The sequence below is a fragment of the Dermacentor silvarum genome, chromosome 7 (assembly GCF_013339745.2).
Source record: "Dermacentor silvarum isolate Dsil-2018 chromosome 7, BIME_Dsil_1.4, whole genome shotgun sequence".
Taxonomy (NCBI): Eukaryota; Metazoa; Arthropoda; class Arachnida; order Ixodida; family Ixodidae; genus Dermacentor; species Dermacentor silvarum.
Genome location: NC_051160.1, coordinates 94,818,236 through 94,890,324, shown reverse-complemented (window position 1 = coordinate 94,890,324; position 72,089 = coordinate 94,818,236). Strand labels below are relative to the sequence as shown.

The window sequence follows — 72,089 nt, the reverse complement described above, 5'->3', positions numbered from 1 at the left end:
GCGTTTACGGCGTCTCCAGAGACGCATGAGGTGTGGGTCAGCGTGGTCCGACGGGGGGTTAGCTTCTGTAGTGGTGGTGGTCTGCGACCGCGTTCGCCGTAGCGAGTCCACCCACACATCATAGTTGGGAGTTGACTCCTGGACTCGCAGGCGACGAAAGAGGTGCCAGTTGGTCTGGGTGATGCGTTTTTTGGGTTTGTGAGTGAGTGTCAGTTTAATTTCAATTATGTGATGGTCGGATAGGAGGGTGTCCGGAAGGACTTGCCAAGTCTCTGGAGGATTGTGGCCATGGTGAAAGGTGAGGTCAGGCGTTGTATGACGTTGTTTTGCGTTTCCGTCTCGTGTGGGTGTGTCTGGTGTATTGATGAGTGTATATGAGTGCTGCATAGTGTGTGCGTGAAGAAGGCGGCCAGGGCGCAGAGTGTTTGGGTAACCCCAGATGGTATTTGGGGCATTGAAGTCTCCGCCAAGAATAATGTCACGGTGTTTTGGAAAGGATCGAAGAAAATGAAAGAGAGGAGAGAGAATTGTGGTAGAATTTGGGGGATTATAGACGTTCACAAGTGTGAGAGGTGGGTTCGGGGGGTCTGGGTAATACGAAATGGCTGTTACATATGGAAGTAACGTGGATGGAACATCTTCCACTTCATAAGCGATATCCCGGCGAATATAAATGGAAGACAGCGGCGCGGCGGGGTCGGCGTGCAGAGCTCGGTAGCCTGGGATGGTTTTGGTATGCCTTGTTTCTTGTAGTAGGATAAAGTGAGGTAGTGTGGTTTGCGTAAGGAGCCATTGCTGTAAGGGGGTGCGGTTTGTGGAGAGGCTACGGCAGTTCCACTGAATTATTGTGATCGCCATGATGCTTGTTATTGGAAGGGTTAGGTGGAGCGAGAAGGGTGGCGGGCTTAATTTTGGGGGCTAGGCCTACTGACGCAGCGGGTATGGGGTGGGTGCGCTTGAAGGGGTGGTTCTTGTCTTCCATAGGGCCTGGGGCGTCATTAAATGCTTTGTTTATGGTGGAGTTCAGATTGTCAAGGGACTGTGTGAGGTTTGAAATGAGCGTCTCGAGGTTGGAAGTACGTTGGTCTTGTGCCTCGATACGTTTTTGTTGCATCTCAACGAGGGATGTCAGTGCGGTTACGCGAGAGGTAAGCTCCGTCAGCCCCAGCTCCAGCTGTTCAACGCGGCAGGGAGAGGGGGAGGTTGTGGGTGCGGGTGCGGGAGTCGTGTACCCAATACACGATACATGAGAAGTATTGCGTTCCACCCCCATAGGGGTCTTGCATTCCGTTCGGATCTTGCAGAAGTATTGCATTCCACCCCCGTTCCACCACCATATCGACCGCCATGGTCGATATTGAATCCGCGACCTTGAGCTCAGCAGCGCCTTGCTATAGCCAGTGAGCTACAATGGCGGGTAACCATAGAAAAATGTGGTTGATCCCTCTTATATAGGAATCGGTATAGAACACGAAAGTGAAACGTGTCTTCACAGAAGTAGTGTAATGTTTATTGCACATTGATATATAATGTCTATTGGTGTTTTGTGGCTAAAGCGCCCTTAGGCGTTGATGCACCCACGCTGACGCCTGGTGGCACGTCTCCTCCATCACGACTACCAACGTCGATGACCATGAGCAACCGTCGTGCATATGGAAGCTGCACTACGCTGCACACGCTAGCACAACGCGAAAGACGAAGCACGTAACTGACACACTAATACAACGCGCAAGACAAAGCACGTAACTGAATCGTCACCGAGTCAAATCAGCGCGTACAGCGCGTCGTAATTGCAGCCTCCGCGATCAACTTCAGAAACATTTTCAGAGCTAATTGCGGAGGCCACGCTCCGCTGTGCTGAGTACGGTGAACGCCACCTAGGTGGCGTTGGTAGTGCTTCTTGATGCCAGCGTCCTTTCGAATGCTGGCATCGAGGCGTCGTAGTGCTGAGACCACCGAAGCGTTCACTGTCGGTGCGCGTTAGTGTCATAATGCAGTACTTCTCTTTTCTGCTCGTAGGCGGCGGCACCGCCCCGAGCAAGAGCGCGGGTACACGGAGGAGTGTTAGATATATAAGGCGCGTCTGTGTAGCTCTCTGCGAATGCGTTTGTGGCGCAATGGGTTAAACGCTCGGCGATCTATCGTCGCGGACCGAGAGGTCGTGGGTTCGATTTCCAAATTTTGCATGTTTGTGGAACTTTTTCTTCTGGTTTCTTTCTTTGTATTATGTTCGTGTTTGTTCGTGTGACGTATTTCCGTGACGGAAATACGTCAGTGAAGTCTTGGTGGACCCCGGCATAAAACACTTTCGTGTTAAAAAGGATCATTCTCCATGAACGTTTCACGTCAGGCCTCGAGAACTACACTGCTTTCCAATACAACGCACTAGGGATTTCGCTTCCGCAAGAAATTGTGCCACAGGTGAAAGATTGAAGATCCTGTATTAGTACAGTTAGTCGACTCTGCTAATACTCTCGAGGCGCGCAACTAATCACCACCGTGCATGGTCACTGTTGTCGTGCTGGGTTCTCACTTCGAGTGAGCGAAGTAGCAAAATGCAAATAGGTCGCACATGCATGTCCTCAGAAAACAGAGAAGCATGATCACCAATTTTAATGTCAAGGTTCCGTGCGCTGCTTTCTTCTATTCGCCTTAGCTGCGGTTCTCGCTCGGTTGACCAGGTTGAGCTAGTCCGTCGATCGGAGCTGAACAGCGCTGCCTCCCATTGTCGTGTGGTGGGGTGTGTTATGGACGTGAGCTGTGGTGCGTTTGCGCAAGGCCATACCATGTGGTAATGCGTTGCGCATTGATCGCAGTGTGGGAATTCATAGGAACACAGCGCAGGGTGTATGGCGTAGTAGAGACTCAAATGTGGATATGTGTCTGTTTAGAGTTTTGCCAACGTTTCATACTTTCTTACCTTGTTAAAACGTGCAGAGAACAGAGTGAAGAAGGGATCGCCAAACCCATGTCTATGTGTTGTTTTAGGTAATGTGATATTTCAATGTAATAATAATACCTAACAACAAAGATTTGCAGATACTTGTTCGTCACTAGACTTGGGAGGAGATCTGCACATCATTACATATTCCTGCGAGGTATTCGCTTGATTAACTCGAACGTTTGTATCAAAAGAGGGACTATTGCTTATGGTAATCCTTTGTACAATTATTCAATCTTCCCGAGTTTTTAAATGCCAAACAACACAACCGATTCCTCCCCGGTTTCGCTGCCATATGACAAAACCCCGGATTGCTCTCATGCTTCCTTGTCTCCCCTATAAAAGAAAACGTAAGGTAACTGTAAATGAAAGAACCTAACTATGAGGTATTCAAAGTGCAAATCAGGTAGCGCATTTTTTTTCGCGAACAATGCTTCCAACACCAATCTCATATTTATTTGTGCACGCATCTAATTCTGCTTTCCAGCGCAGACGTACCGTCCTTACCTTTGGGATAACCTGCTCGCACAACGTTAGTTTAAATAAGGTGAAATGAACGATTAGTAGCATTGTTTTTTTTTTTTCATACGAGACTGTATCCATCACTGTCACTCGTCATAACGCATACATCGTGTCTGAAGTGGGCGGCTTCTTGAAGCATCGAATCGACATTGAGCACTACAAAAGCACCAAAGAAGTCGTCATGCCACGGGAGTCCCTACACATAGCCGACGCCTTTGAAGCAAACTGAAACAGTTTCAAGCTCAGTAGTTTAAACTGTTTCCGCTAGCCCCAACCGAATGCATTGAAAAAAAAACGAACAGAGGCGGAAAATACAGAGTTGCGCATTAGTGTGGCAGGCGAAGATGCCACTGGAGTTTTTAACAACTTTGTACTCACCGACGGGGGTGGGGGGCAGGAGACAGAGCACAAGATAACTTCGAAACCAACGTCATCACGTTTGCAGAATACTGCGATAAGCAACAAGATACACTACAAGAATGTTTTCCACACCCGAGTACAGGCAGAAGCACAGCCGTTCGAGATTATTTTGCGGATTCTAAGAAGTAAGCCAAACACGGTAACTTTGGACGTACAGCACAGGACATGATTCGAGCCGAAATCGTGTTTGGCATGAACACGACGAAGCTGAGGGAAATGAATGTAACTATCGGAAAAGTGCTTGGCACGTACAAGGCAACAGAGACTTGTGCGCACCAGAGCGTACTGTGGTAAAAAAATGGCGCCCAAATTGAGGCGGTCATTTCAAGCAGCGTCATATGGCACCCACCTCAGTAGGAATTTGCGTGCGTGAGGCCGGGAAAATTGCATGAACCTAAATGGTTCACCGCGGTGTTTACGAACGATTCTTATGCTTACTACGAACTAAACCACTTCGTCGCATGTTGATGAAACCTTACTAGAGGCAACTCTGGCGTTGCTATTTTTCAACCACCATGGGAACGATCGGTAGCACATGGATTTGTATGAGCTTCGTGCTTGGGGCTTAAGCCGTTCTTGTGGCTTCTTTTACTGGGCTTTATGTGGGCACCCCTTTGCAAATGTCGAAGCCATTTATACTTTTTTTAATGCACAATTAAGCTACTAAGACTTTGCAAGCACGCATAATTGTTGCTGATTGCAGTGGTTCCGCTTGTCCATGCGTCCGTGACACAATGGCTTCAATATCGGGCTGCTGTGCTAAAGGTACTCTGTTAGAATCCTGCCATGGGACAATTTTAATAATGTTTACTTTATTATTTATACCGCTGTACTTTCTTAAAAATGATCACTTTGCGAGGTCAGGAAGCTATATTGAGCCAGAAGGACTGAGTTTAAGCAAAAAACCATGTACTACCCATCATGCCTATTCTGGCTGAACTGCCGTGCTTGTAGCTCCCGTAGGCACTAGCGCCGCAGTTTCCTCCAGTAATTGTATGGAATTCTATGCCTGGAACTCGGCAAGACAGCTTTGCTTTAACAATGACAACGACGACGACGAAGTATGGCCACAAGTCCTCTTTCAATTGTGCCGCGTGTGCGTGTGCGCACTCCAATGAGCAGCATTCTCGTAGTGCTCATAGTCTGTACTGGGCTACTATTGGGCCACGATTGCAAAGCGCGTGCCCAAAAAGAGTGTCGTGCCTTGACAAGCGGGGGCAGAGAAGAGTGCCATGTTGCAGCGCCAAAAGACGTAAACGAGCGACACAATAATGTAGCTTTTGGGCTTATGGGTATGACCCACTGGGGAATTGTAGCGTAGATATACACAACGACAGCAAAGACGAGACGACAGAGGAGCGCTCGTCGGTCGTCTGGTCTTTGATATCGTTGTGTATATCTTCGTTACACTTCACCACGAGATGCAGAGGACAAGCGCTGACTCTCAGCTGAAGATTTTATTGAAAAAGATCGTATATAAGTGATTGCAACGCACACAGAAGCAAAGGAACACGTGGTCAGATACAAATACTAATTCGTATTTGTATCTATTGTATAGCTTAACAAAGCATAAAAGTAAAACGAAGGCAAAAATCAAGCATAAAAGTTTGCCAGAAACAACTTAGGAAAACAAATTACGTAGGTTGAGCGCACGTGCTGATCAGATATGCATATTCTCATACATCGAAACTGAAGCCTAGCCGACGTATTCTTTTAGTATGAAAAGCTTCCATTATTTCACGAGTTGTTTGGCACCTATGCCTATAAAGAACTTTAGCATCTAACAATATGGGTATGCAGCCGCATGTTTGACAGTTCATCGTTAGACCGTTCTTTAAAGATTGATTGTCTTCTTTTAATCGGACATTGATACCTGCCACTTTGTCCAACATATGATTTTCCACATGTGAGATGACTTTGATAAACAATCCTAGTATTGCAAGGTACAAATGTTGACAAGTGGTTTACATCGCAACCAGCTTATCGATTATCACACCGCTTCAGTTTTTTTTCTGAGGAGTGGACGAATCCTTTACAGCTTCTCTGGAGCCGAGAACACCATGTTTACCCCTTATCTATCGGCAAATTTACTTAAAGCACAGGACAACCTGTGGACGTACGGCAAACCTTTTTATTTTTTAGACCGAAGCTGTATATGCCTAGGCGAAACACTTCGGGTCCGACCACAGAAACCCTCCGGCTGAAATAAACCTGTCGACAACCTATCGAAAACTCTCGTCTCGTTCACTTGGTATACTATGTATGCCAAAATTGACATCGAAAAGTACGAACGTATGACTAACATGACTGATAGGTCATAAAATCAATAACATCACATGCTCGTCAGTTACGTCACGATTAACGATAACAAAGTCACGTGTGACGTATACTCGCATTGGATGTGCGGATATGAGCCAGGGACAAGAAACACGAAAGAAAGAAAGAAATAACGTGTGGCTCATACCCGCATTTAATATGTGGGTACGAGCGGAGTACGCTGGGTACGAGCTCTTATTTATATGCCCTTAGCATTAAAGATGAACCACAATGGAGACAGAGGACTTCTTTGCTTCAGTCCTTGGTGAATTACCACCACGTCACCACATTTTCGGCCTTCACATACAATTTGAGCTTGGTTCTATATATATATATATATATATATATATATCCCTCAGCACCTCCACGAAATTGTCGTCTAAGCCTTCGTGCTGGAAAATATCCCATGATATAGATCTGATGGTGAAGATTTACTGCCATCCCCTTTGAAGCAGGGCGGTGATAAATATTCACCTGGCCTCCTTGAGGTAATCACGCATGCTTGACATGGTTTTCATTGTAGCATTTTTGTATGCATCTCCTTAATGTTTTTTTTTTCTCTTCAAAATTTCACTAAATACCGTGTACCGCAGCCATTGTCTGTAACAGATCCGATCATATGAATCTCTTCTCTGCTTTGTTCCCACAAATATTCTACTGGCCTCTTGCTTATGTCGACTACTGACCGGTTGGTGCTTCCATCCACTTTATGTCCAGGCGCGGCTGGAAGGTGCACGTTACTTACCGGCCTCACTGGGTGAATCCCGTCGAATGCCATTAGGATGTGCTGAGTGGTCTCCAGATTTTCGCTTCAGCATACACATGCCTCATCTTGTGTCTAGTATTTGCTCCGGCATGTTTCTGTCCTTGGGCAAGCAACGCGAGTCTCAATTAATAATGCACTGCTATTTCTATTATAGATCAGATTTTCCTTTCTAATTTCTGTGTTCCAATTCTTGTTGATCTCCATGGGCTTTTTTCCAACTTTTGCATCTAATTCGCTGTCTCCGTTTCTCTCTTTCTTCTTGATGACTCCTGGTTGTCTATTTACACGTTCAATCACCTTGCACTTGGTTGCCAACTTTCTTGACCTCTTCCTCCATTATGTGTCCACGCTTTTGAGGTACACATACTTCTGCACTTCAGCGACCCATCAACTTTGGTCCAACATCCTGGGCCTTTCTTCAAAACTAAATTTGCACCGCTCTTCTGTCTTCAAACAAGGCGACACCGATGTCCCGCGGCACGGCTTCAACTGTGGTTTTGCTGTGTGCTCCCAACGCTAACCGGCCTGCCGATCTTTGGTTAACTTCTAAACCTGACAAGATATCCGATAATAAGCACAGAACGACATTTGCGAACGTTAGCACCAGCTCGATTACTCCTTTCCAGATTCCAAGCACCTCCTCATATTTACTGTTGCCCCAAATTTCTCACTGCTTGATTATTGGTGCATTCCGCTTGCTCTTTATATTCAGATTATATTGATTCGTGCTTGATGAAATCTTTCCATCTGTCAAAGTGTTTATTGACAGGATTGAGAGGTCGAACTCGGTGCGGCAGTCAGAACCCTGCGAGCAGTCAGGACAAGCCCCGTGCGTAAAAGCGCTGGTGATGCGCCTGACCGACCGGCACTTCTTCGTCGTAGTTCATACACCGGAGATGCACCTGACTAACCGGCACTTCTTCTTCCTTACATTTGTCCCCCGGAGAAAAAGACGCCATCCTGGCGATCTAAGCATACCGTAACATAGAGGGATCGTAGAAGGGCTTGAGCCGATCTACGTGAACCGTTTCGCGACCGCGACGGCGCTGATCAGAGGACGGTGACACAGGCTCGACGACATAATTCACGGGGGAAGTTTGTGCAATTACACGGTAAGGTCCGTGATATCTTGGGAGCAGCTTAGAAGAAAGGCCGGGAGCTACAGGTGGAACCCACAGCCAAACCAACGAATCGGAAGGGAAGCTTGGTGGAACAGAGCCACCACGACGGAGCTTCTGTTGTGTCTGATCTGCGGTGGTAAGACAACGGGCGAGTTGTCTGCATTCTTCAGCATGCTGCGCAGCTTGAGACACAGGAACACATTCCGATGAATCAGGCTGGTAGGGGAGCATGGTATCGATGGTGCAGGAAGGTTCACGGCCGTACAGTAAGAAAAACGGAGAAAAACCAGTGGTAGCTTGAGTGGCAGTATTATAGGCGAACGTGACGAACGGAAGCACAGCGTCCCAGTTGGAATGGTCGGACGCGACGTACATGGCGAGCATGTCGCCAAGAGTACGGTTGAAACGCTCCGTCAGCCCGTTCGTCTGTGGATGGTATGCGCTAGTGGTCCTGTGGATGATGTGACACTCCTTCAGAAGCGACGTCACGACTTCAGATAGAAATGCGCGGCCTCGATCACTGAGAAGTTCCCGAGGGGCTCCGTGACGAAGAACAAAACGCCGCAGTATGAAGGATGCAACATCTTGGGCAGTTGCAGATGGAAGTGGAGCGGTTTCTGCATAGCGTGTGAGGTGATCCACTGCAACGATAATCCAGCGGTTGCCAGCACCAGTACAAGGAAGCGGGCCGTAAAGGTCGATTCTGACCCGATCAAAAGGACGGGATGAGCAAGGAAGCGGCTGCAAGGGTGCGGCAGTGGAAGTAGGGGCCGACTTTCGGCGCTGGCAGTCGAGGCAGCAGCGGACGTACTTCCGAACGAACTTGTACATGCCAGGCCAGTAATACCGGAGCCTAAGGCGGGTGTAGGTCTTTAACACGCCACCGTGTGCACATTGGGGATCAGCGTGAAACGATGCGCATAAATCAGCCCGAAGATGACGCGGTATTACTAGGAGCCATTGCCGACCCTCGGGGAGATAATTGCGACGGTATAGGAGTTGGTCGCGAATAACAAAGTGATGCGCCTGCCGCCGTAGAGTCCTAGACGCCGTAACAGTGGTAGGATCAGATAGAAACTCCAAAAGCGAAGAAATCCACGGGTCCTTGCTCTGCTCAGAGCGCATGTCATCGATGGCAAGTGCTGAGAGGACAAAGTTGAGTGGGCAAAGACGGTCAGGATCAGGGTCAGGTGATAGTGGCGAGCGGGAGAGAGCGTCGGCATCGGTGTGCTTGCGTCCAGAGCGGTACACAACCCGGATGTCGTACTCTTGCAAACGGAGTGCCCAGCGTGCGAGGCGGCCAGAGGGGTCTTTCAATGAGGAGAGCCAGCACAGCGCATGGTGGTCCGTTACTACATCAAATTGGCGGCCGTATAAATAAGGTCGAAATTTCGTAAGGGCCCACAGTATTGCTAAACACTCCTTTTCTGTAACAGAGTAGTTTAGCTCCGACTTTGTCAGCGTGCGGCTAGCATAAGCAACGACGTATTCCACAAGACCACTTTTGCGTTGGGCAAGAACCGCCCCAAGGCCGACTCCACTAGCATCGGTATGGACTTCAGTTGGGGCATCGGGGTCAAAATGCCGCAGAATAGGAGGAGAGGTGAGCAGATGGCGAAGGGTCGTGAACGCGTCATCGCATGCTTTCGACCAGGCGGATAGGGCGTTGTCTCCAGCCAGCAGTTGAGTCAAAGGGGCGATGATCATGGCGAAGTTCTTCACAAAGCGGCGAAAATAGGAGCAGAGGCCGACGAAACTGCGTAGTGTCTTCAGATTAGTGGGCTTGGGGAACTCGGCAACTGCACGGAGTTTTGCAGGATCCGGAAGCACGCCTTCTTTGGATACCACGTGGCCTAAGATGGTAAGCTTACGAGCAGCAAAGAAGCATTTATATATCTGCCGATGTAATTATTATGCGTGACTATGGGTATCACTTGCTGTTGAATTGGCACCACGTTATTACTCGTCTCTTCATAAAAATCACAATTCCTGATTTCTCTGAGCTAAACTTAAGGCATACATTTGTCGCTTCATTACCACACATATTCGCAAGTCTCAGTAAATATTTTGCGTTGTCCACTAGTAGAACTATGCCGCTGGCGTACATCAGTCCGGGCACCTTATTTTGCACCATTTGCCCATTACGCATGACGGATAAATAAAATCCTAATTCACTGTTTTCCAGCCGCTTTTCTATGCCCTTATCATAAAGCGTGAACGACCATGGAGACAGACGACATCCTTGCTTCAGTCCTTGCTGAATTTCCACCACTTCAGTACATTCCAATTGTTCCTCAACAACAACAAAGCGAAATATGATTTCTCCATGGATGTAGAGGAAGTGTCCTAATCTTTTTTTTTCTTTTTATTCTGAACTGTCCACTGTGGTGAAAAAGTCAACTGATCATAATGACTAGGCTAACATATTGAGGAATCACGATGGAAATCAGAGCTTTACGCGAACAAAGAGAAGAACCAAGAAGAAAGCGAGGAACAGGATAGTCTCCACAACTTCAGACATGTGGACGGGAGTACTTCACGTCCTTACCAAGCTGTCGCAACTGACACAGCGTAGCCTTGACCATGGCAAAGTATTCACATTGCGAGCAACACGTCGACCTTCATTGGAATCGCAGATGCTTCTCCAACAAATTAGGGGAGCACAAAGCCTAAAAGTTTTTTCAGCAAACTGCATGGATGGGCGCTCTTGCTGCAGGAGCATACTAAGCTCTGTGCACTTTCAAACTATAGTGCCTACCATTTCCTCTACTACTGATAAAGGAGGGGGCTCCAACACTCACATACCGGGCAAGGCAGATATTTAGATTGCCTGTAGGCATGCATTACCAAATGCGGACTGGGAGATTACCACTGTCGTTGAAAAGTGAACAATTATTGCATTCTACTGGTGCTAACATGTGGGGTAGAAACTTGCAAGTTAACAAACAAGCTCGAGGACAAGTTAAGGACCGCACAAAGAGCGATGGAACGAAAAATGTTAGCCATAACGGTAAGAGACACGAAGAGAGTGGTGTGGATCCGAGAAGAAATGGGGATAGGCGATATTCTGATTGACATTAAGAGAAAAAAATGGAGCTGGACAGGCCATGTAATGCGCAAGATGGTTAACCGGTGGACCATGAGAGTTACAGAATGGGTACCAAGAGAAGGGAAGCGCAGTCGAGGACGGCAGAAACCTAGGTGGGGTGATGGAATTAGGAAGTTTGCAGGTGGAAATTGGAATCAGCTAGCGCAAGACCGGGGTAATTGGAGATTGCAGCGAGAGGCCTTCGTCCTGCAGTGGACAGAAAAATAGGCTGATGATGATGATGTATCTATATATCTCCCTCCGCAGCTCCCCCAAATCGTCATCTATGTCTTCGTAGTCTCCCATAACAATTTCGTGTCCACGTTGTCGTATTAATATCTAAAAATGCTATTTATAAAGGATTATTCTGAGCAACTGAAAACTCTATGCACTGAGTTAGTACAAACATGTTATGATCTAAGCGTCTGCCTGGTCAGAACTCATTCTGTAGTTTTCCCGGTACATCATTTTTGTCCACCCACTTCAACCGTTCTAATTTTATGGCTTGTCTCTCATCCAAAGGCATGATTTACCCTTCAAAGGAGGCGAAATATGGTGGCAGGTGCTGCCGGGGATCTCTGTGGACTGAGCGGACCCTTAGCGAGTGGCTGGCGGTAGTATGGGCGCCCGTTCGGCACGTTAAGCATGGTACCGATTCTGCGTATTTTGCTTCTTGGGTGCGTTTGCCTTCACTGTTGACAGCTGTGTTACACTAGTGTCTGATACGTGTCCTCCGTTTAGAAAGGATGGCTTCGGTGTGTGCGGCTGCGGTCTGGATCTTATAGATGTATTCGGACTTGCCCACCACATGGAAATATCTGTGGTAGCGGATGCTCGATGAGGGGAACTTGTGCCTTGAGAAAGCAGCGTCGTCCTCGCTCAGCCAAAGTGATTGGCTGCAGGGTAGGGTACGCGCGGGGCGGACCGGGTCCGGTAGTGCAGAGATGGAGCGGCCATCTGAACTTTCGCTCACTAACGAAGGCCTGCTTTCTTGCTGATGCTTCCCCACATTTCCGGGCACTAGGTCCTTCTTCGCATCTAAGCCACAGGCGATCTTGCCCATTCTAGGCATCTTGTCTAGAATGTCACAGGCGATCTTGCCCATTCTAGGCATCTTGCCAAGCCTTTTGATCGTTTTTCTGTTGTGAGCATAAATGACCGCGCGGTCATTTATGCACTTAGGGACTATTTCAAACCAGGGACAGTTTCACACTGCTGCGCTTTCACATGCACCTTACGGAACGCGCGCAATATCGCGGATAGTTCGAGCACACCTGAGCTGCGCTCATAGTCATACAAGTGCAAATTGTTTTCTCGTATACTTTGGTTTCCTTTTACCTTATGACTTCTACAGTCCAATTAACGCAACAAATAACTTTCCATGCGTTTCCATTGCTTCAATACCTGCTGGTTTCATGTAGCTGTTAGTAACAAAAATCACGCCTTGCACACACTGAGCAATAGAAGGGCACGATTGCAGCCCGCGGTGCACTACATGTGGTGAACAACACGTGACCGGGGACTGCAGCTGCATAAAATAAGTAAAGCAAGCTGCCCGCTACGCGCAGCACAGACCAAGAAACCCCCGAAGGAAGAAGACAATGCCTCTGGACCTTAGAGGAAGCGTTCAATATGGTTAGAATCTGAGGACGAAGAAGCGCACTACATCGACAACCCAGAACTTGCGAAAGTAAGATGAAGGGCAAAATGAGATCCTATTCCAGGTCACCATCAAGATATGTTTTACCGGTTTGTGATGGTCACATTCTTAAGTAAGTTTCACAGCATTCTTTTTGATTTTCCTAAAGTGACTTGTACCACGTTGAAGCTTTCATTGATGACCTGCAAAGCCTACTCATCGTGTGTAATGCGCCCTAAGAGAATCAACCTATCATTTTTGCAGGACTCTAGTAAGCACAACTAATATTCGCAGTAAAATGTCAGCAAGGGCTGCTTCGCGGAGGTGTTTTATTTCAGCTGTAATTACGAAGATAGCACAAGCGTCGCTGTGGTCGCATGGCTCCTGAAGTGAAGAAGACAAAGACAAAAGGATCAGTGTCGCTGGTTTTTCCTCGCGCTGGCGTTTGGCTGGAACTGCTCGGGTGCTGTTTGCGCTGGACCTAACGTGACTGGTATAAAAGCCAATAAACCCCTTATCATTTGGTGGAAGTGCTGGGTATCCTAACGGCTCGCCCTGGAACTCCGGAGCCACACTCTGCCCTCCGCTACCCTGACGACCATGTCAGACGATGCCGGTGAGCGACCCACTTCGTGAACCGGACCAGTCACCTGCGGCGCCGTTCGTCAACGAGACCCAGCTGTGTTCAGTGGCACCGCTGATACTGACGTCGACGACTGGCTTTCGTCGTACGAACGCATGAGGAACCACAACAAATAGGACGATCGGACAAAGCGCACCAACGTTATTTTTAATCTTGCGGATGCCGCCCACCTCTGGTTCTGCAACCATGAAGCAACTATTGCGACATGGAATGATTTTAAGACTGCATTCCTGGAGGTCCTGCCGTCCTGCCGTGCGAAAGCTTCGCGCCTAACAGTGCCTTCGCCACCGAGCGCAACAGCCGGGCGACACTTTCACTATAGTTACACCGAGGACGTCATATATCTCTGCAACCGCGTGAGCCGAACGATGACTGAGGAAGATAAGATTAAAGAAATCCTCAAGGGCATTGACGACGACGGTATTCAAATGCTCATGGCCAAGAATCCTACCACCGTTGCAGCCGTAGTCACATAGTGCCAAAGCTTCGACAAATTACGCCGGCAACGAGCGCTCACCCGCCAAACTGTTCATCACGTGGCCTCCCTTTCCAGTTTGGTGACTGCTCACGGACAGGCTGATGACGGGTTTCTGCTGCCTCAGATCAAAGCCTTCATTCGTGAAGTGGCCCGCCAGCTCTCGCTGCTCCCTCTCACCCACGAGCCTGTCCAACCTTTGTCCTCGGCCGTTCAGCAGGCCATCGGCGACCAGGTTGCAGAGGCCCTTCCACCAGTCTACCAGCACGCTCAGATTGCTGCACCGCTGACGTACGCTGACGTCGTGTCGCGTCCAAGACCAAGGACACTCCCCTACGCGATGCCGCCACCGCGCGCAGCGCTCCTCCCTGTCCCTCAAATGCCCCCTCAGTACTTCCGGCCGCAAGATTCATTCCGCACGCGGGACATGTGGCGCGCTTTTGTCGCCGTCGCCTACCGCGTCCGGACGTCATCGTTGAACCACATGTACCTGCAGCCCACCAGAATGCTGATTCGAACCCGTCGCCGAACTTCTGGACCGGTAGTCAGAACTTCCGCACCCGTCGTTCACCATCCACGTGTCGCCGTTCGATATCGCCGATGCGTCGTCGCCCGCCTTCCAACGAGAGAAACTAAACGCTGCAGCTTCAGAGGGAGGAGCTGCGCGCTTGTTGAAATGCCCAAGACCTCCGCTATCGCCGCAAATCATTATAGAAATACAGGTTGAAGGAGCCGCTACATTCGCACTCGTCGACACGGGCGCTGCAGTTTCCGTTATACGTGAGACTCTTTGCCGTAACATTAGGAAGGTCACCACATCACTTTCTGGCCATGTACTTCGTACTGCCACCATGGAGCCCATCGGACATTTAGCCGCATGCACAGCTAGGCTCGTTATTCAGGACGTACTTTACAGTATTGAGTACCTTGTTCTGGCTTGCTACACCCATGATGTCATCCTGGGATGGGACTTTCTCTCGCGCCCCAGTGCCATCATTGACTGCGACAGTGCCGAAGTTGCTCTGTCTGTCGTTAACACCACTCTGCCTGCCGCCTCTCCCACCTGCTTAAAGATTATTGTCGCCGCCAATACTGGTCTGCCGCCAAGCACTTCAACACCAGCCGCTTTGTTGTGTCCATCGGCGCCCGACGCCTCAGTTCTGTTCACACCTTCATCTGTTTTCCTTCACCGCAAATCTCTAGCACTTCCATTCGCCGTTGTTGACGTAGCCGCTATAGTACAACAGTTATGCTAGTGGCAACCCGTTCGCATACCCGCTGACTCTGCTTCGCGATGAGTACCTCGACTGTGTCGAGCCTATTGACAGGTCCGAGTGTTTGGACGTGCCTCCATGGCTCGTCTTCTGGTCTTTCGCTTGACACCATGGCACCGTTTCCGAAAATCTCCTGAATGGCTACCGAAGTCTTTGATTCGTGCGTTGACGCCAAACTTTCCCTCGAGCACCGCGAGCAACTCCTGTCTCTCCTAGATACTTTCCGTTCTTCGTTCGACTGTACGAAACACGCCTTGGGTCGTACGAACAGTGTTTGCCACAACATCGACACCGGGTCCCAGCCTCCCCTCATACAACGCCTCTATCGCGTTTCATCAGCGGGGCGTCGTATAATCAACGACCCAGTGAATGACATGCTCGAGCGTGGCGTCGTTCAACCATCCCAGAGTCCGTGGTCTTCTCCAGTTGTGCTAGTGCGCAAACAATATGGTTCTATTCGTTTCTGTGCCGATTACCGCGGCCTAAACAAAGTCACACGGAAGGACGTCTACCCTTTACCCCAAATTGACGATGAACTTGATTGTTTACAAGGCGCTGCGTACTTCTCGTCATTGGACCTACGATCTCGTTACTGGCAAGCTCCCATGTCCGCATGCGATCGACCGAAGACAGCGTTTGTCACCTCTGATAGGCTATATGAATTTAACGTCATGCCATTCGGGCTCTGTAATGCGCCCGCAACTTTCGAGTGCATGATGGATAACATACTTCGCGGTCTCAAATGGAACATTTGTCTATGCTACCTTGATGACATCGTCGTGCTTTCTTCTAACTTCTCGACGCACCTCTCGTCTCCACGAAGTTTTGACATTTCTTAAGGACGCTAGTCTTAAGCTGAATATCAAAAAGTGTCGCTTTGCAGCTCGCACCTTGACTATCTTGGGCCACGTTGTGTCCAAAGACGGCGTCCTCCCTGATCCCGCGAAACTTCGAGCTGTCGTCGACTTCCCTAAGCCGACGTCACTGAAGACCCTCCGGAGCTTCATCGGCCTTTGTTCTTATTTTCGTCGCTTTGTGCGCAATTTCGCGACCGTTATCGCACCATTGACGCGACTTCTCACCGTTGGCACCGACATGTCTAACTGGTATCGTGAATGTGATGACGCATTGCAGACGCTAAGCCAGCTGCTCACCAGGTGCACACTGATGCAAGCGGCGTCGGCCTTGGTACGGTGCTCGCGCAACGGAAACCTGGCTATAACGAGTATGTTGTCGCCTACGCGAGCCGAACCCTCACAAAGGCCAAGGCTAACTATTCAAACACTGAGAAAGAGTGCCTGGCTATAGTCTCGGCTCTTGCCAAGTTCCGACATTGCCTTTATGGCCGCCCGTTTTACGTAGTCACGGACCACTCCGCTCTTTGCTGGTTGTCGACTTTCAAAGATCCCTCGGGCCGCCTCGGTTGGTTTTCCCTCCGGCTGCAAGAGTATGCTATCCAAGTGGTGCCTGGCCGCAAGCACTCCGACGCGGACGCCCTTTCTCGCTCTCCTCTACCCCACGATACAGCGTCTTTCTCGGCACAGTACAACGCTATCTTGGCGCTCAACGTCGAGTCCATGCATTCGGAGCAACGGAAGGATCCGTGGATTGTTGCCCTTCTCGAACTTCTCTCGGATTCCACCGCCAATCCGCCCTCCCGCGCGCTCCGCCGTCAAACTTCTCATTTTACCGTGCGAGACAACCTGCTCTACCGCCGCAACTCTATACTGGATGGTCGCAAGTGGCTTCTCGTAATACCTCGTCACATGCGCTCCTACATCTACGCTGCTTTCCATGCCGACCCACAGAGTGCTCACGCAGGCGTGCTGAAAACTTACGCAAGGTTGCGCCAACGCTTCTACTGGCGCGGTATGTACAGCTTTGTCCTCAAGTACATCCGTGCTTGCGAAGCATGCCAACAACGCAAGATTCATCCGCAACGCTCGACCTGCGCTCTTCAGCCTCTACCTTGCCTTGCGCGGCCTTTCGATCGGGTCGGCATCGACATGTACGGCCCACTCACACGCACTTCGTCTGGAAGCCGGTGGATAATCGTAATCGTAATAGCCGGCGGATAATAACCTCGCCACCGCATATCACCGACAAACGAACGGGCTGACTGAACGACTAAATGGCACCTTTACAGAGATGTTGTCTATGTACGTTTCAGCAAACCATCGGGATTGGGACAACACTTGCCCTACATCAAAGTTGCATACAGTTCATCATGTCAGGATAACACCGGTTTCTCGCCTTTCCACCTCTTCTTGGTCGCCATCCCACTCTGCCTTTTCACACATTGCTACCTTCGGTGTCACGACAAACCACGGAATACGCCCATGATGCCGTTGGTCGGGCTCGTATGGCTCGCCAGATTGCCCTATGATCGACTTACAGCGACTCAGTCGTCACAAAAGGCTCGCTACGATACTTGCCACTCGAACTTTGACTTCTCTTCCGGAAATCTCGTTCCTCTGTGGACTCGAAGTCCCCACGCCAGCCTGTCCGAAAAAATGCTGTCGCGCTATACTGGGCCGTATCGGGTATTCCGACGGCCAAGTGACATTAATGACAAAATCACCCCTGTAGAAGACACGACGTCGTCCACGCGCCCCGTTTAAAACCGTGCTCTTCATGTAGTCGGTCATCATTCTAACAAGCGCCAGGTCGGCGCTCTAGCCTCCGAGGCTTATGTTACGGTATATTCGGACACGACCGTGCACGCAAGCGAGAGAAGAAGTGGCAGACTGTCTACTCGAGCTGTGAGCTTTGTAGCAGCCTGCACGTTTACCGCTAACTTTACCCCATGTAAATAGTTGTATATACGTTTGTGCATCGGGCTTCCTCTTCGTCACATTTAGTGGAGGTGCGGGGTTTCACGCCGCAGCAGGAAACAACGCGAAAGACACGATTTAACCTTCGTCATGGCCGTGAGGTGACGATGATGCTCGATGAGATGTTACCACATGACTGCGGCGATACAGGCAGGGACGCTGAAGCTTTCGCTCAACGGCCTGAAAAAGCAAGATAGCTCGCGCGCGTCAGAATCGCTCTTCAACAGGACTACGACGCTCGACGTTACAATAAACGGCACCGATACGTCACCTACCAACCAGGCGAGAAAGTGTGCGTTTGGAGTCCCATCCGCCGGCGAGGGCTTTCAGAAAAGCTACTCAGGAGGTACTTTGGTCCGTACAAGCTTGTACGACGCCTCAGCGACCTGAACTATGAGGTTATCTCTGACTGTCCTTCCTTCAGTGCAAGGCAGCGTCCACGAGAAATCGTGCCCATTGTGCGCATGAACCTCTACTGTTGCGAATGAAGTGACCGCTTCTCTTCTGACACATCTTCCTGCCGTTGGGTGCCCGATGCTCTCTCTGGATGGAGGCAAATGCCACATCCAATATGCGGCACGCAGAGAAGGAAGATCTCGCGCATGGCAGAAAATAAGACAATGTCTATGCTTGATCGCTTTTCAGTTTGTCTAAATAAAGTGACCTGCCTTGTTGTCCCAGTTCCTGCTGCTTGTGCATCGTGACAATATTTCACCTTCAAGCCGTTTTGACACTGCGAGATTAAGTGCTCTAAAATCAGAGACACCTTAGCCGTGGATTATTTCCGGCGATTTCAACGCTGTATCGTCGCATGATGAGTTTTCTCTATTGAGACAGATCATGAAGTGTATTGTGTAAACGACGGTAGTCCTACGCTTTGACGGCGACTGACATATAGCAGCTGCCGCGACCTAACGTTTGTGTCACGCAGCCTAAGTAACAAGGTGCAGTGGTTTGCGGACAATTAAACCCATCGAAGTGACCATATCCTCACCTATATAAAGTCGCAGTTTCGCCCGAAAGGCGAAGCATCAATTGTGATAGCAAATGAAGAGAGAGCTATACGAAGCAAAGGTAGTAGTTTATAGGACGTATAACGTTGTAAACATTCGATTACTAACTACACGGTGTCAAGCACGGTGTCAAGCGCGCACAACGACTTACGGTTTGTCTGCTAGCAGGTACGTGCGCTCCCTGCTCGTCCTCGCCGTGTTGCTCAAGCACGGTGTCAAGCGCGCACAAGGAAACATGAACACATCTCGCTCGATGACCATGGAAACTCGCTGTGAAAGCGCCGGAGTGAGAAAGCGCGCCAGCAGCAGCGTGCAAATCGACCTTCCCGCTGTCTGTCGTCCCGAGTCAACGCAAACTAAACGTCGAAAGCACAGCGCATACGAAGCTACCGGCAATCGGCGGATGAACTTCGCCCACATCGCAGATCGCTTTCAAGATACGGCGCCCGCGCGACCACGCTGTGAGCAGCAGCCGATGGAGCAGAACGCATCCATCCCTCCCTCTCCCTCTCCGTCGCCTCGCCCCTGTGCCTTGCGCGCGAAAGAAGACCGCGCGCTTCCGGCCTGTCCTCCTCCCTTGCGTGTGCTACATTGAGCCGCGATTGCCGGCTTATCCTCGTACGCTTTTACTCGCACACACAGTGTACGGCACGCGGCGACGATTTTATCGCCTTCGGACTTCATACGGAACCTCACGGCGACGGCACAAATGCGCTCGGAGTGTCCATATAACTGCTAATGCAATATAATCAAGGACCTAGGCAAGTCGTGCATCACCGTTTCTTCAAGCATCGACTGGTGAATGCACCGGTCACTCACAGATAAGCGGTGTCAGGAAAATGAAGAAGGTTCTCTTGAAAACCTAGAAGACATAATCAAAGCTCTTACTCAAGAAGTTGACTATAATTTTACACCTTAATCATAGTTTTGCGAATATTAAGCGGAATTGGCGCGGCTGCGAGCAATCCGTGGTCTTGCCGAACGACGGTATAGGTGCACTGACTCCATCTATGAGTTGCGGGAGGCGAGACATCTGCAGAAGAAGATTGAGCGTCCAATCAATGCACTCCAGTCTCTACGATGGAAATCTTTATGCGAGTCGCTTGATCAACACAAGCCTCTGTCACAAAGATGAATTATCCGCGGCCTGCGAACATTGCCACAGCAGCCTCGCCCCTTGGAGTGTCTTGCTCTCCACCAAGATCGTCGCGAAATTGAAGTAGAAGACTTCTGCGCGAAGGTTGCTGGTAAGGGGTCCACGTTAACCGCGAGTAATATAGGAAACGCGCCGTTGTCAAGACATTCTCGGATGAACATTCTGTTCTCTGTAGATGAGCTTCAAACTGCTTTGGCAGCGTGCAAGCATTCCTCATCACCTGGACCTGGTGGCGTCACCTAAATTGCTATGTGTAGTCGTGGTCATAAAGCTCGGCGTGCCCTTCTAACCGTATGCAACCACTCGTGGTGCTACGTATTGGTTCCTCCTGCGTGAAAGTCTAGCCGCCTCGTCCCTCTGCTTAAATCAGGTAAATCTCCTGTGGACCTGGCCTCCTATCGCCCAATCGCACTTGCCAACTGTTTTGGAAAGGTTAGAGGGTGGTACTAACTCGCCCAGAGTGGTACCTGGAGCATAACGAGATACACCCCGATGCTACGACCGGCTTTCGACTTGGACGGTTCTCTATAGATAACGTGATCGACCTTGCCTCGTCTGTACAGCAACAAAAAAGCCTAAAGAGATTATCTGCGGTGATGTTCTTGGATGTGAAAGGCGCCTATCACAATATATCGCATGAAGCTATTCTGGATGCCTTGGGGTACATTGGATAGGGGGGTCGTGTCTACCAATAGATTTGCAGTTATTTGAAAGGCAGAACTTTCTTTGTACAGACAGAAGATGGTACAACAACGCACTATTGTACTTGCCGCGGTGTGCCTCAAGGTGGAGTCCTGAGCCCCACTCTCTTTAACATTGCGCTCATCAGCCTTGTTTATGTAGATCCGCGGTCCGTACATCTGTCAATATACGCAGACTGCATCTGGGCATCAGGGGTGACGCGCTTAAACGAACGTGCCAAGCTTCAGAGGGCGGCTACACAGACGTCCAACTATCTTCAAGGACGGGGACTAGAGCTGTCATTTGAGAAGTGCTAGCTGGTTGCCTTCACGTGCAAGGCGATGGGTCCATACATTAATAAAATCAATGAACATGCTATTAGTTTTGAGAAGACCCACCGCTTTGTGGGAGTAATAATAGGTCGCAACCTCTCCTGAAATTTTGAAGTTTGAGTTTATTCATACACACAACATAGAGAGAGAGAGAGGTTTATTTGAAGAAAGGCAGAGAGGTCGGCTTGAGCGTTAGTACAACATAACGCACAACATACACACACAACTTAAGTACATAAATCTAATATGCAGACTAGGGTGCCAAAGTATTATCAGACGAGGGTCCCAAAGGAAAATTATCAGAGGTTAGCAGGAAATATCTTAGCGAGACTTTGAAACGCTGAAATGTAGGTGCTATTTTAAGTGAAGAAGGTAAACGATTCCAAAGTATAATGGTAGGGAATGTATAACTAACACGCCTACCACTCCTCATCACTTAGCGACTTTCACAGATGGGGAGGTTGACGCAATATGCAAAAACTACGATAAAAATGCCATAGCAAGCCAAAGCCACATTCGCTGGGAATGCGAGGGCCTTCCCCCACCCAGAGAGCTTATACCAGCTCCCTCAAAAACGACATGGGGGATCCTAAAAAGTTGTCGCAGCTTCACCTGAAAGGCGAAGCATCAATTGCGATAGCAAATTTGTAGAGAGCTATACGGAGTAATGATAGTAGCTTTATCAGCTGTATAAACTTTGACATGCAGCAGCACCGGCAACACGCAGAACTGATGTCGACGCCGTCGGCGTTTTGCCCGCGTTCGCACAAAATACGTGCGGCGTTGGTGACTGTTGCCGGAGCCGCTGATATAAATAGGCACTTGGTGCCGCAGCTTAACGTCGCCTCCCTTCCCTCCCCCTCCCCCCCACGGCCTTTCGCGCGTCGGAAGAAGGCGCGCTTGCTCTACATATATGGTGATTGTAAAGGAGGAAAGAACGCCTACTTCTGCAGCCCTTAAGGGAGCACGGCGCAGAACGCGCGTTTGTTCTCCGCCGTGGGTTCACTCCCCGTGAAAGCGCGCGTCCCTCGCGCCCTTTCACTCGCACATACAGCATTCGGCGGCGCGCGGCGATGATTTCATCTCCACTGACGTCATAAGGAACCTCACGACGACGGCGACGCCGACGACAGAAATCTGCTTTGGAGTGTCCATATAATTGCTATCGCAATAATACAGTCCCCTGAAGAAACACTACAAAAAGGTATCATTGCCTGCGCAGAAGATGTCGCCGCAGACAAGCGCCGACAGCCCTGAAATTTCTCGTAATAAAGTTGTTTCCTCCGCATCAAATATATGAGGTTTGTAGGTGCTTTCGCCGGTATCCTTGGTGAGCTAATCAAGGGTCTCTGCTTTTTCAATAAAGAGCTATCTCTCTCTCTAAACACGGTGCCGTCTCTATATTTGACAAAAATAAGGGACACTTTATGAGTAATTTGAAAGCGAAAGTGAAAGTGTGGGAAAATATATAAATTACGCACGCACGTGTTGCGGATTGTTATAAGGAGCGTTACGAGCAGCGCAAAACTTCGTCCGCTTCCTTTTCATAACATCAAAAGTCACAAAACTCAAATTTAGCGAACATGGGGGCTATGCTAGGTCAGATAGTTGTGCGAAGGTACATGCATGCGGATTGAATACAACTTTTGTTAAAGTTTCCTTCAGCGCCAAAAAGCGCCATATGGCCACTTAAGGATTTGTTTTTTTCTTTAGGAGAAATTAGCAATTGGTGACAATAAGGTGCATGTTATGGATTATGTGTCTGCAAAGTGTGAAGTGTTTGAGTTAATTGCATCGTTTGGAAGAAATTACGTGTCCATGCGCTCCGGGGTAGCAGAGTTTTACGCAATGGTATAGGTAAGCTTTACAAGTGGCGTGACATTTAGCCCACTGCCTTCAGTTAAATGCAAATGCAGAAAGATCAAACTTAGCATACATGTGGGCAGAACTACGGGAAATCAGTATGCGAGGTTAAATCAGGATGAATGAAATAGTGATTTTCCAATATTCCTTACGAAGTGCTTGAAATTGCTATATATGTCCATCTTACGTTATGTTTTCCCGTGTTTATACATGATCAAAATACGGGACACGTTCTTGGTTATGGACAATGTATGCGGTAATAAATGCATTGGCAAGAAATAAAGTATGCAAGCGCTCCGTATTTTTATGAAAGACTATTTAGCGGCGCAAAATTTAGCACGCCGGAGTGGTATAACCACAAATGCCACCGAGATTAGACTTAGCTAAAATGGGGGGGACTACCACGGTAAATCGGTATCAAAACTTAAATAAGTGTGGCTAAAATGCAAATTTTGGATAAAATATCTGAGGAAGTGTTCGAAAGCCTCATATGGTCGTTAGCTTATATGTCTCCCAATGTCCCAAGAGGGCACTACATTACACGAAGTTTAAATGTGATAGCAATGGGGGGCGTCCTAAGTGTAATTTCTGTCGAAATTTTAGCGTTCTGGTTTAATTATGAGTTTGAGAATAAATACTGAACTCTCGTTTTTTCCCGTATGATTATGCATTAAACGAGGTTCGTCTTTTTGGTGGTGCCTCGGTGAACTCAATAAGGCACCTAGTTTACTTCTGGTGAAACCAAACAGCAAGCTATGGATGATGCTTAGGCAGAGTTCAAAGTAGGTGTGTATTTGTGGTTTTTGCAAAAATTACAGTGCAAGGGCTCCGGAGCACTATGAGTATGTTTTCCGAGCGGCACATACCCTGGCAGAATAACAATTGCCACTGAGATCAAATCTATTGAAAGGTTGCGGAGTGCTATAGCAAATCAATGTGCGAAGGTGGCATCCGGCACACGGCAAATCCGGGTCCGGGTGCCTTGTGTATCAAATATAGCGTTTGCCGCAACGAAAATTTAAGCAAGTCTTGGAAGGTGTCATACTGACCGCTATGTTTTCCGATGTCCCGTGAAAACTGTGGGATACATTTAAAGGAAATGGTAGTGTGGTAAATGTTATGTTTGGCAACGATCCAGAACGATTAAGAATTTCTCCCCTAATTAGAGACGTGGCAAATAATTTTTGAACACTCCTTTTCTCTCTTTTTTATGCGGTATATGTAGTTCATAGCAGGCTTCCCTGGTGTCCTCGACGAGCTATGCAGGGCACATTGTTCATATTTATTTAGAATTAGGGGCAGTTTAAGGGTAATGGGTAGGCGAAGTTTAATGGGTGGAATAATTAAGGTCGTAGCAATAAATTTTACATGCAAGTTATCCCGAGCATTATAAGCGCGTTAGACAAAAACTGCACAATTTATTCTGCAGACCTGGGAGAACTACGAAGCCAACCAAGAGCAAACTTAGAGAAATAGGGACGGCCTACGTCATGGCTAATGTTCTGACGAAGTAAATTGTGTGTGCATGAATATCAGAAGAAGAGCTTGAAAGCGTTATATGCAGCGAAGGTTTCAAGTGGGCCACTCATGTGTGATTTATTTACAGACAACTAAAGTTCTTACTCACGCAAAACTTTTATTTGCATAACATAATAGTATATGAAGAAATAATTCGCTCTTGTTGAAAGAGCTATGCACTGATGAAAGTACACTGTTATCGCTAATAAGGCTAAAAATAAGCAACAGGCACATCTATTGGCATTAATTCTAGACAAAAATATCCTTCGTTGTACGCTACAATAATGCCTGCAACAAAACGAAGAAGCCTTGCAACAGTGCAAAGCAATAACTCGAAATTGTCCTCTATAAACAAAAATCTATTTAAATACTGCCCTTTATATAAAAATATGCTGGGAAGGAAAGACAACAAAGTTTCAGTGTAGTGAGAGTGTACCTGGTACTTGGTTCCTGAGAAGTGACAAGAGTGGCGTTATACAACTTTCGTAATATAGAGTGCAGAAGAGCATGGGTAGGTCGCTGTCAGAAAATCCTTATTTAATATATTTGATGTAGAGATCATTGTCTTCTTCAAAGCATCAAAAGTGTTATTTAGAGCGGCAGCGAGAGTTATCTGCGAGGTTAAATACCGTATTTACTCGTGTAAGGCTCGAACTAGTTTCTTGGATTCGTTTCTTGATCTTGTTTCTTGGTTCTTACTGAGGCTTACTGTGCGCAGACTGCTACGCGACATAATGCAACCGCTTGCGGCCTACTAGAAAAATATTTACAGACGCCGGCCCATTTTGCGCAGACCGACAGTGCTACGACAACGTAGGAATAATTCGGAGTCAGAAAAAGTGACTGGCTTGGGATTGCCAAATCAATTTCGTTGTTTGTATACCGCCATGCACAGCACAAGGTTAGTTTACCAACACTTCCAAAGTGTTGCGCTCTATGAAAATAAAGATTACTTGAAATTTTGTCGTGGTCGAGGCCACCGGCGAGTTCGGCGTTCAGCCATCGCACAGCCCGACGTGCATCGCGGGTCATTGCGAAGTGCAGGTACCGCACAAGCGACCTTCATTCTCGCCCTTATCAGTTACGCAGTGCTGGGCAAAATAAGTTTCGAACTTTGTTGGTTTTGTGCCCACACGGCGAGCTTACGCCATTTCGTCCGTAAGCGCACACACGCAGTTGGTATGCGTTCGGGGCAGCTCCGGGCTGATTGGTGATGGAGCGAAACTGCGTTTCATACACGTGGCCGCTAGTCTAGAGCGAGACCATGATCTCACGCACGATTTCCCATGTGTTCTGCTTGTACAAAAATTTAAGGACAAATGATTCGCAACGGTTTGCTACCCGCCGCACCCGCCAGCTAGGCCTAACCAGTGCCGCGGCGCCGCTTCGTCGGAGTCGGCCACCAAAGTTTCGTTTGGGGCCAAGTGCGGGTTACGCTGATGATTATGCCATCGCCGACAGTACACCTAGTGCCATTTAGTAGCAGCTTGCAGAAATTACGCAGCACGCGGGTATGTGTGTGACGCTCAGTGAAACCTCTTCCAAATTTTAGCACTCCAAAGGGGGGGAGTTGCACCTGATCCTACGTCCTTGGCGTAAAGATCAGGTGCAACTATGCAATGCAATGTAACAAACATTATATTTACTCGGGTTTCTTTATTTGTTATTTATTTTGAATATACGAACATTTTCTTGGCCAATCTCCCGTTATTGGGATGTGCTATAGTATGAAAACCATCATAGTAATCAACATGTTTCATGACTGATCCCCGGTTGTGGGCATGCGTGATAGTGCGCAAATTATAATTATCAAGATGCGGGGATCATCTCAAAAAGCTAGTTGACGTTGGCACGATGTGTTTGTGTCTACGCAAAAAGAACACAACCTTGTTTGCCGTGCCTGCCTTGGAATATGACTCATCTTTGTTTTCGACTGCCCCTCTGCAGTGTGTGCTGAAAATATGTATTTTTCGTTACGACTGTTTCGAATAAATTTAGAGCTCAATATGTTTTTCCGTAAAATGGCCTTCAGTATTTTTCATCAAACGTTTGTCATTTATGACTGCGATCCTTGCATAAATAGCCTTTCAGAATTGGCAGGTAGGGGCTCTATTAGTGGAAACGTGATTGATACACGAGATAAGGGAAATATCTGATGTATGCCTTTTAACAGCGAAGCTGTTTAAGCCAGCCGTAATTTGTGGTTGGCATCAAGAACTAAAAGAATAGACTTTCTTGCCGAGGTGGGATTAGAACCGCGAATCCCCGGTCCCAAGGCGAGCGTCGTAACTACTAGGCTATACAAAGCGTATTCTAGGTGCTGTAGCTGTACAGCCACGCTTGCAGTGCATGCATTATGATGATGATGATGATGATGAGCATCTGTCATGGCTCGCACCAACTAAGGGGGATAGGCCATGAATCGGGCGGCAGTGGGTATGCTAAAGAAAATTCGTATTTGAAAACAAGAAACGCAATGTAAAAGACAAACAAAAAAAGCAAAGGCAGATGTTGGAATAACTAGAATACCATGCAAGCGAGCAGTCAGACTAACTGAAAGGTGAATGTTAAAAGCGGTCACAACCAGGGAGAGTTACTATTAGCAATGAATTTGGAGAAACCAATTTAGGTGAAATGAATGCAGATCTGATGTGTAGAATACAGATAGAATAATTAGCAGGGTAATCGTTTCGTTGTAGTTAAATAATGAACTACTGCACAACACACGTCTCTGTGACTATAGCCTAGTGTCGAGGCCCCAAATGATAACAATACTGGTATGGTTAATCCTGATCCAATTCTGTAGAGTGGAGCTTCGAGTGATAACTGTCTCTGGTGGGAATATCGTCTGCATGAAAAAAAGTAGTGCCCTATTGATTCAATTTCCTTACAGTTGTGGGATAGAGGGGACATTTATGCGAACAATATTGCGTTCGAGCGTCGTCGTCTTCGTCCACAGCTGGCGCGTTCGCACGCTTGTGCTCTTCGAGGTGCAAAAGTTTTGCGCGCTATGAGAGCGAGAGAGAGAGAGAGACGTATTCATGGAGCAGTTCTGCTGGAACGCGTTGTCGGCATTGCAACGTGGTGTCGGTGTTGCAAGCTGCGCTATGCAACGCGCAGTGATGGCCTTAAGCCCTAGGCGTGCGAAAAGAAATTATCATCAGCATGAGTATTAACATGAAAAGTTCACGCGCACTTCCGGAAAATGCTAGGCTACGATCGCCCAGCTTCGCTGTTTCAAGCCTTGCGCGGCGGAGTGCAAGGTTAAGCGTCTTTTTTTAACGCATCACGTGAGCAGCATTCTTTTCCGAACGTGTGATGCAACGTGAACGCTACACACGCTCTCATTGGAGCAGCTGAAGGAATGCGGCCAAATTTTCTCTGACACGTAAAACACTTGCGCGTAATGTTTTCGAAAAAAATGTCTAAATACGTACCTCCATAAAGTCCTGTTCAGTTAATTCGGAACCGCAAGTCTCTCCAACGAGCACGAGAACAAGTACCAGCATCGTAAAACGCATAGTTTTTTTTTTCTTCTAGTGAGCCTGTGAACGCAGCGTGGATAGTACGACACTATTAATTCTCAGCTTCGTGCTGGTTCATTTATACCCATCGACAGCACGCGAGGACAGCGAGGTCACATTTTGCGATATCTAAATGCAATGTATCATGCATTGTTTTTCTTTGGCTCTTTGCCTGTTTAACCGACATTCTTCTTAGCGTCTATATTTTTAATTTTCATCATATTTTTACTTATTGAGAGGGCGGGGGGAGGGTGCTAAAGGAAAATGAATGCATACACAGACTCCGCTGTTCTCAGTCAAGGCCTCCGCTTAGCAGCTGCAGAGCCCTGCAGTTCTTCACATCACTTATCAATACCAGTCGGACGACCGAATGAATGTCAACAGAAGGAATGCCCAAGATTGATCTTTGCTTGAATGCTTTCCTGGCACTGTTCCATAACCGAAATGAGTCTATGCAGGTGGCCAATTTTATCTATGTCGTGGTTCGTGTTCTTCGGGAGGTATTTAAATTTGAAATTATTCAGCATCGCTTACTGTCATTTGGAGGCACGTTTAAACGAGCACTGCCATGCCATTTTCGAGTTATCATGTTTTACCTATGCTCAAGCTCTGAACCCCGAATGCCTAAAAATATACTGGCAAGCCTCAAAGCGCCCGAAATAAATTACTGTAATTTTTGTACAAAACAAGCATGTGGTTAAACAGGCATATATTTTTGGCCTAACAGAAGGAGCGAACGCATCAACAAATTGCGTGATTATTGACTTTTGTTTCAGGTTTTTCACAATGAATGCCATTGTACTTGATTAGGTTATCTTCACCATTGTCAAAAATTACAAATTTGATCCGTGCGGCCTCTATTGAGAAGCTGATCTTTGGCAATGAGAGATCACATAACCATGAAACGTAAATATTCGGTAGCGGTGCCAACCACCCACTCACGGCTGTGTATGGCGTGGCCGCGCAGGCCCTATTTTGAAATCTATCTGCGAAAAGGGACAGAGTGCGCGCAGTGCTGAAGGCTGCGTCTGCGCTGTGTTCTAACCGCTTAGTTCGCGTCCCAGCCAGACGCGCTGGCCCTATCTTAAAGCGACCTCTGATGGGGACCGAGTGCAGCGAGTGCTTAGAGCTTCGTTTGCACTGTGTTCTCGCCACTTACTTTGCGTTAAAGCGAGTGGCAGAACGAAGTACAATTCGCTCGTTGTTGTGGGCCCTATCTTGAAAGCGTTGTGGGCCCTATCTCGTCCGTCCGTGACGGACGGACGGACGGACGGATCGGTTTCCTCGTTGGGTTGGCATAGAAATGCCTACGCATTTAAAATACTCTTTGTAGAAGTTAATGGGTGTGTAAAATCACTTTTGTTCGCGGTATCAAATATACACAAGAACACACACATAAAGCGCCAACACCAGACTGATTTATTGATTATAAAGACAGGCAGATCATAGGAAGCAAGTTTTGCGCACGCCCCACACAGGGTGCAGACATCATGACCGTATGTATTTAGGTATATTACAGCAAGTTGGCCTACAGCAATTGTACCTCTGCGCAGCAGAAAAAAGTGGAAGCGTGCACATAGTGCCTTTCCTGCTAAAAACGTGTCTGCATCATTTCAAAAGCCCTCTTTAGCCTAGAATTTTGTTAAGCAACAAGAGACGGCTCCCATTGGGAGCCGTTGTATTGTGCCATGCGATGTGCACGATGCAATTTATAATTTTTTAGTGCTCCCTGCTGCATCAAACAGCAAAAAGCATTCCTTTTCAAAAGTATCAAAACTAAACGAACGTTGCTTTAAAAACATTGGCTAAGCTAACAGCACGTTGCAGCAAGGGCTCAGTTGAATAATTCCGCATAAACTGGGAACAATACGAAAAGTAATGCAACTGCCTTTTTGTGCGCAAGTACGGGAAGTAATTAGACTGCACTTTAGTACTTTCCAGATTACATTTCAACAAGTACATGATATTGCAGACAGTTTTCATAACCTAGGCAATAAAGTTAACCTCGTCATTGACATCACTTCATTTTCCACCTACAACAAACAACTACAAGGCCTGCATTAGCAAAGAAAAATTGTGTTGCACTTTATCGCAGCTCCAGATATGTTGGAACTTTGCTAGAATTCTTCGTCCAGGATGAGTTCGGGACCTCAAGTACATTAGGGCTGCCAAAAGATAGCGGCGAACTACACGTTGGTATGTTTCGTGTTCGTTTTGCTGCATTCAAATGAGACTTTGAAATAGGACAACCTTTGGATAGGGTTATCGCCCTAAAGAATGCTGTCAGATAGTCTACATTACAATAATTTTCTTGCAAGGGTGTCAGAGCCACATTCTTCGCAATATTTCCGAGCACTTTTTTTTCTTTTGATGAACAGACGTTGTAGTACTGAACTTTTTATTGATGGCTGCATTGTATGTGATGCGCGGTAAGATAATACCACAATCATTTTTATCTTCCCTGTTCTAACTACAGATTATTTCGTTTGAAAAACATTCACACGTACGACTACAGAGCTCTGATGTCTAGCCTTGCACTGGACGATGCTGTCTGCGTAATGCCAACACCGTCATGCAGGCAGAAATCGCATTGCTAACATCGCGCATCATTTGCCACATGCTCGTGCAAAGCTAACAGTTCTTGGTCCTCAAAGTCTAGATTTATGCTACATTTCAGACATTCTTCTAGTAATGGTTGTATATCTTGCGCAATAACGCTGCCTCAAAGACTTTGAGGTGTTTCGTTCATTCCTTTATTGTAAATGCACGAGTCTGAGCTCAACATCCAGCATACCTGTGTTTATGCGATGCGAAACCAGGGTGGTCTGACCCAACAGACGACCACCAAATTTGAAGATATCTTGGTACGAAGCTACTAGGGAGCAGAGAGCATCAGCGGAATCAGGTCGCAGGTCAGGGGAAATCATTCGGCGTAATGGGTCCTCACATGTGGAAGTTGAAGTCGACTCTGCAGCAGTCAAGTCAAGCTGAGTATCACTAGCCAGTGCCGCAACAGTACAGTGCTGCAAGGAATGCAACGTCGCTAGGAAAATAACCAGTCGGAGAACTCGCGTTGATGAACTGAAGTTCAGATTGGGAAGGCACGCTTGATTATCCAGAACTGTAACAATGGTGTTGGAGAATGTAACATGGTGGGTTAAAAGAACGTCCAGAACAAGATATGTCACGTAGTCTTCGTCAGGGAAAGCTGGGAAGGACACTATAGAGATGTAGTGGAATGGGGCTGCTGAAGAACGAATTGGCCGCACCGGAGGCGGGGCTCGTCTACGGCGTCGTTGGCAAATCTATTGGGGTAGATCTAAGCACAGAACGCCGGAAGCGCAGTCAATGAGCGTCGAGTCGAGTGTGAAAAAGTCAATACCTAGAATCAGATCATGAGGGCAGTGGTCGATGACAGCAAAGATGACAGACGTAACACGGCCGACAATATTAATACAGGCAGTACATAGGCCGAGTACGGCAGCTGTGCTGCCATTGGCAACTCGGACAGCAGGGAAGGCGGCAGGTGTGAGCACTTTCTTAAGACGGTCAGCGGAGGGCATATCTTATTACGGATATCTGGGCACCTGTGTCCATTAGAATGGTTACGGACATACCATCAATGAGATCTTCGATTCGGTTTCGTCGAGCAGAGGTCAAGAGAGGATTTTTGGTACGGGTCGTCAATGCAGGTCAGCTCCGGGCGCTGCATTATTTAGTTTTCCGATTTGCGACGGGGCTACAAGACAGACGGCGATCACCGACGCGGTGGTGAGCGGGACTGTCGAGCTTGAAGCCAGGGCGAACGGCTGGGATTGTACGACGGAGCGGGGACGTCACCACTTGGTGGATTGGAGCAAGCATAAAATTATCCGTGTGGGCAATATGCCTAGCTGCGATCAAAACAGACGTTGAGACGTTGAGATGAGTACCAGCGGTTGCGGCAGTACCGCGAGATGTGGCCGACGCGACAGCACGTGAAACAGATAGGCCGGTCGTCTGACGTTCGCCATCCAGCGGGGTTTCGATAACGCAGTGGTGGGTACCGTAGACTCGGTGCAGCTAAAGTGACCACTGGAGAATTTACGCGCGGACAGCTGCTTCCTCGACTGGCGAGACCCATGTTGGCAATCTCTTGTCGCCAGGGGCACCGGAAGTATATCTGATGCATGGGGGCCACGTCTGGGGGCTCATGTCGCATCCTGTAGTTTACATCTCTCTCTCTTATATATATATATATATATATATATATATATATATATATATATATATATATATATGTATATATATAAATCAATATGTACAGGGTTATCAACATTAAGTTTATGGTTTTCTTAAAATTAGGCGCTCGGAGGTACGTGAAGTTGACGTATGCAGAGAAGTTATGTGGCCAGGGGGACACACAGTGAGATGATAATTATCGCTGTCAGCTGGCCGATTAACGAAAATTGAATAATTAACTTTTTAGTGACTGCAGTAAGCGGGTATGCTTGTATTGAAAAGTTAGAGGCTGTCGTGATAATACACAGCTCCACTTGGCTGAATTCGTTTAGCATGCCCTTGTTCCGAGATCCTCATCATCACCAGCAGCCTATATTTATGTCCACTGCCGGACGAAGGCCTCTCCCTGCGATCTCCAATTACCCCTGTTTTGTGCTAGCTAATTCCAACTTGGGCCTGCAAATTTCCTAACTTCATCACCCCACCTAATTTTCTGCCGTCCTCAACTGCACGTCCCTTCCCTTGGCACCCATTGCCAAATCCTGACTGGAAGCTTACCACTGTTCTTGAAAAGAAAAGTATACAATCATGGCATTCTACCTGTGTTAACATATGGGGCAGAAATTTGGAGATTAACAAAGGAGCTCAAGAATAAGTTAAAGACCGCACAAAGAGCTATGGAACGAAAAATGTTACGCCTAACGTTAACAGACAGGAAAAGAATGCTGTGGATCAGAGAGAAAACGGGGATAGCCGATATTCTAGCTGACATTAAAAGAAAGAAATGGGGCTGGGCAGACCATGTAATGTGTAGGGTAGATAACCGGTGGACCATTAGAGTTACAGAATGGGTGTTCCGATATATCCACTGCAATTTTTAATTTCTGTTCACACGATTACGCATGCAAGATTGAGGACAGGCGCAAAGCTCCTCCCTGATGTGACGCGGCTTTTGCGTGCGGCGTTTAGTCTGAAAACGGGGTGGAGGCATAGGAAAAGAGGATAACTGCCTCTCTTTCACTCACGGCAGGCGAAATCAAGGAATGACTGCGTGGTGTGCCGTACGCAGTACGCATCATCCTGTTAACGGCGATCACGGAAGAGAATTTCTCGGCACGTTTTTGCATGACTTGAGATCGCACCGGGATATCATCTCGTTAACGCGTTAGCTTCACTGCCATCTACTTGACTTCTTCCACCATAGTGGCGCCTCTGGAAGGACAACCAAGAAAAACCACGTTGGGATCCACTGGTGCTGACATGACTGCTTCCACCAGGACGAGATATTCTACCGAAAACAAAATAGACATCGTTCTTGCAATGGCTGAGATGAATGGCAACGCCTCAATAGCGATGCCGCTGTACGCGGCTTGCCACCCAAACCATTCACTTCCAACTGAGCCAACCTTCATAAACGTCTTCTGGCACTTTCGCACAACAGTCTCAATCCACGATGAGAGACAGACCAAGAAGAGAATTGTCGATGACGACTTCTTAATTGATGCTCTCGCTTATATAATGTTGATGCCAGAAATCAGTATCTGACAGATTGCAGATGAGTGCGGACGCAGTTTCGGAACAGTCGCAAGGGTGCTAAAAAAGCACAGGTTCCATCTGTACCATGTTTGCCTTCACGAGGGCCTAAGTGAGGCAGACTTCGAAAGGCGGCTTGACTTCTGCCATTGGTGCCAGATCAAAATTGATGAAGAAAAAGAGTTCCTGCGAAGAGTATTTTGGGCAGATGAAAATAAGTTTTGCCGGAATGGCACCGTGAATGTTCACAGCGCCCATTATTGGTCCCAAGGAAATCCACACTGGCCTCGGCAACACAAGCACCAAGTTCGCTGGAATGTGAATGTGTGTTGTGGCATACTCACGGACAGGATTACTGGACCTTACTTTTTTCTGGACAACCTCAACGGAAAGAAATGCAGGCAAGAAATACTAAGTATTGTCGTCAACAACTTATTTTGTCTCCAATCTTCTCCTGAATGACCTGCGCCAGTATGGTTCCAGCATGCAGAGCACCACCACATTTCTCCACCTCTTCAAAGAGCTGGTTGGAAGGTCAGTTTCTTTGAGAGTGAATTAGGCGTGCAGGAGCGATGTTCTGGCCGCCGAAATTCCCTGACCTTTCTCCGCTCGACATTTTTCTTTGGAGCTACGTGAAAGATCGAGTTTATGCAGCAGAGCCCACTGACGTTAATGACATGAAGAACAGGACAATAGCTGCCTGTGCGAGCATCGCCACAGAAATACTGCACAGAGTTATCTAGTGAACGCGAGAGCGGTTTATGCTGTGCATTGCTGTGGAAGGAAAGGACTTTGAGCCTTTTTAAGGCATTGACATCTTTATTGGTGTAGTGTTTTCATGAAAACTGAGATGTGTGGATAAGCACACCAACTTTAATATACCAGAATGAAATACTTGTTACCACGGATAAATCTTTTTGTTGATGATTTCAATAAAAATACAAAATTTAAGAATTAGCAGTCACTTTATTTCCGTTACCCAGGCAAGGACAATGCTCGCTCGTCTAGTCGCCGCTACGCATGCGCATTGACCTCCGGCTTCTCCGCTGGCTCCCTTATCTCGGCATGGCAGCTGCCGCCATCGTTACAGGCTGCGCGGTTGCGTGTTTCGATAGCAGTTCCGGGTTCTCCGAGTTTCGTTTCGCCAGCCGACAGTGAAAGGGGAGCGGTTATCATCTTTGCCTATGCCTCCGCCCCATTAGTAGACTAAACGCTGCCCACAACAGCCGCGTCACCTCAGGGAGGAGCTTTGCGCCGATCCTCACTGTCTTATGCGTAAACCTGCTAGCGGAAATTAAAATATGCACCGGGATATCTCGGAACACGGGCATGCTAGAATAATTCTGCCAAGTGGAGCTGTGTTGAATCACGACGGCCTCTATCTTCTCAATAGAAACATGCGCGATTACTGCAATCACTAAAAAATATTCAATTTTAGTTAACTGGCCGGCAGACAGCGATAATTATCTCACTTTGTGTCACCCTCGCAACATAACGTATTTGCATAGGTGAACTTCACCTACCTCCCAGCGCGTAATTTTGAGAAAACCATAAAACTTAATTTTGATCACCCTATATATCAAGGACCACTGACGAGGCGCAGTGCATAGAAATGAAGGCTGCAGTCTGATTTAAATCGTGCTTTTCTAGGAACAGGCTTACACCGACATTTGTTATCTTGCTTTTCGTGGGCTCGGATAGGGGCAAGGAAAACGGGAGAGAACGAGAGGCATCCTAAAGTCGTTCCGCTGAGACGTGCTCCTGCAAGGGCAGCAGAATAGAGCTTGAGAACCCCCTCCTTGAGAACCACTTTAGTATGTAAGAGACGTTGAACCAGACGAAAACAGGCAACGTTCTCGACCCAGAAAAAGCACTGACAAAGAGTCCCAGAAGTCACAAGCTTCGAGAAAATTTTGTTGCGTTTGTTGAAGGAAGGGAGCACCCTTTAACTAGTCAAAGGAGTCGCTGGCCTCACGAGAGGTGGGAGGGCAGAGGAGGGGGGGGGGGGGTTGGAACAGTTTTGAGTGTGGGGGCATGGCCCCACTGGTTTAGAACCAGCCTCCCCCCCCCCCCCCCCCCCCGCCGGCTCCGGAGCCCCTGCTTGTCCGACGACAGACTGAATGAGTGATACGGTGGTCACGTTATTGTCTAGCGGTCGAGAATAGCAGATCGCTGGAGCTATGGCCTCCAGTTCCCAACCGACGATCTCTGTCACGTTAGGTGTACTTGACGGCTGACAAAACTTGGGAACGTGGATGCAGGAGGAAGTAGCCGCGGTGTTTGGCAGGCGATCGAATCACTGAGCAATACGTTGGCTTTAACGCTGTTCGAATTGTCGGCACTCCACGCGGACGGAATAAACTGCCGCACAATCCTTCCACAAAAGCGAACTGAATGCGTCGTCTGCAATTCCCTTTAGCACATGGCCGACTTTATCCAATTCCGACACGTCTGTGTGTGTGTTTTTTTTACAATGAACCAGCACGTCCTGTAAATGGGAAACATACGACTCTGTGGACGACTGAGCCCGTTTCGCAAGCTCTAGTCTGGCTGATAGCTGACGTCCGGAAGGCTTTCCAAATACGTCAAGCATCTTTACCATTATGTATCGTGATCAACCGTACTCCGACGGCGGCTGCGTATGGCGTGGCCGCGCGGGCTCTATCTTGAAAGCGATGTGCGATGGGGACAGTGTTCTCGTCGCTTACTTCACGTTGACGCGAGTGGCAGAGCGAAGGTGAATTCGCTCACTTTTGCGGTCCCTATCTTGAAAGCCATCGTCTTACGTGACAGGCGAACGGACGCATCGGTTCCCTCGCTGGGTAGGCATAGAAATTCTTGCGCATTTAAACGACTTTTTGTAGAAGTTCATGGGTTGGGTAAAAATTACTTTTGTTGTCGAAAGCAGATATACACAATGACACACACTTAAAGCGCCAACAACAGACTGATTTATTGATTGTAAGGACAGACAGATCATACTAAGCAAGTTTCGTGCACACCCCACAAAGGACGCAGACGTCACGACAGTGTAGTATGTACGAGTATAGTAGAACAAATTTTCCTGAAACAATTGTACCTCTGCGCAACAGAAAATAGTGGGAGCGACACTACTGCGCATAGTGGCTCTCTTACTGAAAAGTATGCCTGCATCATTTCACGTGCCCTTTTTGCCTAGAGTTTTGTGATCTAATAAAGAACGCCTCACATGCGGAGCCATTGAAATGGGTCATAACATGGCCACGATGCAATTCATTCAATTTTTTAGTGCTCCCTCAGTCGTCCATGTTGTTTATTGCTGCATCAAACAGCAACAAGCACTTTCCCTGAAAAGTATCTAAACTAAACGAGAGATACTTTAAAAATATTGGCTAAGGTAACTGAACGTTGCATCAAGGGCTCAATTGAATAATTCCGCACAAACTGGGAACGATAAGAAAACTAATGCACCTGCCTTTTTTGTGCGCAGCTACGGAAACTGATTAAAATGCAGTTCAGTACTTTCCAGATTACATTTCAACAAGGACATGATATTGCAGACCACAATTTTAGCTTGGACAGTAAAGTTAACATCGTCATTGGCATCAATTCATTCCCCCCCCTACAATAAACCGTTGAGCGTGAAGAACTGAATATTGACAAGGTCTGAATTAGCAGAGAGCGTATTGCACTTTATAGTTGATTCAGATATATTTGACAAATTTCCCAAAATTCTTCGTCAAAGAAGAGTTTGGGACCTCAAGTAGATTAGGGCTCCCAAAAGAAACCTGATAACTAGATGTTGATATGTTTCTTGTTCGTTGTGATATACTCAAATGAGACCTTTAAATTCGACAAACTTTACTTTGGGTTCTTGCCCTAAAGAATACTGCCAGATAGTCTACATTGCAAGACTTGCTTTGCAAGGCTGTCAGAGGCACATTCTTCGCCATGTTTCCGAGCGCTTTTTTTCTTTTACTGAACAGATGTTGTAGGACTGAACTTGTTATCGATGGCTGCATTGTACGAGCTGCGTGGTAAGATAATGAAACTATCATTTTCATCTGTCTGCTCTAACTACATGTTATTTCGTTTGAAAAACCTCCACACACGTACGACTACCGAGTTCTGATGTCTATAGCATTCCCCTGGACGATGCTGTGTGCATAATGCCAAAACCATCAAGCAGGGAGCATTCACACTGCTAACAAGACGTATCATTTGCCATACGCTGGCGGAAAGCTAACAGTGCATGATCCTCACAGTCGAGATTCAATCCACACTTCAGACCTTCAAGTAACCTTGGTATATCTTGTGGAATACCGTTGTCTCAACAAACTTTGAGGCGTTTTGTCCATTTGTTTATTTTAGATGCACGTGTATGAGCACAACAGGCAGCATGCTCTAGCCGGTTTATTGAACCACGTGTGTAATAAGTTTTCTCGCATCACTTAGAGTCGTACCAACCATCCTGAGAGGAAGGTCACACGGAAGGCCCCATTGAACAGCCGAACATTCCGCATGGACTATGAATGCAGTACCTTGCTTAGGATTTTGGCATGCCCACAGAATGGCACGATGCACCCAAATCTATAGCCATCTCGTCGGGAAATTTTTTTCTGATGTCGAATCTCAGGTACTATTGTTTATACTTAGCTGTCATGACATATAACTTCTGTGTTTACACTTCGAGAAATTGCAGCAATACATCTATGTTATAGATGATACAAAAGAAGGGGCCTCGATTTGCTAGAAATGGTGTTAAAAAGCAATTCTTTGAAAGATGATGGGGTGCGCAGAATACTGTTCCTGGGTGGAAAGGGGGGCATACGAAATAAGCATACGCCCAAAGCGCTAACGTTCAACTGAATGAAATATTCCGATCACAGATAATTCTGAGTGAATGCATATTACGTATGCAATAAACCAGACCCAGTTGTCACGACAGTAATATTTTATGTACACTGCAACAAATTCACCTTAAACAAGTGTATATGCAGCAGAACTGATAGTTGGGCGAGTTGGTAAGTATTCATGGTGAAACTTGTAGCACGCACAATAGACAATGCTCAGTGCACATGCTCAGTGCGGATAGCTGGTGCATTTATGTTCTGTCTTTTTCTAAAAAATAAAGAGTTGTGAGTAAGCTCTCGTGTCTCCGCCTTCACTTTATCCTTGTCTAATGTGGGCGCTACAAATTTCACCATGAAGAATATCGGAAAAACGTGAGAAGTACGGCTCAAATGAGTGGGCCTTGTGCATTTGAAGTTTGCAGTTTGAAGTTTATTTGTAGCGCAAAAAAAAACAAGCATACATTTCCAGCAGTACAATAGGAGGTCTGAAAGTGGATATACGCGGGCGACCTCCTGTTTCAATAGCAGCAGGATGAATGCAACAAGCGATTACACGCATTCGAATTGCAAGATAATACAATAAAATTAAGAACTGCGCCCATAAAAGAGGTTATTTGATTATGATAAGCTAACATGGGCATAAAAACATAATATTAGGATTGTATAACTCGCGCACTTAAAACAATTCAACACGAAAATATTTGCTTAAAATCAATATAAACACCTAGAGTGAAGAAATTTATAGATTGTAGAAATTGCCACAATAATACTACAAAACACGCGTCCGCAGAATTGATTTAAATTGTTTGCATTCTCTCTCGGTAGGTCAGTCATTTAATCATCTACCCGTTTGCCCCAATAGGCCTTGCCGTAGCTGCGACATACCGGTACGTGTTGACAACGTACATATAGCACAATGCACAAATTGCTCGGCAAGATTCCTCGCACACCCTGTCTCTAAGAAGTGATGGTGCCAGGACTGCAGAAATGACTTGCTGGGGGCAGAAAAAAACCACGTAAACGCTGTATCCAGCAACCATCTTTCTCAGGTTGTGGATAATCCTGCCTACACATGGCGTCTCAGGTCGAGTGGCACCTGTTACATTTAGTTCTGTAAGACAATTTATTAGCAAATTGCTCACCACATTTCGAAAAATGAATTCGTCCGCAGAAAGTACTACCGGCAGAGCCACCAGCTTTCAGAAACCTCTTGATCAGATATGAAAATCTTGCCTCGATTGACGTGTGCAGCTGTCCCGCAACTGATACTGCATACGAACAAAGGCAACCTGACGTTTCACAAATCTTACGTGGATGAAATAGTGCACGAGCAGCTCTTATTTAGTCCGGCAATATGCGCGAAGCACACCTATGGTGGTAAACGATTTGGCTAAAGCATGAACACTGCCATGTAATAAGACGTATCTCGTTTTTGTCCATATTCAGTCGAAAGAAATCGATAGCGTCATCGAACGGCAATGGACACTCGTGTATTAAATGACTCAAGATTGTCAACATATCTAGAACCGTAGGCATATATGCTGTGCGAACAGTGCACTGCAGGGAGTACTCAACAGAAGATAAACACATGTTTAGCAAAGTTGGCCTATTGCGCGAACCAATACAAACGCTTTTTATTGTTAATGCAGTTAAATTTTCGAAACTGGGTATCTCTTGTCCGTCCCGTCTATCTGTCCATTCCGTTACGCTGAGAACGACCGTTGTCTTCATGGACGACACAGAGCGAAGGTATTTTTTTCGCCATCAGGCCACCTCTTACACACAGCTTCACGATTGCTACAGCGTGAAGAAAAATGTACTGCTTCCACTGGCATTTCAACCCATTCCAGTGAAGCAATTTGCATGTGGGAGTCCAGCGCGCTAACTCAGCTATCGCGCAAAACGAGCTCGGCAATATTTGCAAGATTTGGCGCTCAGCACCCACTATGAGAGCAAAGGCATCGGCGCATGCATTTCGGACGCTAGAACGAGAAATACTGCAGTGAACGAAGATTACATTATGTGCATGACACGGAAATCGTTGTTGTTGCGGTTGTTGTTGTTGCGTATCTCGTCGGTGGCTCCTACCCACGATGGGTGATTGGACAAGAAATGGGTGGATAATTCGTAATTAATACGGAACATAAATTTTCGAATATGTATGGAATTGGCGTTCGATAGCGTAAAATTACCTGCTCAAATAAAATCAGAAAGTCATATGAAATGAGTAATAAATAATTTAAAACTTAAAAAAAGGTAGAATTTAGCAGGGTATTCGTTTGTATTCTTTAAGAAATATTCTTGACATGACTTTGGTGTGTTTGCGTGCAATTCCTCTTTGCCTTGTTCTGGAGAAAGAGCTTAGGAGGCGCAAAGGAGGTGTAAATGGCAATGAAGATGATATGTCTCAAACGTGGCACATTCTCACAACGAATGATGCGCCAAGAATATGGCTGTTGGGTGAAAACAACGCCGAAAGCATGGACAACGTTAATTTCAACAACGACATGATAACGCCACATAGTTTATTCGTTAAGTCACAGTATTCAAAAGCACAAATTGCCCTCTAACCTCCTGAGACCCCAACACAACTATGGGATATAACCGGTTTTAAAGCGGGTTTCACAGCGAAACTGTCTATGGCTAGGGTTCTATGCATTTTTCCTGTTCGTCAACAGAAGTGCGTGCGCAAAAACTCAGCTTCTGAATTTGATGCAATATCGCTTCATTCTATGCAAAAGCTTATGCGTATCATCGTTTGGACATGTATTTTCTGTAGATTAGTTATGAACAGGCAACATTTTTAGTGTAAGTAGACTTTTAGTGTAAGTAGAACTCGCACCGCCCTCTTTTCAGCCGTCCTTCCAAGCGCTTGCGTGCCTAGTTTCCTTCAGCCCTCCCGGCGTGCCGGTCCCGTCACGCGTGTCTAGTTTCCTCCGGCTCCCCGAGGTGGCGGTAGTCTTCCACGCGAAATGTAAGCCGCGGATCAAGGCCTCCGATCAAAATAAAAGAGTGTGTGCGAGTGTCTTTCTTCGGGATGACCGCCGTCGCCGCTCAAGAAAAAAGAAATTTGCGCATACCTTGGATCTAAATTCTGTGTCACCTCTATGTCATGTGCTAAACAGCTTCGCTGAAAATTCACCTTCACAGCAGTGGAATGGCGCGTGATTTTTTACTGTGTATTGTTATGTCATGAAAATAGGTGGGGTGATGAAGTTATGAAATTTGCAGGCGCAAGTTGGAATCAGCTAGCGCAAGACAGGGGTAATTGGAGATCGCCGGGAGAGGCCTTCGTCCTGCAGTGGACACAAACATAGGCTGCTGCTGATGATGATGATGGTATGAATTCGACAAACGATTTTAAAAATTTGAATACCGCAGTTAGATACCAAGAATTGCGTCTCCATGTACATGAAAGAAATGTCTCCATCATCTTCTCATGTTTTGCTTAAACGCAGAGAAGATGGACCTACGTACGTGTAGTAAATTGCCATGTTAATGCCGCGTCCGGTATTGTCACACATTTTCAGTGATTTCGAAACACACCTTAAGGTTGCTTCCGGCCGTGTGGGATGACACAGAGGTCTAGATCAATTTAGTATCAAATTCCTCGAAAGCGGAAGAGAAGAATATGGGTAAACCACCTTACCCATATGCACGATGCTTCATACCCAGAATGAATATTTTGCGTAATCACTCCCGAATTAATTTTAAAAAATGTTGAAGGCAATATGCAATGCATTTTACAAGTGGTCTTAGGAGGATGTAGTAGTACTGCAACTGCAGAGTGAAAATAAAATGGTTGAAATCTCGCAGGTGACACTGTATCAATTCGCTCGTGACATCAGTTGTAATAAAAGCTTTGGTCTCAGATTGTCTTTGAAGGTACCGTAGGGACTTTCAAAGCCAGTAATCTACCGCTGAAATATTGGACTGTTAGCACATCAAGTGGCTCCACACCTGCAACGTAAGTGTTCAATTTACATACAAACTGAATTAAGAAGGTTCCTAAGAATTTGAAGGTAACCTCAATTGACATGTTGCAGAGACGTTGGGCATGTTGGTGCTCGGACGTTGTCCCACTAAATGAAAAAATATGCCTCTTTGACATAAATAACACGTATAAGCATGATACTGCGAGATTATCTGAATCAAAAGTATTTAACGAGTGCAATGTTGAATCACTGCAAAAACAAAAAAAGGTTACCACAGGCTTGTGGCCAAACAAAGGTTCTATAAAGATACTCATTTTACCTAAATAAGTACAGCCAATTTTTTTTCTTCAAGTGGAAAAATGCGTCCCCTGTACGTATTTATAATTCCACAACATGCATTTCTATATCATACAGAAAGGAAATTGCGCATAATATGAAGAAGAAAGTGCAAGAACTCTTCTAACCTGTACTATTTATTCTGTACTATAACAAAAATAAAATTAACCTTGAAATGTCCTCTTAATTCTTCGTTTTTATTTGTTAATTTATTATATAAGTTTTTGAGCGACCTCAGGCCCTGCACTCGCTGTGTTCATGTCTTGTTTCGCGTAGTGGATGAACGCAATTATTTAGGTGGTTGCTCGCAAACAAAAACAGTAAAACAAATAAGAAGCTGGTTTTCATTGACACAGAATATTGCGGTCGCAATAAATGAGTTCAGAGCCAAAGGAATTGTTGAAGCGTGCTTTCTATTTTTCTGCAGTTAAGTACGATTATCGAAACGCATATAAGTTCTGTTCCGATAAACTTGTAACTATGACATGAAATTGCAGAGTGCCATTTCAACATTACTCAGGACAGCCTCTTCATTGTCAACAATGCATTCCCCCCCCCCCCCCCCCCCCAGCGAGCAGTTGAAGTGTTGGAAATAGAGGCGCACTTTAGCCACGAAGAAAGCACATCCCATTTTATCGTTGCTGCCGGATAATTGGAAAATTTAATAGAATGTTTCGTTAACACAGTGTCACTGACCTGAAGTAGTATCGTTACTTCGGCTGCAACCTTGATGTTTTTATGTTCCTTTTTCGATTATAATGTGTCTAAGTAGGATGCCTTGCTTATGAGGTTTTGCAGTTAGGTATAGAGCAAGAACAAGTCGTCAAAATTTGAAGATCTGTTTTGCCAGTGTTTGAAAACCGCATTCATCACAACACTTGACAGCCGTTCTCTTTTGCTTATGATAAACTGAGTGTTATCGACTTGAAGTTTCTTGCTGATGGCCTGCAAGGAATCTGCATTGTATGTTCTGAGTGGTTAGGCAGCCAAACTAATTTCTTGATTCCCTGCGCTCAGCACAGGTTTTTGATGTCACTACACGTTGTTTCGCAGTGTTTTAATATCTAGTATTCACGCGAGTGGAGCGGTATGCAGAATGTCAATAACGTAGAGCAGGCCACGTTCACGTTCCTCACAAACCGCCATACTTGTCATACACGAGTCCATCGCCAAGAGTTCATGCATTCGAATGCAGGTTCAGAAGCATAATTTCAACCAGTCTCTAGCAATCGAGCTATGTCCATGGGAATAACATTGCCTCGAAATTCTCGGGTTGCTTGGCCATTTCAGCTATCTCACACGTGTCGTCGACGTTTGAGAGCACAACTCCAAAAAGTCTTCTCCAAGTTGAATTATCCATCAGGTTAATGTGCGTTCTGGATTCATTTACCTTGTAAGAGCCCAACCAAGTGGGTTCAGTGGAGCAGAAGGTGATTGTAAAGCAGTGCGGGAAAGCCGAACCTGTCGCGCGAACTCTAATCGCAGGATCTTCTCGTCCTTGAGGTTTGCCGCCAGGATGGCTGGACACAGGCAAATTAGTGCGTGACCACTCAAAAGTCTCATGCGAAATTCCAGGTATCTTGCTCGTGACATAGAAAAATTCCCATTTATGACTATGCAAATGAGTGTGTTGGTGGGGTGAATAATTTCGAGAACACATCATGGGGATATACAAGAGGAGTTCCCGTACTGTCCTTATTTCGCGCAGGCAATACGTGAAGGAATATAAATACCTTTTTTGCTAGTTACAATGGGCAATAAGACACACGTAAGTGCCATTCATAGCAAATTCTGACAAGCAGATGACATTGCCGACTATCATTTTAACCTTCCTTATTAGGTTAGCTGTGTCATTGTCAATCCTTTCTTTTTTCACCGCCATGAGTGTAGAACAAAACACAACCAATCCCATATAAGAATGGACAAAGTGTATTGCACTTTATTGTCGTTACAGAAAAATTCTAGAACTCCATCGGAATTCTTCATCACGAAAGGGCCCCGATTCTATTAGTATAGGACTTTAAGAAAGCTGCTAACATGATGTGAATATGTTCATTAATATGCATATGAATCCAGGTATTGGGCGCACATGCGCGATTCAATCGAAAGGCGATGTACTGATCGAGAGTGTTGGCACTACATGATACGAGGATATGATGATGATGATGTGTGGTGTTTTATGGTGCAAGGGCCAGGTACGGCCAAAGAGCGCCATGGCATATGATTATGAATCGTCTATGTAATTATGTATGAAATTTTAAAATGTGTTCAAATGCAGATGTAATACGGCTTTAAAGAGGCCTAAAAACGGGTCGCTGTAAACTTCGTAGGAAATGTAACCATTAAACAATAACAATGACTCATGATAAAAAGGATAAAAGTTTTGCTACGAATAAGTGATATAAAAATGTACACAAGTGCTGCTGCCTCCACAGGGCTCTTGAAGTTCAGGGCTGAGAGGTACGGGCTGTAAAGACCTATGTCACTGCGGCTATAGCCTCGAGACGAGGCTGTGCTACACATGACCCGGCCAAATTATTTCTAACGTTAACTTCAACTAAAAAGCTAAAAACAGTTTTCAAGTTAAAAAGCGGTTCGTTGCTTAGAAAAAATGCTGGTTGAAATGGAATATGCTGGTGATACGCAGAATGAAAGTACTTTTTACGCTCCCTTTCTATTTCCCTGCACTGTATGAGGACATAAAGCATTGTAAAGGTGTCGCCACACCTTCGACATGACGGAGGATCACTTGCAGTCAGTAGGCAAGAGTGGATACCGAAGGTATGACCTATTCTTAATCGGCAGAGGAGCACTTCTTTGTATCGTTCTGTTTTCCCCGATATCCAGTGCCCTAATTTAGGTTTGATAAAATGCAATTTATTGTATACCTGGGTATCCCACTGTTTCTGCCATTGCTTCTTCAGCTTATGACGTAAGTATGGTTTAAGGTCTGTGGCTGGAATTGGTATGTTTGTGTCGGCGTCGCTAAAATCTACTGAGGTAGCGTTCTCGTCAGCATCTTCGTTGCCTTTCATGCCACTATTGCCAGGCACCCTGCATAGGAACATGACGTGTTTAACCATATAAGCTGTGCACAGCAATGAATATAATTGGTTAAAAACAGTGTTCTTGTGTTTTCGTACACTCATTAGAGCTCGGACTATGCTCAATGAGTCCGTGAACACAATAGCCCTCGCGAGATTCATCTGTTTTATGTGTTTAACTGCAGAGAGTATCGCATACGCTTCTGCCGTGAAAATACTTGTATACGGATTCAATGTTCCAGATATTAAAAACGATGGTTCTAGAGCTGCGTAGGCAACACCAGCAGGAGACTTCGAAGCGTCTGTATAAAATTCAGCAGAAGAATACTTATCCTGAAGTTCAAGAAAATGTGAATGTATAAGTGCATCAGGTGCTTGTTTCGATATTTCAACAAAAGAAATGTCACACTGTATATTTTGCCACACCCAAGGCGGTGGGAGCCGAGCAGGAGCCATTAGAACATTATTTAGAAGAGGGACGCCTGTTGCTTCTGAGTGCTCTCAACCGAAGTGGCAGAGGAGGCCTAGTGGCCGGGCGGTTACGGAACAGCCTGGCCGTGGACATGTCGCGAATGGTAGAATGACATGGATGCTGCCTATCTGATTTAACCTTCAGGGCGTAGGCAAAACCTAAGTATGTCCTTTGGAGATGTAGTGACCACTCGTTTGATTCAACGTACAGGCTTTCTACAGGACTACTCCTGAAGGCACCTGCAGCAAGGCGGAAACCCAAGTGGTGAACAGAATCTAGCATCTTCAAAGCACTAGGTGCAGCGGAGTTTTATACTATAGCTCTATAGTCGAGGCGCGACCGAATGAGACTTTGGTAGAGGCTCAAAAGGCATCTCCTGTCACTTCCCCAAGATGTCCGGGGAAACAGCTTCAGTAGATTCACTGTCTTCAGACACTTCGCTTTCGGATATTTCAAATGGGGGATAAATGTTATTTAGTATCTAAAATGAGGCCTAGAAATTTATGTCCCTGGCTCACAGATAGCCGTTGGCCATTGAGATAAATACAGGGGTCAGGTAGTATACCTCCCTTGTTCGAGAAAAGATTTCAAGTGCTTTTTAAGGCTTCAGTTTAAATCTATTCTCGTCAGCCCTTTTACATACTTTGTTTAACCCAAGTTGTACATCTCGCTCAAAGATAGAAATGTTAGATGATCTAAAGCCTATTTGTACGCCATCCACATGCCCAGAATAAAACGTCGTACTAGGTAACACAGCATAGAGCGAGTTCATTTTCACAAGGAATAGAGTACAGCTCAGTGCACCACCTTGTAGTATACCCATTTCTTGAGTAAATGGACGAGATAGGATATTACCAACCCTAACACGGAACGTGCGATTAAATAGATAGCTTTGAATCACGCTCAAGAAGTTACCTCGGACCAGATCACGGAGAATTCCTAAACACCAAGTTGTATCGTATGCGTTTCCATATCTAGAAACACCGATAATAAAAACTGTTTTTGCACAATGGCATCCCAGATATTTGCCTCGATGCGGACAAGCTTATCAGTTACGGATCTACCCTCCCTAAAACTGCAACGGGTCTAGTATTTTGTATTTATTTGAATCAAGCGTCGGTTTACTATTTCCTCAAATAGTTTGCATAAGCAGCTTGTCGTGGCTATAGGCCTATAGCTGCTGGCCGAAGATGGGTCCTTGCCTTCTTTAAGAATATGTATTGTTATTGCTTCCTTCCAGGCGGACGGAATATAGCTGGCAGAGAATATGGCATTGAAAAGCGATAAGAGTGTTTTGTGTGCTTCGGGGGTTTACGTGTTTTATCATGTCGTAAACTATTCGATCATTTCCAGGGGCCAATTTATTACAACAAATTAGTGCAGCCTGAAATTCCGCCATGTTAAATGCACGGTTGTAAGGTTCATTTCTGTCTCTTTTGCAATCCAGAGGCAGTCGCTCCGCTTGTCGCTTCTGCCTCAGGAATGTCTGTGAGTAATGGGATGAACTAGAAATGTACTCAAAATGTTCCCCTAGAGAATCAGCTTGGTCCTCAAGAGTGTCTCCTCGTGTGTTCACTCATGGTAGAGGATGAGTTTCACAGCCTTTTATCTTGTTTACCCTGTTCCAGGCTTTTCTTTCGTCTGTATAAGAATTTATGCTACAGATCTATCTCTGCCAGCTTTCCCTTTTGGCACAGCGGCGCGTTCTTCTTCCTTCAGACTTTATTTTCTTGAAGCTGGTAAGATTCTCTGTAGTGGGAGAGTCGCGGAGGTGATTCCAAGCCTTATTTTGTTTCTTTCGCGCTTCCCTACATTCATCGTTCCACCAGAAAACACGTCGTTTGGAAGGCAATCCATTTGTTTCGGGGATCCATATTGACGCCGCATCAACAATAACTGCTGTCAAATATGCCACTGCACCATCGATAGGAAGTGTAGAGATGTCTTCCGAGTTCATGCGCGTGAGTTCATACCGCTTCCAGTCGGCTGACTCAATTTTCCAATGGGGGACGGGTGGGGAGCACTCATCAACTTTCGTTAATCTTATGACAATCGAAAAATGGTCGCTCCCATGTGGATTCTTAATCACGTTTCAGTCTAGGTATGGTACGAGTGTACTAGATGCTATGCTTAAATCGATAGATGAATATGTTTTGTTTGCCACGCTGTAAAATGTAGGCTTTCTTATTTAGTAAGCATGCACCTGTAGAGAGAAGGAAGTTGTCTACTAAGCGCCCTTTAGCATCACGGCGACAATCTCCCCAAAGGATGTGGTGTGCATTAAAATCGCCTACAATATAAGGCTCGGGCAGTTCATAGATAAAGCTGTGAAATTCTATTTTTGATAGATTGTAGTTCGGGGGGATGTATACAGAGGTAATTGTGACCAGCTTATTAAAGAGCACCGCACGGAGCGCAACTGCCTCTAGGGGCGTTGTAAGCGGTAATTGCCGGCAAGCAACACCTTTATCAACTGCTATGGCCACACCGCCCGACAAGGCAAGGGCGTCGTTGCGGTCTTTTCGGTAAATGGCATACTGCCGGAGAAAGTTCGTGTGTTAAGAATTAGGATGTGTTTCTTGGACACACAGCACCCTTGGATTGTACTTATGTAGGAGTTCCTTAATGTCATCTCGATTGGGGAGTGAGCCCCTAACATTCCACTGTCATATCTGTGTATCCATTTTATATGTGTTTTGCGCTGTGTGTCTAAGAGAGATTAAGCTAGCTTGCCCTTTCTTCCCGGCGCGTTCGAGGGAGCTGCGCCGTTCTTTGGGCGTCTGAGACGCCGGTGTTTTGTTTGTTGCATCCATCACCTCGTCTTAGGCGGTGGATAGTGCCCGTCCAGCGGCCACGTTTGCGCGGGTTTCGGGCCTATCTGCACGGGCAGTGGCCCTGGGTCCGGCAAACCCGCGCGTCTGCTGGCCCTCCTTGGCAGGGGGCGGAACAGCACTGGCTGCTCCAGCCAGAGGGGCTGATGGCGTGACCGCCGTCACACTCCGTCTGACTTGGGTGGTAGCCGAATGATGTGATGCTGCCCCCCGGAGCACCACATCGGTGTAGGACGGACTAGAATTGTTGTGCATAGAGAAGCGTTTGCGTGCGTCTTGGAACGATAGATTAAATTTCATTTTGAGTTCAATGATTTGATTTTCTTTTCTCCAAAACGGGCATGAACGGGAGTACGCGGGGTGATCTCCATCACAGTTAGCACAGCGGGTGGTGAAAGTGCAGGTGTTAGATAGGTGGTCATTAGATGCATATTTTGCACAAGTGGTGCGCCCTCGGCAGCTTTGCGAACCATGGCCGAACCGCTGACACTTGAAGCAACGGCGCGGATTTGGGATGTATGGCTGTACACGGAGTTTGCAGTATCGAGTTTGTATTGAGTCTCGTAGGTTACTAGTTCCAAAGGTTAGGAATACATGTTTCATGGGGATTTGATTGTCATCACGCCTGATGGTTATTCTTTAAACTTTTACTACATTCTGGTCTTGCCACCCCTCGAGTAGCTCGCTCTCACTAAGATCGATTAGGTTATCTTCTGAGCTGACACCGCGGACAGTGTTCAAGGATCTGTGTGGGCCCACTGATGCATGATTGTCTCCAAAAGCAATCAGTTTTGACAATTTGCTGTATTGGGTCTTGTCACGAACTTCAAGAAGAAGGTCGCCGTTGCCCATTTTAGTTACTGTGTAGCCTGGGCCGAGTGATTCTGTCAATGATTTTGAGACAACAAAAGAAGATATTGTACGGACTGTATTGGTTTCATGCTGACTGCAACATGTGAATAACATGGTACATTCGGAAGGTTTCTTTCAGCTTCATGAAGAAATTGAAGGTTTCATCGATACACCCTCCCTTGAGGGAGCGATCCGGGAGTGAAAAGAAATTGGATGCCACAGATACCATTACAATATTCGGCAGGGATTGCCGCCGCCCAACATGGAGCTCAACCAACAGGACGAAAATATTCTGTCTATGCATGCCAACGGTACATCCCCACTATAACCAAATACATATACCCAAGGCAGGATATAATGCACAAGGTTAACCCTTGCTGCCGGCGAAGTCGGAAGTGAAAGGAAGATAAATAGAGGACAGGAAAGATTCATAGTGAAAGAGAAAGACGAAGATTGGAGAGAATATCTGGAAGAGGCAACTGCCGATTTCCCCCAGGTGGGTCAGTCCGGGGGTGCCGTCTATGTGAAGCAGAGGCCAAAGAGGAGTGTTGCTTCCGCCGGAACGCCATAAAGGTCCAAACATCCGGCATCGGCTCAACCCCCCGGATCCGCCTTTCCCCATACACGGCTCAGGCGCGCACGGCAACAGGCGGCAGGGTCCGACCCTCGCGTGCTCGGGTACGTGGTGTCGCAACACACCAAACGCCTGCTGCCGCAGATGCCCCTGCAGGGATGATACGAGGAGAGAATCGCGCCTACATTTGAAGGATTGTTTCACGAGTTTTTGGCAGCCACATTGCTGAATCAGTTTAAAAGCATTATTCCTTTTGCTATACTGACTTTCATCGGCTTAAAATCGTTATTGAATGCTGGCAAAGCGTTTAATCTTCGTGAACTACAGCCTAGGACAATAAGATCATCATTCTTTATGAGACTTATGTCACCACAATCTTCGCCCCAAATTCCTGACGCCTAGCATTGCTCCCTACGAAGCTGTGTGGAAAATGCCAACACCATCAAACAGGCGAAGTTCACAATGCTCACAACGTGATTTATTTATCTGCCGCACGTCGCTTGAAAGCTAAGTGTTCATGCAGCTGCACGTGTGGATTCAAGTCATATACTGCGTTTTTTCACGAATTGCGCTGTTTCGCGCAATAACGCTGCGTCCAAGTACTTTGAGGCACATGGTCTTTTCATTTAATTGAGACGCATTCTCAAAGTTTTGTAGCACAATAGCAAGTGCGTTCCTCCACGATGATTCAATTATTTGGCTAAGTACAAGCTGCGCTACTTCTTAGTTCGTTGTCATGACCTTGTATATTAGTGGGTTGAGGTAGGGAAGTATTGCAGGAACATTATGAAAAATATATAAAGGTGGTTCAGTGCATTTGAAAGATAAGATGAATACTTTGGCCATTACGTGTGTTCTGTTACAAACTATATACTTTGGTGCAAAAGGACGGACATGAAAGAAGAACACACAAAAAACATTGCGTCAGCTCCAAACTTGCTTATTCATTCGGCAGATAGAAATCTACTAGGGTGCAATTTTTACGTAGATACACAACACGGACATGTCAACTAGATCATCTACAACACAATAGGTTTACTTTCGAACGAAACATATTTGTAAAATATAAAAAAATAGGAAGCGCCACTATCGGACGCATGATCTTCTTGATATAGTATGCCCTCATGATTTCAATGACTGCTTTATTGCCACTTTTGCCAAGAATGTGTGCAAGCCAAAAGCACAGCTCGCTTAAGCAAGATTTATATTACAGTTTAATAGTTGCACAATTGAATCGATTGATATTTGTCTAATGCTTCTTGAGTCAGTTATTTGCGCATCAGCCCTTTTGGCCCACAAAGGCCTTGCTGCAGCTGAGAAGTAGCATATGAAGAACCCCGCCGCAAAGCTAACACACAATGCTTGGTAGGCTTCTGGTAGGCAATGGGAGGCAACACTGCTGTTTTTTTTTGTTTTTATTCATTGTACGAATACTCTATTCGGCTACTTTGTTGGGGGCGGGCGAAGTCGCATATACGCAGTACCAAGTCCTCCATTATTCAAGTTGCGGATAAACGTGTGCACCTCTCGGCACACCGTCAGGTCTAGTGGCGCCTGTTTGACGAATCCCCTTTGAGCTGCTGTTCACGTTTCGAATAATGCATTCGGCCATGGTATGGCTGGCTGACTGAGCGAAGACGGCTTTTGAAGTCTCTTTCAATTTCGAGTACGGGACATGCACAATGGCGACTGTAGACAAAGAGAAGCAATGCCTAGGTTCACAATGTCTAACACAGCGGAGCGGTGACGCCACCACACTCTCCTCTCTCGCTTCTCCTCTCCCGGCGCGCTCCTGCTCCGTCGTTCGCTCGCGCGCGCGAGCTGCGCGCAGACCACAATTACGCTTGCGGACGCGCGCAAGCTCGCGTCTACGCGCCTAGTGCCTGCCGCGCCACGCGAGGAATGGCGGTTTACATCCACAAATACGCGCTCCAGCGCGCTCACACATTGTCGTTTGGGCAGACATCGTTTCGTACTGAGTTATTTACAGTGCGCCAAAATTCGTAAATATTCATAAACTTCGTTTCTGGTATTTTAGAGTTAATAGACGAACGCAAGGAAAAACGAAAATGCGCTTTCTTGCATGACATAATCAAATTCACTACGAATTGGCAGCAGCATTGGCATGCCATCAACAGCGCCGTCTTCCCGCTTTTCCGCATCGCTATGCGTTGTTTAGGGCGCGCACCAGCGCCAATTGCTTGATCACGTTTTGTGCATTTCCTGTGTGTGCGGTCAGAAGTTGTCGCGGTCTCCCTGGCTGCTTCCCGTCGGCATCATGCCCGCAGTCTCTACTCGTACCAGGCTCCTACTATTGCTGCAACTGATACTGCTCTCGTAATAACGATGAGGAAACGAGACCAACGACGGTGCAGGCAGCGGCAACGTTGGTGGGTGCGGCCTGCGTTTTTGGTCCGAAAGCAAGAAGGACTGTACCACCTAGCAGTGAGTACTTCGATTATTTTATTAGAGGTATTGTGTCGTGTCGCTATTCAGAATCTGTCCTTGGTCGAACTTGTAATTGCTCAAGAACATGTGTACTGCTGAAATGATCGACGATAGGCGTGTGTTCTTTTTGTGTCATTTCGCCCCCGTCGTCGTTCTTCTGTAGTCTGCGTGTATTTATATCGCCAAACAAGTCCGTTATTGCTTTAGTGATACAAAGAACCTATGTTGATCACTTCTTGGCGATCAGGTGCGCTGCATAAAAAGATCGACGACCATTTGCAGCCACGCCTGTTATGTCTGGATGATTGTTTGCATTGTTCAGGGCAATTGCAGATGTGCCGCATGCGACAAGGAGATCATGGATTCTTTTGCGAGTACTACGGAATGACGCCGCAGCTTTTTGATACGCTGTAAAAGGGCCCCTAAACCACCTCAGATATTTTTTGAACATTGCAAGTAAACAGGCGCGTCGAGTTCAGAATGCCGTTACGATCAAAGATGCCAAACGCTGCAGCGCTACGCGCCGCGGGCGCGCCACAAAACCAAAAAAAAAAAAAAAAAAAACAATGCCGTCCTCCTCCCCTCGCTTTTCCGGTAACCCCAACGGTCGTCATGATGTCAGCAGGGGGAATCTGGTGATGTCAAATGCGGGAACGATGTCCATTGGTCGAACAAGAACCTACGACTTCCGGTTTGTCTTCTAGTAGGTACGCGCGCTCCCTGCTCGTCCTCGCCGTGTTGCTCGCTTGTGCGCGCTTGCGCATAGCGGCATAGGTAATTACAGCCCGCAACGCAAGTGCCAAATCGCTCGTGTTCCAACACAGTCATGCTTAGTGGTCTCATTAGCTGCGCGAACAGAGTGCGACAGTGTTGGCCTTTACAGACGTGTGCACAACACAGGGTCTATAGCGGCACGCTTCGCATAACACGCGCCGGCACCGCAACAACAGCGGGTAGCCGAGAAGCGCCGAGTTCACGTCCACGTTGCACGCCGTTTGCCATTCGCCGGCCGCCGTTCGACAGCGGATTTGCTCTCGAGCGACGAGATTTCCTTGCCGTACGTAGAGAGGATGAGACCGGGACTCATTTGTGGGGCAGCCTCACCGCCGCTGATCGCTCGACGGCGCCGATATCATCGCTAGGCCTTTTCCGGTTCCCTTCAAAGCTAAAGCGGACGGCGCTTCGAAATGAATTGCCGATGCTCACAAGCCGTAATATTTTATTATCGTTGTTATCGCTCTTCGCAATAATTGTACACAAAGAAGAAAAATACGCTGATATTAGCGGCGCCGTCGGCTACGATGCGAGCACAGCCGAGCCGGTCGTCTCCCGTCGGTAGCTGTGCCATACAATAAAGAACCAACTTAGCCGTGCACTCAGCTGCAGCCGATGTTTTCGTTGCCGGTGGCAGAGGCGCGCAGCTTCGCGGTTGTCGATTGGCCCGTTGATCGTGCAGCGGGCGGGGCGCCGGCCGAACTGTCGTCTACTTTGGACACCTCTCGCGCGGCAGACTGGAGGCTGTATCGCCGTCCGCATATGTGCCGCTAGCATGGCTAGCGTGAACGTGCCTTAACCGGAAGTAGGCAGTGTTCTGAGAAGCGCGTTGGCGATGACGTATGTCACGTGACATTTGGAGGAGAAATCGGCGAGGAGGAGAGACCAGCCGTAGCGAAGGAAAGAGCGAAACGAGCGAGGGCCGTTTTTCGATCAACAAACGCGTGTAACTCCGCTATTACGGCACCATTTCGAAAAATTCTTGCGGCTACGGGTTCGTTGTTGACTCGTGCACAACTGCAACACCACAACTAAATTTCGACCTCTGGGTGGTTTAGGGGCCCTTTAAGCTTCGTGGCTGCGGACCTGACCCGACTGCATCTCATCAGGGAGCCCTTGGAGCCTGCAGAGCGACTGGCGATGACTTTGAGGTTCGTAGAAGTACATGCCACGTTGTGGGTATAATTACTTACCAATCGTGCACCATGGAAGGACTGATACAGTCGTAATGGTATTAGATTTTTTTTAAACATTAATCTTTGCAGTAAATTCATTGGCTGCTGCCATGAAGTATTTCTCACAGAAAGGTAAATCAAAACGTGCAAGTTATCAGGCCAGGGCCCACTCTCTCAAGCTAGGCAATGCTGGCTGCTGCTTCATTTCAGTTTTATGTAAAAGCTCAAAACAAGGGTGAATAAATAGGCCTACAGTTTGCGTATGGAACAGCACTTTCGTGCTATTTTCAGTCTCCTATGTATCATCTGGCTGCTTGTAGAAATAGAATGCATTTTGTTTGGATTGGCACAAGAGGTTCATTTTTCTTTTGTTTTTGATGTTACAGTTACCTGCCTTCAGGGCAGGAGATATGCCAAGTAGCACTGTTATTTCGTGTAGGTCTTGAACCTGCCACGCAATGCATACATGGCACATGTCGAGCTATGTGGGCATGCCAAAAGGATCATTTCATGAAAGTAAGTATACCATTAGACTTGACGTATACGTGCTGCACTGCGATGATTGCTGGCAGTGTCGTGCGAAATGTTAATCACTTCATTAAATAATGATGTCTCCAAGCAGTACCAAAACACAAATTAATCAACGTTGCCTTGGTCCGTTATAGGCGCAGTATTTCTTCCAACTCATAAAATGTGTGTTATAGCGAGCTTGGTCCTGTGGACACAACAATTACGTTGGTCATTTGAAATGACACCGCATGCTTTCTAGCAATGTGGACATTGTGTGGCAATATTTCTTCCGGTTAAGAGTAATGTCAAGTAGAGCACTGCACGGGCCGGATTTTTCGGCCCGAGCCCGGCCCAGGCCCGCTTTACAAGGCCCGAGCCCAGCCCGGGCCCGTAATACGGAGCCCGAGCCCGGCCCGGGCCCGGGCCCGGGCGTACATGACCGAGACCAGCCCGGGCCCGGCCCGGGCCCGTGGTTCCAAGCCCGGGCCCGGGCGTTCATTACTAAGCTTACCTAGGGCCCGCGTGTGCATGACCAGGCCCGGCCTGTAAGAGAGAAAAAAAAAATCTTTCTTTACTTACAGATTGTACCGTATCTTTCAGCCTCACGTTCTCGAGGTTTAATCAGCTGCAGCATATAAGCAATAAAAGGCCGAAATCTTTGTTTCTCCCATGGGAACATCAGTAATCCGGCTCATTGCCTGTGCTGCTATTTTTCCGCTGGTGCCCATGCACTTACCTTGATTTGTACGATATGGTTCTATGATGTCATTTAGTACGCAAATATACAGGGTGTTTTATTTTAGCTGAACCAATTTTTAAAAATTGCCTGTTGCAGATTGCACAATTATATAATAATCCTTGATCTAAACTACTCGATGAGGCGGTCATTACTTCCAAGAGAAAACAGAACGCCTAATTGAAGAATTAACATAATTACGCTAATTACCTTTTTTCATTAATTATTTTACGGCACATATTTCAATCTACGAATTATAGCCGCTGAGTTCGCAGGCGTATCCACTTGGAACGAATTCTCAGGACTGAACCAGTTTCGAGATAATAATTTTCAAAGTGTCCGACGAAATCAATCAAATCAATTTATTCTCCAATTTACAGGCTTGACGGTCATTTTGGACTAAAAGCTACATACGTAGCTTGGCGTGACCCAAAACACCAGACAAGGCAATAGTACGTCAGCAAACATTGTGCGCACTTGCAGGGTGTTTTTTTTTTTTTTTTTTTTGCTGCACCAAATTTTTAAATTAGAAAAATATATATCTTGTTCACCTTATCTTTACCATTCGTCTGCACCGATTGGCGGCCTCCAGATACAGAGCAATTTCCGCACTTAGGTACGTAATTAGCAAAGTTACGCTAATTAACTTTTTAATTATCAACAATAGGTGACTACAGCAAATGAGTACTTTGGGGCCCGTCCTCGACACTACCTATCCCAACGATTAAATTTTCAATAGCGGAGTTCATGTGAGAGCTAAGCGACCAATTAGTTCCCCCTGGCAGTCTCCTTGAAACCGAAACTGGCCGCAAAAAGAGCGTCGTTGTCGTCGATGTCGCCGCCCTCCTGCCTTTCGTCACGTCTCCGAGGTAGGCGCCGGTCCGGCCCGCGAGCAGCTTGCGTTATCTCCTTGCTATCTGCGGCGTTCGCCATTCGACGCTACAGACTGATATGACGCCGTGCCTGTAGTATCTAAAAGCCCAAGGAGCGGGGTTGGCGCTACAGCGCAACGTGGCGCCCGAAGGAATGACGAAGTAAATTTGGTGGCCCGCCGGCATTCAAGCGTTAAGCCAACGCCGCAAACAGCAAGGAGATAACGCAAGCTGCTCGTTGGGCCGGACCAGCGGTGACGTCGAAGACGTGACGAAAGGCTGGGGGGCGGCGACTTCGACGACACAGACGCTCTTTTTGCGGCCAGTTTCAGTTTCAAGCAGCCTGCCAAGGGGAACTAATTGTTCCCGTAGCTCCCACATGAACTCCGCTATTCAAAATTTGATTGTTGGGCTAGGTAGTGTTGAGGACAGGCCCCAAAGTACTAATTTGCTATAGCCACCTATTGTTGATAATTAGAAAGTTAATTAGCGTAACTTCGCTAATTACGCACGTAAGTGCGGAAATTGCTCTGAATCTAGAGGCCGCCAATACGTACACTCGTATGGTAAACATAACGTGACCAAGATTGACATTTTTCTAATTTAAAAAATTTGGTGCAGCTAAAAAAAAAACACCCTGTATACAATAATTCACATATATTTCCAGCTGTCGCTGGAATTCCTCACGGACGAAATAGTTATGAACAGAAAAACAGAATATTTCCGTCACGGCGAGTTAAGAGAATTAGGAAAAGTTTTAACAGAATACATTTTAAACCACACTACAATAGCAATCATCATCATCATCATCATTATCATCATCATCATCAGCCTATATAAAGTATACAATAGCAATACTGGCTATACAAAACAAGGCGACACCAGCTATATATACAACATAGCATGAGACTGAATTTTACAAGGTTAACATTTGCTAATAATACGAAACAGGATGTACATTACATACTCAGAGCCATACACGAAGGCAGAATAATAATCACATCAGATATATTACAAGCTACCAACGTATGGGCTGAGTTCTTTCTTACTGAAATTATCGACATTTTTGTATTTGTTCAAAGTGAATGGTAGGTTATGTATTAACGACTGATGCTTATAGTGTTCTGAAGTATGGAATTGAACATATCTCAGGATTTTTTGTGTTCGCATTAATGTGACGACGCTCTAAGGAGGATGATTGTTTTATGTAGTTCCAAGCTAATTCTGACGCGGCTGGCCGAATTAATGGTCAAAACGCGTAATTGAATATTTACCATAATTACGCTAATTAACTTTTTAATTATTCATTTTACGGCACATCTTTCAATCTACGAATTATAGCCGCTGCGTTCGCAAGGCGTATCCACTTGGAATGAATTCTCAGGACTGAACCAGTTTCGAGATATTAATTTTCAAAGTGTCCGACGAAATGAATGGGTGTTCCAGTTAACTTTTTGAGGAAAACACTGTTTTATGCATTGAAGCACAAAAGTAACTGGCCTTAGCGCCTAAATAATGCAATAGTATCGACAATGGTAACAGTGCAATCGGAAAAGCGGTAACATGGAAATGGTTTGAGGAGTGGTTCTTTCTATAATTTATTTTTCCTTACGCGGAAACAATGTGTGTTTTTGTTGAAAATAAAAATAGCGTAGCAGTGCCGGCGCAATGTTAAAGAGACAGCGAACCTGATGGGCAGCTAACTAGTCCTGGCTATTGGGCTAGGCTAAGTACTACCAAGTCATTCCCAGCATTCCCCGTAATTTATTTATAATTGATTGATTATCGATTAGCTATTTATTGGCTTTTGATTTTCTATCGCAAGATATTGGCCACGTATTTGGGCTAGGCTAAGCACTACCAAGTCACCTACAGAAGTTTCCGGAATTTATTGGTTATTGATCAATTATCGACTAGCTATTGATTGGCTATCAATTGCCTATCGATGACTGACTAAGTTTAAGTAGTCCCCATCATTCTTAACTAGACTTATCCAGGCTCAGCTTTGCTAGTTCGCAGGTGTATGTGCCATTGCGCTTGGACCCTTTCTACACTGCTACCAGGATCGGCACACTTTTTTTGGATTCAGCAGACACAATGCGCCCGGCTGAAACAGCTCGGCTGTTAAAATGAGAACATCATCTGTTTAATATTTTCTTCGATAAGATATACAGTCAAGAGAGCGGTGTGGATCAGAGAACGGGGATAACCGATATTCTAGTTGACATTAAGCGGAAAAAATGAAGCTGGGCAGGCCATGTAATACGTAGGATGGATAACCGATGGACCATTAGAGCTACAGAATGGATACGAAAAGAAGGGAAGCGCAGTCTAGGACGGCAGAAAATGCGCAGACATATAGATTTTGCTGGCGCCTTTCTGCATGCAATGTTTCTTGTAGTCGTGGACGCGCACTCCAAGTGGCCGGAAGTGTTCGTTATGGGCTCGACTACGTCAGATGCTACAATTGACAGACTGAGAGATCTGTTTGCACGGTTTGGTTTCCCAGAAACCAATGTCACTGATAACGGTCTGCAGTTCACTTCCGAAGAGTTCAAGCTTTTTGTAAAAGAATTGGGCTGTCATCACGTGCTTACAGCGCCGTATCATCCCAGCTCAAACGGGCTGGCAGAGCATTTTATTCAGATACTTAAAAACGCTCGTCGTAAATTTAGCGGAGCGGACACATTTCATCTGAGGCTTCACAAGTTTTTGCTTACCTATCGCAACTCGCTCCATGCGACAACAAATGAGTCACCAGCAAACTTGTTACTATGACGACGGCTGTGAAATCGACTCGACGTTGTCAAACCAGCGGTGCGAGTAAGGGTTGCATATAATCAGTTGAAGCAATCCGTGGCTCGCCCATGTCGTGATCGTGACATACCAGTCGGTGACCAAGTGATGGCTCGCAATTATCGAGGCAGACCAAACTGGGTCCCTGGTGTTGTGGGGCAGTCCAGCCCTTTGGTGTTGTGGGTCCAAACCCAGAGGCAGTTTCACCTGGCGTCGTCACAAGGACCAGCTGCTCGCGCGGACCACGGGTCCGGACCGCGAGGCATCTGACCAGGAGGGATACGAGTTCCTGGCGTTTCCACCAAGCGTCGACCCAGTGAAATCCTCCGCTCCTACCACCAGTGGTCCTGCCGCTTCGCAAGAGATCCAGACGGCGGGTGCAAGACGCTACCCGACTAAAGACCGTCGACCACCGGGCAGATATCAAGCTGGAGTTAAGCTTGTTAAATTAGCCAATATAAAAAAAGTTGTCGCATTTTCACCTTAAAGGCGAATCATCAATTGCGATAGCAAATTTTAGAGAGCTATACGGAGTAATGATAGTAGCTTTATCAGCTGTATAAACTTGGACATGCAGCAGCACCGGCAACACGCAGAACTGTTGTCGACGCCGTCTGCGTTTTGCCCGCGTTCGCACAAAATGCGTGCGGCGTTGGTGACTGTCGCCGGCGCCTCTGATATAAATAGGCACTTGGTGCCGCAGCTAAACGTCGCCTCCCGTCCCTCCCCTCCCCCCCCCCCCCTCCCACGGCCTTTCGCGCGTCCGAAGAAGGCGCGTTTGTTCTACATATATGGTGATTGTAAAGGAGGAAACAGACGATTACTTCTGCAGCCCTTAAAGCATGGCGCAGAACGCGCGTTTGTTCTCCGCCGTGCGTTCACTCCCCGTGACAGCGCGCGTCCCTCGCGCCCTTTCACTCGCATATACAGCGCGTTCGGCGCGCGGCGACGATTTCATCTCCATTGACGTCATACGGAACCTCACGGCGATGGCGACGACGACGGCGACGCCGACGGCAAAAATCTGCTTTGGAGTGTCCATATAATTGCTATCGCAATAAAAGGGAGGCATGCGGTGTCCGGCCTAGCGCCGCAGTGGTTAATGCGCAGGCGCGCAAAACAAATAAAAGCCGTGCGCCGCAACCTGCGCGCGGGCTTATCTCGACCAGTTAAGCACCGACGAACATGTGGCAATAAACGTCGCTTCGCCGCTGGAAACTTGTCTGCTCATGCGCATGAACCACGCAACAGTTTTTATTGCGATAGTATATGGATACTCAAAGCGGATTTCTGCCGGCGGCGTAGCCGTCGCCGTGAGGTTCCGTATGACGTCAACGGCGATGAAATAGTCGCCGCGCGCCGTAGGCTGTATGTGCGAGGGAAAAGCGCGCGAGGGACGCGCGCTTTCACGGGCAGAAGATAGCGCCAACCTTTCCCTTTCCCTCAAGAACCACTTATCCACGGGCAGCGAAGGCACGGCGGAGAGCAAACGCGCGTTCTGCGCAGTGCTCCCTGAAGGGCTGCAGAATTAATATTGTCCTCGATCACCTTGCCCCGGGGTTGCCCCGAAACCAGAATGGTGCGCTGTGCATCGCGGTGGTGGCGCACTGCGGAGGGTCAACATCGAGGACAAAACTGCACCCCGTGCAGATGCTTGCATGCAGCGCCACTTTGCCCCTGGCGGGCAAAACGTGCGCAAAACGCGCGCGCGCACATTTTATTGTTTGTAGGTGCAGAGCATCCGTGGCAAGCACTCGAACCTTGTCAAACTGCGTGCTCCGACATACCTGGTTGTAAGCACACACCAATGGATTTTATAATTAATGGCAAGAGACATCATGTGGCGATGTTGGTGAACGAAATGGACGATTGTATGGCGAGTAAGTATTCGTTTTTAGCAACGCACGCGCGGGCAGTCGAGCATACTGTCAGCAACACAACGCGGTGCGCTTCCGCGGCCCGCTCCCAGCAAGTTCTAGTAGCACAAAGTTGGGGAGCCAAATAATCTTCTTGCTGCGGTGTCGTCGAGGCGCCTGACGACCCGTTCAACGAACCAGTCCACTTTCGGCCGCTCTTCACCAAATTATTTTTGGACGAGGTCGATCAGCATGTCGTCTTCGCTGTCAGACGAGCTTGCAAAAAGCTCATCGATTGCGGCAACTAGCAGCGCTTCCATTCTCATTGCCGATATCTCGACTAGTTGTCTCCGTCAACTCCGTGCAACTCCGTGCGCCAACTCCGTGCGCGGAGCGCGGCGAGAGTTAGTTGTCTCCGTCAACTCCGTGCGCGGTTCCGCAGTCGGCGGCGGTGCGCGCGCGCGCCGCGCGTCCCGCGGTGCTTGCTGGGATTGCACCCCGACGCACCGCCGATTTTCTCGGTGCGAGACGGGGAAACGGAAAACCGCCCCAACAGGGTGCGCTTCCGGTGATCGAGGATGGTCGGTGCGCACCGGTGCGGTTGATCGAGGATGAAAGTGCGCACCGGTGCGGTTGATCGAGGATGAAAGTGCGCACCAAGGCGCCCCGGTGCGCACCGGTGCGGGTGATAGAGGACGCTATAAGCGTCTCTTCCTCCTTGTTCCAGCGGCCTTGGCAAGCGCCCATAGGCTGAGGCGAGCTCACAGGCTGAGTAGCTGTCGTCTGCTGCACCGTCTTTGTTGCGTCGTTCGTCGTTTCGCACGCTTTCTCCACGCTTTCCCCAGGTTCAAAATCACGCCCCGAAAACTAGTATGCACAGAGTGAAAGCGGCGCACCTCCATGCTGCTGCGGGTGAGGGTCTGCGACGCCACAAGACGTTCGGCGGCGCGGACGCAGTATGAACGACGAGAATTTAATCCGTTCGCTGTAACGCCTCCCCAGTTCTAAGGGTTTCCTCCTTACAATTGCCACTGTATATAGAGCAAACGCGACTTCTTTCGTCCAGCGAAAGGCCGGGGGGGGGGGGGGGGGGGGACAGGAGGAGGGAGGGAGGAGAGGCGACGTTTAGCTGCGGCACCAAATGCGTAATTATATAAAAATGTTGCGAGGCGAGAAGGTGGTAAAGACTTCCGACGCTGCTCGACGAGTGTCCCGTTCTGATCTCGTCTAAAACCTCTGAGCCGCCCTCAGAGGCACCGGCAACAGTCACCAACGCTGCGCGCGTTCGGTGCGAATGCGGGCAAAACGCCGACGGCGTCGACAACAGTTCTGCGCGACGATGATGCTGCTGCAAGTCCAAGTTTATACAGCTGATAACACTACTATCCTTACTCCGTATAGTTCGCTGCTAAGTTGTTATCGCAATTGATGCTTCGCTTTTCGGGTGAAACTGCGACATTTTTTCAATAAAACAATCTTTACAGTGACGCCTGCCGCGTTGTATTGCGATTGCGCCATACGACGCCTGTGGCGTTTATGTATAGCTGCACTCGCGCCGACCACAGAAATTCCTTCGCACAAGGGAAAGACAAAAAAAAAATTAAATAAACGCGCACAGAAACATTGCTTACTATAATGCGTCTTCAGTCTGCCCGGAAGATTCCTCGCAGCGGCGTGAGAGTGACTACGGGGGAACAGCGTTAGGAAGAACATGGCTGCCGAAATTAGCGCCGAACAATGAGATTCGTCGGCGATACTTCAAAGCTCGTTGCTACTTAAAAAAAATAGTAGCCCCTTCCCCTGTCGAGGAAATGGGAGTAAGCCAAGCTTGTCGTGTGTATCTTCGGTGTTTGTCGGAACGAATTACACTGACGAGTATCATGCTGTGCTCGAACCACTACCGTTCTCACGCACTGCAGCTGGCTCCGAAGTTCCGGTTGAGAAACTCGCGTCGAAACCTGGCCGTCGCACCGGAGAAGTTGGAGTTCGCGTTGCCTAGGCGTGCACCACCGTTGTTGGGTTTCTGCACGGCTAGACGACACTGACGTTTGGCCTCAACATCACGCCCCCGACACTCGGCGTCACCGGCTCTTCGCTGACGTTTGGCTTCAAAATCGTGCTCACTCAACTCGGGGCCCGCGGCTCTTCGCTGACGTGTCACCTGGGCTTCGGAAGGCCTCACGCTAGAATCGGCAAGTCGACGACGAGCGCTATACCGAGTGCGTTCGTTCTGGATACATTTCCATGAAATTTCTTCAAAATAAATCTGTCTGTTACGTGAGTGAGTGAAATACCTTTATTGAGGTCCAGAGAAGACGCAGGGGACACCCCGCGCCACCCGGCTAGTCCCACGTAGGGACCGGCAAGCCGAGCTTGACGGCCCGATCGCGGGCACTCTGGACGGCCAGGGTTTGGTCGTTGAGTTCGGAGCTGCCCAAAAGCGCAGCCCACCTATCCTCGCTGAAGGCGGAGCCGATGGCTTCACACTCCCACAACACATGGTTAAATGTTGCCGTTAGTCCACAGGCAGGGCAGTCCGCACTGGGATACCTTTCAGGGTATGTCTGTTACGTAAGACAATTCCTTAAGGGGGCTCATACCCCCTTAAGCAATGGCTCACACCCCCATAAACGCGGCCTCCCTATTACGACGACCGGAGTGAAATTCTACTGGAATGATTAGCGGCAAGCAGCCAGCTGTGGAAGGAGATGTCGACGACGAATGCGGGAGCAGTGGCGCGAGCGCGTGCCGACCACCTGTGCAGCTCTGAGAGCAGCTGGTTTTTATTGCGATAGCAATTACATGGACACTTCAACCGGATTTCTGCCGTCGGCGTCGCCGTCGCCGTTGCCGTGAGGTTCCGTATAGAGTCAAAGGGCGATAAAATCGTCGCCGCGCTCCGTTTGCGCGAGTGAAAGCGCGCGGGGGATGCGCGCTTTCAAGTTCGTCCAATAAAGAGTAAAATTTGTAACTCACAGTTTTATTGCGTCATTCTTTACCGTCACTACAACGTCACAATATGCAATGTTTTGAACAAGGTTGATTCATGGCAATTACCGACAAATGCTATTTCTACGCAAAAGACTCAACAATTGTGGTTCAGGGAAGACCAGACAATAATAATACCAAAAATAAACGGACAGTACTTTAATATTTTGCTACGTTTTTCCTCATTTGGACGTCTTTGTGAAGTCAAATCCTTCACCTTGAAGGGTCGTGGCATTGAGGAGCTGTGGTATGTCGGATGTTTCCGGTGGGGGATCTCGCAGAATAAATGCAGCTGCTTCCCCTGTGGCTGACGATTAAACAATTCCGCTGGCTTCTAAAAAACTAGACCGTAACTCCACCACATGTTAGAAAAAAAAAACTCGTTCGTTATTATGTTTCTTAAACGCTTGGGCCTGCATTAGGCTTGCTTTAGGTTTGTTTATATCAGCAACTCGATACATCGTTTTCTGTCATAGACGCTGGGTTAAAATTCATTGCTGTAACACGGCAATTCGGAGTGAAAACTTTATAAGGTGGCTTCGGTGTCGGGCAGTGTTCCTCGTAAGCCTGCTGGCAACCCGGAAACTGTGCTTCTTGGCTGGCCGTGCTGTTCCACGCATTCAGTTCACACCGCTTCTCATTTGCTGAAAAAAGAAAAAGAAAAGATCAGGTGAGTCTTGGATAGATAGACTACTTATTGGTAAGAAGAACAGAAACATCTTACAGCACGCCACTGCGCGCTGGAGGAAGAATACGTGATAAACAGGAGAAAGACGGATTAATATAAAGACTAAGCGAATAGTTTAAGCCCGTGACTACCAGTAGGCTTTCAGTTCATATCTATGCGCTTAAAAAATGAAGTAACCTCTCTCGATAGATCGAAAAGTAGAGTTACAATCCGACCAGAAGTCTCCAATAGGGTACTCTGAAAATGGCTGCTTGTCAAGACGCGTACATGTAGCAACGAAGTGGTGTCGACCGTGCACGTAGTCAGAGAAATAAAATAACATATGTCTGTGATTACGACGAGTCTACAGTCGCGCGAAGGCTTGTCATTAAATGACGGTGAAGTAGGCAAACATGGGGTGATGACACGTGATGAGGCGCTGTTGCTACGAGCATACAATATGAAGATAACTTTATAGCTTACTCGCGAGCAGATAGCACATATGTAAACAAACTACAAAAGAACATCAGTATTCTGGAAGGGAGTGACGAGGCCGAACCAAACCACGCGCTATGCTCTAGCTTCGTCGGATTTCACGAGTTAGGACTTTGGGTCGGGATGTTGAAACAAACTTTTTCCGGTTCGGTTCCGGTTGACGCTTTTGGGTTCAGTTTTTGTTCAGCTCCGAAGCGCGAATTGTAGCTGTTTGAACCAGTTCCCAGATTTATGAAAGCGTTTATTAGGTTATGGATTAGAAAACGAAAACTCAGGATTCCGGCAACCGGAAGGCACACCTTCGTTCAATAAGAAAGGCAACATCTCATCTGCGTTCGAACCGCGATTGGTGCAAACGTGAAAGGCTGAACCTCAATCACTGCTAATTGTTACGTTGTTCACCTGTTGAAAAATCCCGCTCACGGAACATTTCCTCATTACAAGCAGACACAAGGAAAATTATCGGCTTTGAACTGAAATACAATGTTCCCTTTCATCTTGGACGACTATGTACATTTGCAAAGTCATGTTTGCTTGGGTGTTGTGTCGAACTGCTGTGAACCAGTTGTCTTCGTGCGTGCATTACACTGAGAAAATAACGAGAATTAGGAGCCATGCACTCTTGTATATAGCTATGCCTGATATTGTGTATTCAGGGGGCTTCGTGTAGCCCAGTTAGCTATCGAAAGCATTGATAATTACTTAGTTCGTTGCTTTTTCGTACCGCTTTCAAGTGGTGATTGGTAAACGTTATTTTTTTTCCTCCTTGATTTGTGGTAGAAGCAGCCGCACTTTTTTCTTTGACAAATTTCTTTGTGTTGTCGATTTTTTTCCATTTATGCCTAGTGTTCCTTTCATCAAATGTGTAATGTGTGAATGCATAGTATTTCCTTCTGTTTTATTAAATCAAAGCTTGGTTTGTCTCCAAATCCATAGTTTCGCCTGTGTCGGTAGTTTTGTCATTCGTCGGTGGCTCGGTCGCTCGTCGGGTTCTCGCTGAGTAAAGGTACATTCACTTAAAAGAAATGGAGCGCGTGTGGCGGTGGGATTCGTCCCACGGCCCCCTTGCGCAGCAGATACGGAGGGCAGGACACTTTGGGCCCTGCTCCCTGCAATCCAAGAACTGTCTGAAGACGACGCAAGTAGGAAACACCTTCATAATTACAACTGAAAGCCAACACAAGGGTGAACAAGGTCTGCAGGTGTTGCGCGTTACCGCTGTTGGACAGCCTAAACATGCTCGGCTATAAACTTCATATGTGCATTGTTCTGGCTGATGTGCTCAAACGTGGTTGACGTCCACTTTTCGCATTCATGGAAAGAAAAAGAAAATATGAGTCGAGGCCGCGACGCTCGACGTCGCTTGTTGTCGTATTATTGAAAAAAAAAGCTGGTCACATTTTGTTCAACAGTTTCTCGGGCAAATTTTGTGAACAATGTCTCCTTGGCAGACGACAAGCCTTCGTTCATTTGTGCTGTCTATGAACATTTGTGGACGAATATTTCAATAAAGAATTTTTCGCGCTTAAAAAATTATACATTTTTGTATCGCCTCACATGCATAGCAGAGATGTAGAGCAATTTAATTTAATGAAAGCAACTTTCATGACCTTTACCACGAAGCACTTTGCAGAAAGTTGGCACCTTACATTTTATTTTCAGGCGACCTGCTTAACCTTCTAAGCTTCAAATATTCTTCGTCTATATCATGTAACCACGCTAAAATTCTATATTTATCTTGTGCGTTCTAATTTCCTTACGTTGTGAGAAAAAAATTCAAACTTTGCAAGTTTACTCGTTTTTGCCGGTGCCAAAAGCATTGGAAGTGTTCAAATATTTGCAAAAATGGTAATGAAGTCCCACCACTTCAGTGTCCTGACATACCATCTGAACCTGTGGATCATACAATGTGCCTCATACCAAAATGTTCATTGCGGCCTTCTAGCTCAGCTGCACAAGAACAATAAATTTTCGCCCATATGCCAGAACATTTTTGGGAATAAATATATACGGGGGGATAGACCTTTGTACTTCAACACGCATGCGGAAATCTTTTCAGCTACATCTGTGACGGTCAAAAAAAAAAAAAAACGGTGCTTGATTTCCCATGGAATTACCTTATTTGATAGCGTATATTATAACTAAATCTCGTTATCGGTCCTCGTAAAGCAATAGAAGCAACAGTTGGTAAGTACCGGGTAACAGTGGGCGTCTGTCTGAAGAATGTAAGAAAAAGAATTTAGAAAAGATGCTTATAATTTTTTTTGGCACTTACCATTTCCATTTGAAGTCAGAACAAAGCATTTCTCCGTTTCGTTCCAATACTGGAATTGGTACTTTGTAGAAGTACGCACGCCTTGGTAAAGAAAACGTCACAAGAAATTTCTGTAACACATTTCCATTAGATATTTCTCACCTACTAACAAATAGCTTCAAGGTCTTTTGAGTTTTTTTATCTATATCAGATGCGCGCGTAAGAAAAAATTCGTTTTGAATATGTACAACTAAATATGTACTACCCTGCTAAATCATTTCAACCGCGCTGCAACTGTGAACATGGATTGAAACGCTGATATAGCTGTTTACTTAACATATGAAGGCAATACGAAAATTCGTGGTAAGTTGGAGAGAGAGAGAGATTCAATTTTTATTGGTGCCAGCAATTCACGAGGGCGGACGCAGCCTCCCTCCACCTAGCAGACGGCTGAGATCCCCTGGGTCTCAGCGGCTGCCTCGGCTAGCTGGACGGCCCAGACCTGGTCTTGCTGGTCTGAGCTGAGCAGCAGGGTCTACCACTGCTGCCGGTTTTGAATTTCGCGGCCCTCGAAAGGAGCCGCCTTCGAGCATGCCCATAGAATATGTGGCAGATCCGCCCTACCTTTACATAATTTGCATTGATCGTGGTATTGACCTGGATAGAATCTGCTGCAGGCCACCGGGTTAGGATACATATTTGTTTGCAGGAGGCGCCAGGCCACCGCCTGTTTCCTGGTTAGCGCGGGATAAGCTGGTGGGTGCCGGGCCCTTCCCAGCCGTAGTTAGAGATAGTATTCCCACTACCAAGCGTAATGAAGCAGTCGAACTCAACAAAGCAGGAGCATTGCTGTTTATGCCCGTGCTGGATATGTGTTCTGGTTGCAATTGTCATCAAATGTATGTCATTCATATAAAACTAAACGGCCATTCGGCAAAAAAAAAACTAAAAAGCTGGAAAAGAAACCACAAACGCAACCCAAAGTACGTGCCCTGCTCTTATAATTCTTCATTTGTCTTTCATTTTGCTATACATATTTTATGATTGCACAGTATCCTGAAGCGTTTTTTTTTTCTTTCTGCTTTTGCACGGTTGTTACACACTGATCTGCCTGCCGACCCACAAATACGACGCGCTTTGGTGTTGAAACGAACATGTACCAGAATGTTCGGAGAATAAAGCTTATTAGTATTGTCATAAAATTATAAATCTTATTATTACAGTTTTGATATTAAAACATTTTCACGCATGGGAGGGTCAACAGAGCAACATTTCAGTTTGAGTAAATAGAATGACATGTATACCCTATGTTGTCCTCACCTTCTGTAATGGGGTCCATGGTCATAGACAGGCCTGCACCTGCTCCTGTATCCGCGGAAAACGTGACTCTATATTGTGCGTCATGCGTGCTAAAGAACCAGCTGGGAAAGAAGTGGAGGACAGTGAAACCTCAAGAACACATGTAATGGCAAGAGAAATTACGCATTGGGTGAGTGATAAAGCTTGCGGTGTTATTGTTTGCTATTTATTTAGCTAGGATGCAAGTGTCTCACTAGAGATGAGAGAGACAGGAAACCTTTTAAGTGACAATGATACCCACTTACCCGCAAAATTTCGTCTTCAACATCACCATAACTGTAACTCTTTACATTTGATGAGTGTAGCCATGGAGCAGGTTAGAGCTTGTTCACTGTAACTATTAATAACAAAGCTTTGTATAAAGTGCGAAGGTTTCGCGATCGCCTTACTTGGCACTTGCTCAAACTGGCATAGTCGCCTTCCTTGAGTCAGAAACTATCTTCATATACTGCTGCCAGCTTCGTTACTTCTTTTCTTAAAAGATGGGACACCATAGAAGCCCTAAACTTAAAAAAAGAACAAGGCTTTGTGTACAGAGTATTTACAAGCAGGTATTTACAGGCGAATATTGGATCTCACGCTACAAACTAGGCAGAGCCGAAGGTGCAGAGCACAGCTACGGCGTCCTGAATATTCGAGAGCAGCGGGGAACTAATTTTCGAAACCTGAGTCCCCCTCCCAAACCACCTCACAACAAATGCCGACTCGCCGGTGACCTGGCTGGGTTAATGGGATCTCGCATGCACAAAAAGTTAATTGCGACAGCAATTATATGGACACTCCAAGCGGACTTCTGCCATCGGCGTCGCCGTCGCCGAGAGGTTCCGTATAAAGTCTAAGGGCGATAAAATTGTCGCCGCGCGCCGTATGCTGTATGTGGGAGTGAAAGCGCGCGAGCGCTTTTACGGAGAGCGAACGCACTGCGGAGAGCAAACGCGACGTCTTCCATCGTGCGAAAGGCCATGGGGGATGGGAGGGAAGGCGACGTTAAGCTGCGGCACCAAAAGCGTATCTTGCGACCGGGCGCAAGGGCAACAAGCGACTAATCTCCCAAGCGAAAGGAGGAAATCGGGAAGGCAGCGCGGGAGGGAGAGGGTGCGGCTGCTACTCTGCCCACAACTGCGTACTGTGAAGAAGAAGATCGTCACGCCGAAAATCCCCGTGCGCCATCGTGTAGCTCGTACCCAGTTCGCTCTCTGGCTACGCCCTACCTCCTGGAGCTTCGTTTGGCGCTGCTGCTATACGATCCGAATAAACCCCCTTTACAATTGGTGGGGGTTCTGGGTACAATATGACATCCGGAACTTCGCAACCGGACACTACAGCTCATTTTTATTATGCCGCAAGTAGGACCACAACAACCACAACCCGCTGCCCCGGTGACTACCTTGGTTTGCCCTGACCCGTTACGTCAACGCAACCCACCCATCTTCAGCGGTACCGAAGATCATGACGTGGAAGCCTGGCTCGCTGACTACAACCGGGCGAGCCTCCACAACTACTGGGACGACACCCAAAAACTGAACTACGTGTCGTTTACATGAGTGGTGTCGCCAGCGTGCGGCACCGAAACCACGAACGTGATCTCACGACGTGGGCTGCCTTCAAAGCTAGCGTAACGGTGGTATTCGACGTCATAGTTCAGCGGAAATCCGCTAGGTGGACATAAGTAATTAAAGTGAAACTGGTTAGCCGCCTGGTTAGGTCAGATGGTAGAGCGGCTGCCCGGGAAAGGTGGTGGTCCCGGGTTCGAGTCCCGGACCAGGACGAATTTTTCTTCAACTGCGAGGCTTTCTTTCGAGGAACCCGGTTGGGTTTCCATTGTAGCAAATTGCTACATTTGGGTGGATGTCTCAGTTTCCATTTAACGGTGGCATTCGGGCGCCCTACCGTTCGCAAAATTCGTGCCGAGCAACGTTTGCGGGGTTGTGCGCTACAGAGCGAAGAGACATTCACCAGCTATATGTAAGATGTTGTGTACCTCTGCAACCGCGTTGACATCACAATGGCTGATGCCGAGAAGATCACGCATATCTTAAAAGACATTGAAGACGACGCCTTCCAGATGTTGTGGGCAAAAATACGGCAACAGTGTCTGAACTCGTCAGTCTCTGCCAAAGCTTACATCAACTGCGCAAACAACGCGTATCCACCCACCAATCTCCACGACAGGCCACTTCAGTGTCGAGCTTGGCTGTTACCCCGGATAACACTTCGCTGCTGCTACAGATCCAGGAGTTCGTCCATGAGGAAGTTGCTCGTCAGCGTTCACTGATGCCGCTTACACATGTCCCATAGAGTTCTCCATTGGCACCCACTCTCCAATACGTCATCAAGGAGCCGCTAGCCGACCACGTTCCGCCTTCGCTTCATCAGGCTCCGTCTGCCGCTCCACTGACGTAC

The 72,089-nt window shown here is 47.1% G+C and overlaps 1 long non-coding RNA gene across 1 annotated transcript; it reads right to left on the bottom strand.

The window, feature by feature from the left end:
- Positions 1-65,242: 65,242 nt before the first annotated feature.
- LOC125946531 (uncharacterized) lies at positions 65,243-69,750 on the bottom strand. Its single transcript, XR_007467647.1, has 3 exons — positions 69,648-69,750; positions 68,349-68,429; positions 65,243-65,555 (listed from the first exon to the last, which is right to left on the bottom strand). It is a non-coding gene; the product is annotated as an uncharacterized LOC125946531 (long non-coding RNA).
- Positions 69,751-72,089: the final 2,339 nt, after the last annotated feature.